General features: G+C 42.6%; 3 protein-coding genes across 37 annotated transcripts; 2 read left to right on the top strand and 1 right to left on the bottom strand.

Moving 5' to 3' along the window:
• Positions 1 to 12646: 12646 nt before the first annotated feature.
• On the bottom strand, positions 12647 to 35986 carry LOC106579788 (protein MB21D2). 33 transcript variants are annotated; one of them, XR_006761114.1, is made up of 8 exons: positions 34771 to 35027; positions 29111 to 29186; positions 28787 to 28884; positions 28622 to 28639; positions 28467 to 28508; positions 28092 to 28226; positions 27938 to 27992; positions 26340 to 27787 (listed from the first exon to the last, which is right to left on the bottom strand). XR_006761114.1 is itself a non-coding variant. In XM_045704248.1 (6 exons), the coding sequence occupies exon 6, from the start codon at positions 15571 to 15573 to the stop codon at positions 14311 to 14313; it is 1263 nt and encodes a 420-aa protein (XP_045560204.1). In that variant the 5' UTR covers positions 15574 to 15575; positions 28467 to 28508; positions 28622 to 28639; positions 28787 to 28884; positions 29111 to 29186; positions 35665 to 35722; the 3' UTR covers positions 12647 to 14310. The 33 variants fall into 33 exon arrangements, 12 of the variants coding, with proteins under 12 accessions (XP_045560204.1, XP_045560207.1, XP_045560205.1 ...); XR_006761117.1 differs by lacking the exons at positions 26340 to 27787; positions 28622 to 28639 and adding an exon at positions 22953 to 23560; XR_006761113.1 differs by lacking the exons at positions 26340 to 27787; positions 27938 to 27992 and adding an exon at positions 22953 to 23560.
• Positions 35983 to 50513, top strand: LOC106579790 (presenilins-associated rhomboid-like protein, mitochondrial). Its single transcript, XM_014159972.2, has 10 exons — positions 35983 to 36138; positions 39544 to 39763; positions 39955 to 40095; positions 40798 to 40846; positions 41892 to 41987; positions 42496 to 42645; positions 42754 to 42824; positions 42903 to 43004; positions 48850 to 48947; positions 49429 to 50513. Exons 1-10 carry the CDS (start codon positions 36068 to 36070, stop codon positions 49550 to 49552), a joined length of 1122 nt encoding a protein of 373 aa, XP_014015447.1. The 5' UTR covers positions 35983 to 36067; the 3' UTR covers positions 49553 to 50513.
• A 1195-nt stretch (positions 50514 to 51708) lies between these two features.
• On the top strand, positions 51709 to 66850 carry LOC106579791 (claudin-19). 3 transcript variants are annotated; one of them, XM_014159974.2, is made up of 6 exons: positions 51709 to 51965; positions 57183 to 57425; positions 65507 to 65671; positions 65803 to 65884; positions 66106 to 66219; positions 66535 to 66850. In XM_014159974.2, exons 2-6 carry the CDS (start codon positions 57209 to 57211, stop codon positions 66629 to 66631), a joined length of 675 nt encoding a protein of 224 aa, XP_014015449.1. In that variant the 5' UTR covers positions 51709 to 51965; positions 57183 to 57208; the 3' UTR covers positions 66632 to 66850. The 3 variants fall into 3 exon arrangements, with proteins under 3 accessions (XP_014015449.1, XP_014015448.1, XP_014015450.1); XM_014159973.2 differs by lacking the exon at positions 51709 to 51965 and having other exon boundaries at positions 55583 to 57425; XM_014159975.2 differs by lacking the exons at positions 51709 to 51965; positions 66106 to 66219 and having other exon boundaries at positions 55589 to 57425.
• The last annotated feature ends 4627 nt before the right edge of the window (positions 66851 to 71477 follow it).

Raw genomic sequence — 71477 nt, forward strand, 5'->3', positions numbered from 1 at the left:
TTGTTCTGAAACGTTTAGTAAGACAATGCAATCGTCCGCCTTGAATATTATTGAAGCTCTGGCTGAAAAAGGCCCTAAAGATTCATGTTACACAACGTTTGACATGTTTGAACGAACGTAAATATATTTTTTTTGCACATTCGTGACGACAAGTCCCGCGCTTCAGTACATTATGAGTAGCCTTCGGAACGCGCTAACAAGAAGGAACTATTGGGACATAAATTATTAACTTTTTCGAACAAAACTACATTTGTTGTGGACCTGGAAGTGCCTTCTGATGGAGATAATCAAAGGTAAGGGAATATTTACAATAGTATATTTGATTTTAGATGGTTCCAAGATGGCGCTAACATGTATCGCCTAGCCTATTTTTCTGAGCATACCACGTTGGTTATTGCAAAGTGTGATTTCCCAGTAAAGTTATTTTTAAATCTGGCAATGCGGTTGCATTCACGAGATGTTAATCTATAATTCTTTGAATGACAATATTACATTTTAACCTCTCTAGGGTAGGTGGCACCAAATTGTCCCACCTACGTAACAGCCAGTGTAATCCCGTGGCGCGTTATTCAAAAAACTCAAAAATGCAAAAACTTCAATTTTTCAAACATATGACAGTGTGGTTAGATAAAGGAGAGTCTTATCTTTAAAATGCTGTGAAATAGTCATATGTTTGAAAAATTGAAGTTTTTGTATTTTTGAGGAATTTGTAATTCGCGCCACGCCTATCATTGGATATTGGAGCAGGTGTTCCGCTAGCGGAACGTCTAGATGTAAGAGGCTAATCTAACCACACTGTCCGATTTCAAAAAGGCTTCACAACGAAAGCAAAACATTAGATTATGTCAGCAGAGTACCCAGCCAGAAATAATCAGACACCCATTTTTCAAGCTAGCATATAATGTCACATAAACCCAAACCACAGCTAAATGCAGCACTAACCTTTGATGATCTTAATCAGATGACAACCCTAGGACATTATGTTATACAATACATGCATGTTTTGTTCAATCAAGTTCATATTTATATCAAAAAACAGCTTTTTACATTAGCATGTGACTAGCATGTGACTAGCATTCCCACCGAACACTGCCGGTGAATTTACTAAATTACTCACGATAAACGTTCACAAAAAGCATAACAATTATTTTAAGAATTATAGATACAGAACTCCTCTATGCACTCTATGTCCGATTTTAAAATAGCTTTTCGGTGAAAGCACATTTTGCAATATTCTCAGTAGATAGCCCGGCATCACAGGGCTAGCTATTTAGACACCCAGCAAGTTTAGCACTCACCAAAGTCAGATTTACTATAAGAAAAATGTTATTACCTTTGCTGTCTTCGTCAGAATGCACTCCCAGGACTTCTACTTCAATAACAAATGATGGTTTGGTTCAAAATAATCCATAGTTATATGCAAACAGCGGCGTTTTGTTCGTGCGTTCAAGACACTATCCGAAAGGGTAAATAAGGGTGACGAGCATGGCGCAATTCGGGACGAAAAATTTCTAAATATTCCATTACCGTACTTCGAAGCATGTCAACCGCTGTTTAAAATCAATTTTTATGCAATTTTTCTCATAAAAAAGCGATAATATTCCGACTGGGAATCTGCGTTTAGGTAAACAGACGAAAGAAAATAAAGCATTCGGTCGACTCGGGCACGCGCCTAAGCCCATAGTACTCTGATCGGCCACTTGCCAAAAGTGATAATGTGTTTCAGCCAGAGGCTGCCTCGATATCGTTCAGCTTTTTCCCTGGGCTCTGAGAGCCTATGGGAGCCGTAGGAAGTGTCACGTTAGAGCAAAGATCCTCAGTCTTCAATAAAAAGAGCCAAGATGAAACACAACTTGTCAGACAGGCCACTTCCTGCATGGAATCTTCTCAGGTTTTGGCCTGCCATTTGAGTTCTGTTATACTCACAGACACCATTCAAACAGTTCTAGAAACCTTAGGGTGTTTTCTATCCAAAGCCAATAATTATATGCATATTCTAGTTACTGGGCAGGAGTAGTAACCAGATTAAATCGGGTACGTTTTTTATCCGGCCGTGTCAATACTGCCCCCTAGCCCTAACAGGTTAACAATGTTTTCGAATAGTAATTTTGTAAATTGTAGCGCTGATTCACCGGAAGCATTTGAGGGAAAATATTTTCTGAATGTCACGCGCCGATGTAAAATGCTGTTTTTATATATAAATATGAACTTTATCGAACAAAAAATGCATGTATTGAGTAACATGATGTCCTAGGAGTGTCATCTGATGAAGATTGTCAAAGGTTAGTGCTGCATTTAGCTGTGTTTTGGGTATTTGTGATGCATGCTAGTTGCTTTGAAAATGGCAGTGTGATTTTTTTTGGCAGGGTACTCTCCTAACATAATCTAATGTTTTGCTTTTGCTGTAAAGCCTTTTTGAAATCGGACAACGTGGTTCGATTCAGGAGAGGTGTATCTAGAAAATTGTGTAAAATAGTCATATGTTTGAGAAATTGAAGTTATAGCATATAGAGGTATTTGTATTCTCGCGCGACGCGATTCTGTTGACTAGGGTGGGACGCAAGCGTCCCACGTTCCCAGACAGGTTAAAAATGCTTGGTTATTTGAATGACCCAACTGCTAGGTTGCAGGCATTGGGTTACTTATTTGGATTGTTTTCTTTAAGAAGAGCCAGGTTGGGTTGTTGATGCTGGGTTATTTATGCTGGGGGTGTGGCTTAGCAAGAGCGAGGCTTTCAGATAGTTCTTCTTGGCCACTGTGAACATAATTCTCGTTTATCTGTTCTGTTATATTGTCATCACATATTAAGGTTGAACACTGACAGTTTTGTAGCTTCAATGAGGCTTACAGACGTGTATGAGTTCCTCAAGTGCCTATGCAAATCCCAATGTTGGATTATTTACCACTTTATTACTTTATGAGGAGGTCATTGCATTCAGATAATTGTCATGGCTCTATATAATCAGCAATGTTAATGTTCCATTAGAATGCTGCTACAATATATTATTAAAAAGGTTCAACATTAAACCCCTCCCATCGCAAACAGGTTTCTGTTTGAACCTTTACACAGGCAGCCCAGTATCAGCGTATAAGAGTCAATCTGTGGCACTTCTGCGAGAATATATTAATCATGTCCAAGTGGTTCCTCGAATAACCTTTTCAGAGGGGTTCCTTGATTAACTTTTGTGACCTGGAAAGGTTCCCCATGTGGCAATTTTTAGAAACCCCAAAGGTTTTTCCATGCTCCTTTACTTCTAAGAGTGTAGGGGAATAAGGTGCAATTTGGGAAGCAATCTAAAACCACTGAGGGAGAAAACTGAATGTAGTGAGATATGGAATACTGCCTGTAAACCTGCATTTTTTAAATGTTTTTTCCACTTTGCTGTGGGCTGCACATCACTATGTATTATTGTCTGTCAATGTTTACAAGACTACTTTCTTACTGGACCTTGGATGTAATTGTTTTTTTAAATGTGCAAGGTTTTTGTGTTGTGTGTTGGCACCAAGAAGATACAGTATTTGTCATATTCTTATAAACAGGTAGAAAAGGCTTATTTTTACCCATAAGCCTCACTGTCCTAGAATATACAGTGATGAACACAGCCCTCTGTAAACACACCTCCACAACAGTGTGCATGGGCGTAGGGTAAAGTTACCCTTAAACGCTGATCTTAGGTCAGTTTAACATTTCCCCCACTAACGGTTAAGGTTAGGATTGGGGGAGGGGAAGCTCATCCTAGATCTATACCAAGTGGAAACTTCCCCCCGGAGCGTGTGCATGCAGAGAGGGTGGGGCTGGGAAGAGATGTGTGCGGCCGCATGGTAGGAGCCTGGGCCGCAGGTGTCCTGACAGGTGCTGTGACAACAGGAAGCAAAAATAACCTGGCAGAGGTAGAGAGGAGGCTGGTGGGGGTGTACACAAAATGGAAATAGATTATCCCAACACATTTGAATGTTTTAGGGCAGAGCTGCCAGTCTGTGATGACAAATACAGAGAACACAGATATAATCAGTATACGTTCAGATAACATAACATACTTGCACCTAAAGAACTGTCAATTCCATCAACCCCTTCCTTTCAAAGTACTTTTTTATTAATCTACAAGAAAAGTTGAGGACCTATAAAGTAGGCTACAATACAAATGTCCAGTCATCCCGAACTGCTTCAATCAACCCTTCAGCCATCACTCTACATTTTCCCTTATCTAAATCAACTTCTGTATTTATTTTTTCTCTTTGTTTGGCAGTATATGGGATTCAGCTTTAAGCTGTGAATGTTTACAAGATCAAATAAACTAGTTATATAGATTAGAGGATAAAATCCAAGGTTCTGGATTATCTCTGACTTTCTATCATCCAATGCACTTTGAGAAGGATGTGAGGAGAGAGGACGCGTGGAATCGAGGAAAGACAATTGCAAAAGAGCCAAGTACTCAAAGGACAACAGCTCCCACATCTTAAGCCGGGTGTCAACTGATAATGGCGCTGGAGGGGATGACTCCCGTTTTACGGGCTGCGAACCAATTGTGCTATTTTTATGTGTTTTGTTGCGTTGTTTGTAACTTATTTTGTACATAATGTTTCTGCTATCGTCTCTTATGACCGAAAAAAGCTCCTGGACATCAGAACAGCGATTACTCACCTCAAACTGGATGAAGATTTTTTCTTTAATGAGTCTGACACGAAAGATACACTGCTGCTCCCGGAACTGGCCCAAATCCCCATAATTCGCATGAAGAGGAGATGGAGATACAGGGGCCGCAGATCCCGGTGCCTTATGAGAATTTGTCAGCGAGCGAGTAACCCGCCTCTACCATCCGTGCTATTGGCCAACGTGCAATTACTGGAGAATAAACTGAATGAGCTCCGTTCGAGACTATCCTACCAACAGGACATTAAAACTGTAACATCAAGTCGTGGTTGAACGATGACATGGATAATATACAGTTGGCAGGGTTTCGCGCATCGGCAAGACTGAACAGCCACCTCCGATAAGACGAGGGGTGGTGGTCTGTGTGTATTTGTCAATAACAGCTGTTGCGCGATCTCTCATATTAAGGAAATATTAAGGAAGGTTTTGTTCGCCTGAGGTAGAGTACCTCATGATAAGCTGTAGACCACACTATCTACCAAGAGAGTTTGTCGTCTATATTTTTCATAGCTGTCTATTTACCACCACAAACCAATGCTGGCACTAAGACAGCGCTCAACAAGCTGTATAAGGCCATAAGCAAACAAGAAAATGCTCATCAAGAAGCGGCACTCCTAGTGGCCAGGGACTATAATGTAGGGACACTTAAATCCGTTTTACCTCATTTTTACCTTGTCTTATGTGCAACCAGAGGGAAAAAAAGACCACCTTTACTCCACTTCACACAGAGACGCATACAAAGTTATCCCTCGCCCTCCATTTGGCAAACCAGTGACTTGCTCAATACGGAAGTGGTCAGATGAGCTAAATTACAGGACTGTTTTGCTAGCACAGACTGGAATATAACCCTTTTTAAGTGGATGCTGGAGTGAGGAGTCGTGCTGTACTTCGCTCCGCGGGTAATATTACATTTATTACATTTCATTACATTACATTACAACGGAACGATTTGATTAGTGTAATGTTAGCCGTAATGTTGGCTAGCTACATAGTTGTCTTTGCTATCTTTGCATCAAAGATAGAGATGTAGCTTTGAGAAACTAACAAGGTTAGCTAGCCAGCTGTACTCGTTCGCAGCGACGCCGTTTTACAAACAAAGCCAACACAACAGCCACTGCTAGCTAGCCAGCTTTACCAACTAGCAGTACAGTAGAAACTAAATACATTACAACGGAACGATTTGATTAGTGTAATGTTAGCTAGCTACATAGTTGTCTTTGTATCATAGATAAAGGTGTCGTACAGAGTAGCTATCGAGGTTAGCTAGCCAGCTACATTTTCAAACAAAGTCAACAACGCAGCCACTGCTAGCTAGCCAACTCTACCAGCAAGCAGTACTGTATCATTTTAGTCAACAAGATTTTTGCAACGTAAGCTTAACTTTCTGAACATTCGAGATGTGTAGTCCACTTGTGTAGCTAGCAGGACTGACTTTGTGTTAGCTAGCCAACGTTTAATCACTTCTGCGTTATGAAAGGTACCAGACACGGACACGAATGATCCATTGGTAGTTTGTTGTAACCAAGTATTGGTGCTAACCGTGTGTTATTGGATGCTAGCATGTTAGTTAGCTACGGCGTCACAGGACACGATGCACTGGAAGAAGCTGGAAGAATACTGTACCAAGTTATCTAGCTGAATAAACTAAGTTTGAGCCTATTCCTGGTAACATTGAACCACTGTAGTTTACATCAATTATAATTTCTAAAGTGGAAGTTGGAAAGTTATATTTGAGTGTCATTGAGTGTCATTGAGTGTTCATTCCAATCTCCTTTGCATTAGCGTAGCCTCTCCTGTAGCCTGTCAACCATGTGTCTGCCTATCCCTGTTCTCTCCTCTCTGCACAGGCCACACAAACACTTCACACCGCATGGCCGCTGCCACTCTAACCTGGTGGTCCCAGCACGCACGACTCACGTGGAGTTCCAGGTCTCCGGCAGCCTCTGGAACTGCCGGTCTGCGTCCAACAAGGCAGAGTTCATCTCAGCCTATGCTACCCTCCAGTCCCTCGACTTCTTGGCGCTGACGGAAACATGGATTACCACAGAAAACACTGCTACTCCTACTGCTCTCTCCTCGTCTGACCACGTGTTCTCGCATACCCCGAGAGCATCTGGTCAGCGAGGTGGTGGCACTGGAATCCTCATCTCTCCCAAGTGGACATTCTCTCTTTCTCCCCTGACCCATCTGTCTATCTCCTCATTTGAATTCCATGCTGTCACAGTCACTAGCCCATTCAAGCTTAACATCCTTATCATTTATCGCCCTCCAGGTTCCCTTGGAGAGTTCATCAATGAGCTTGACGCCTTGATAAGTTCCTTTCCTGAGGATGGCTCACCCCTCACAGTTCTGGGTGACTTTAACCTCCCTACGTCTACCTTTGACTCATTTCTCTCTGTCTCCTTCTTTCCACTCATCTCCTCTTTTGACCTCACCCTCTCACCGTCCCCCCCTACTCACAAGGCAGGCAATACGCTTGACCTCATCTTTACTAGATGCTGTTCTTCTACTAATCTCACTGCAACTCCCCTCCAAGTCTCCGACCACTACCTTGTATCCTTTTCCCTCTCGCTCTCCTCCAACACTACTCACTCTGCCCCTACTCAGATGGTATTGCGCCGTCGCAACCTTCGCTCTCTCTCTCCTGCTACTCTCTCCTCTTCCATCCTATCATCTCTTCCCTCTGCTCAACCCTTCTCCAACCAATCTCCTGATTCTGCTTCCTCAACCCTCCTCTCCTCCCTTTCTGCATCCTTTGACTCTCTATGTCCCCTATCCTCCCGGCCGGCTCGGTTCTCCCCTCCTGCTCCGCGACTTGACGACTCATTGCGAGCTCACAGAACAGGGCTCCGGGCAGCCGAGCGGAAATGGAGGAAAACTAGCCTCCCTGCGGACCTGGCATCTTTTCACTCCCTCCACATTTTCTTCCTCTGTTTCTGCTGCTAAAGCCACTTTCTACCACTCTAAATTCCAAGCATCTGCCTCTAACCCTAGGAAGCTCTTTGCCACCTTCTCCTCCCTCCTGAATCCTCCTCCCCCTCCCCCCCTCCTCCCTCTCTGCGGATGACTTCGTCAACCATTTTCAAAAGAAGGTTGACGACATTCGATCCTCGTTTGTTAAGTTGCCCTACCCTATGCTTTGACCTCTTTCTCCCCTCTCTCTCCAGATGAAATCTTGCGACTTGTGATGGCCGGCCGGCCAACAACCTGCCCACTTGACCCTATCCCCTCCTCTCTTCTCCAGACCATTTCCGGAGACCTTCTCCCCTACCTCACCTCGCTCATCCACTCATCCTTGACCGCTGGCTGCGTCCCTTCTGTCTTCAAGAAAGCGAGAGTTGCACCCCTTCTCAAAAAACCTACACTCGATCCCTCCGATGTCAACAACTACAGACCAGTATCCCTTCTTTCTTTTCTCTCCAAAACTCTTGAGCGTGCCATCCTTGGCCAGCTCTCTTGCTATCTCTTTCAGAATGACATTCTTGATCCAAATCAGTCAGGTTTCAAGACTGGCCATTCAACTGAGACCGCTCTTCTCTGTGTCACGGAGGCTCTCCGCACTGCTAAAGCTAACTCTCTCTCCTCTGCTCTCATCCTTCTAGACCTATCTGCTGCCTTTGATACTGTGAACCATCAGATCCTCCTCTCCACCCTCTCCGAGTTGGGCATCTCCGGCGCGGCTCACTCTTGGATTGCGTCCTACCTGACAGGTCGCTCCTACCAGGTGGCGTGGCGAGAATCCGTCTCCGCACCACGTGCTCTCACCACTGGTGTCCCCCAGGGCTCAGTTCTAGGCCCTCTCCTATTCTCGCTATACACCAAGTCACTTGGCCATCCAGGACCTCTATACTAGGCGGTGTCAGAGGAAGGCCCCAAAAATGGTCATAGACTCAAGCCACCCAAGTCATAGACTGTTCTCTCTGCTACAGCACGGCAAGCGGTACCAGAGCACCAAGTCTATGTCCAAAAGGCTCCTTAACAGCTTATGCTTCACTTGGTCATGAGGATTCTCGATACCACGCTGTCTCATGAAAATAATGATTAGATTTAACGTAGCTACAATATGCTGGGGTTCAAAGCAGCCTCATAAACGTTTTCCATCAGACATTCACGCTTACCGTACAGATTTGAAATATTTAGCCAACATTTTGAATTGAATAACTTTGCTTGTGAACTTCAGAGCTGTAACGATTTATCACTTTGGCTTTGGTTATAGGAAAGTAGAAACGCATACTAGTAGTAGTCATCTCTCCCGCTCGAGTCTACATATTCTGGGTGATGCAATGTCATCATCTCACTGGCTTCTTCTCTGGCGACCTCTCATTGGCTATTGCTGACCACGGTTCTCAAAACTTATTGTTGCACATCTCACTACAAGAGCTTTGCACAATTTGTGTGGTTAAAATCAAACATGTTAGAAAATATCGGGCTGTCTGGGACTGCTCAAAGACGAAATCGGTAGCCCTCATATTGCGTCTCTGAACCGCTCACATGAAATGAGCTTTGGTGCCCCGAGTAAGCAGCGACTTGGGGATTTTGTCTCCGATCTCAAAAACTTGTCTGGGACAGCTAAGACATGGCCAAAATCATGTAGTGTACACCCGGCTTTACAGATCTGTGCCTACATGCACCTTATTCACACATAAAGAAGCCAAAACCTATGTAATGACACTACATGACCAAAAGTATGTGGACACCTGCTTGTCTAACATCTCATTCCAAAATCATGGGCATTAATATGAAGTTGGTCCCCCCTTTGCTTCTGTAACATCCTCCACTCTTCTGGGAAGGCTTTCCACTAGATGTTGTAACATCGCTGCTGTCACGACTTCTGCCGAGGTCGGTCCCTCTCCTTGTTCGGGCGGCGTTCGGCGGTCGACGTCACCGGTCTTCTAGCCATCGTCGATCCACCTTTCATTTTCCATTTGTTTTGTCTTGTTTTCCCGCACACCTGGTTTGCATTCCCTCATTACTCGTCTTGCATATAACCCTCTGTTTCCCCTCATGTCTGTGTGTGGAATTGTTATGTGTAAATGTATGTGTACTCCAGGCTGGTTTGCGCCGGGTTATTGTAACCCGTGTGTGTTTAATTTTCTGAGTGCCGTGTTTTGTTCGCCTCAATAAAGGGTTTCATTTGCTACCCATTTCTGCTCTCCTGCGCCTGACTTCCCTGCAGCCAGTTTACACACTCCTTTACAGAATTCCACACCTAAATTATGGAGTCAGCAGGAGCAGGTACCCCAGGTCGCAGAGTCGAGGAGCGCGTCCAGGGGCACGCGGCGATGCTTCACCATCTCGGCGTCGCCATGGACCGCGTCGTCCAGACGATGGACCGCTGGGAAAGACAGAGAGTCCCTCCAGTGCCCCCACCAGCACAACAGGGGTCTCCACTACTCACCCCCTCCGCACCCGGTTCCAGTGGGATTAATCTCGCACATCCCAGAGAGTACGGTGGGACGGCCGCACGCTGCCAGGGTTTCCTGCTGCAGCTGGATTTATACCTGGCGATTGTCCACCCTGCTCCCTCGGGCCATGAGAGGTTGTCCACCCTCGTCTCGTGCCTCTCTGGGAAAGCTCTGGAGTGGGCCAACGCTGTGTGGGGAGAAGGAGATGCAACGCTGGACCACTTCAAGGTGAACGTCTCTTCCACCTGAGGCAGGGGACGAGGAGCGCCCAGGAGTTCGCGATGGACTTTCGGACCCTGGCCGCCGGCGCGGGATGGAACGACAGGGCCCTGATCGACCACTATCGCTGCAGTTTGCGTGAGGACGTCTGTCGGGAGTTGGCCTGCAGGGACACCACCCTCACCTTTGACCAGCTGGTGGACCTGTCCATTCGGCTGGATAACCTGCTGGCTACCCGCGGACGTCCAGATCGGGATCTGTCGGTTCCATCCCCCAGCACCACCGCTCCGATACCGATGGAGCTGGGAGGTGCTGCGCTCAGGGAGACCGGAGGAGGTTCCTTTACGTGCACCATCTGTGGCCGCAGAGGTCACACTGCCGGTCGGTGTCGGGTTGGTTCCTCTGGGGGTCGAGGCAGCAGGCAGGGCACTCTGGCGTCACACGAGGTGAGCCGGCACCATTCTCACCCAGAGCCCTCTGTTGCACACCTGTTTTTGCATGTTACTTTTCCTGAGTTTTCCCTCATTCCCAGCATAAGGCACTCGTTGATTCAGGCGCGGCTGGGAATTTCATAGACAGATCATTCACCCATAGTTTAGGGATCCCCATTGTTCCAGTGGCTATGCCCTTCCCAGTTCACGCCTTAGACAGTCAACCAATAGGGTCAGGGTTAAATTGGGAGGCCACCGCTCTCCTGGGCATGGTGATGCAGGGGGATCACAAGGAGATAATCAGTCTCTTCTTCATTGACTCTGCTGCATTTCCAGTGGTGCTAGGCCTACCCTGGTTAGCCTGTCATGACCCCACTGTTTCATGGCAACGGAGGGCTCTCACGGGGTGGTCGCGAGAGTGTTCGAGAAGGTGTTTAGGGGTTTCCGTTGGTGCTACTACGGTGGAAAGTCCAGACCAGGTCTCCACCGTGCGCATTCCCCCCGAATATTCCGATTTGGCTCTCGCCTTCTCCAAGAAGGCGACTCAATAACCACCCCATTGTCGGGGAGATTGTGCGATAAACCTCCAGGTAGACACCGCACTTCCTAGGAGTCACGTGTATCCCCTGTCACAGGCGGAGACGGCGGCTATGGAGACATATGTCTCCGATTCTCTGCGTCAGGGGTACATTAGGTCCTCCACTTCACCTGCCTCCTCGAGTTTCTTTTTTATGAAGAAGAAGGAGGGAGGTCTGCGCCCGTGTATTGACTAAACCAGATCACTGTGAAGTACAGTTACCCGCTACCTCTCATAGCCACAGCGATTGAGTCAATGCACGGGGCGAGCTTCTTCACGAAACTAGATCTCAGGAGCGCTTACAACGTGGTGCGTATCTGGGAGGGAGACAAGTGGAAGACAGAGTTCAGTACCACCTCAAGGCATTATGAGTATCTCGTCATGCCGTACGGGTTGATGAATGTTCCATCAGTCTTCCAAGCCTTTGTGGATGAGATTTTCAGGGACCTGCACGGGCAGGGTGTAGTGGTGTATATCGATGACATTCTGATATACTCCGCTGCACGTGCCGAGCATGTGTCCTTGGTGCGCAAGATCCTTGGTCCATGACCTGTATGTCAAGGCTGAGAAATGCCTGTTCTTCCAGCAGTCCGTCTCCTTCCTAGGATACCGCATTTCCACCTCAGGGGTGGAGAAGGAGAGTGACCGCATTTCAGCCGTGCGTAATTGGCTGACTCCCACCATGGTAAAGCAGGTGCAGCGTTTTCTAGGGTTTGCCAATTACTACCGGAGGTTTATCCGGGGTTTTGGTCAGGTAGCGGCTCCCATTACCTCACTGCTAAAGGGGGGTCCGGTTCGGTTGCAGTGGTCGGCTGAGGCGGATAGGGCCTTTGGTCACCTAAGGGCTCTGTTTACGATTGATTTTCTTACCGATCTCCCCCCCTCACAGGGTAACACCTTGTGTGTGTATTTAGTTTTCTGAGTGCCGTGTTTTGTTGGCCTCAATAAAGGGCTCCGTTTGCTACCCATTTCTGCTCTCCTGCGCCTGACTTCCCTGCAGCCAGTTACACACTCCTTTACAGCTGCAGGGACTTGCTTTCATTCAGCCAGAAGAGCATTAGTAAGGTTGTGCGATTACAAACTTAACAATTGGCACTATGCATTCGGCAGGTAGCGTTCTCCTGGCATCTGATAAACCCAGACTGCCAGATAGTGAAACGTGATTCATCACGCCAAATAATTAATTTCCCCGCCTCCAGAGTCCAATGGCGGCGAGCTTTACACCACTCCAGCCGACGCTTGGCATTGCACATGGTGATCTTAGGCTTGTGATGCACATCATTAATGTGCATCAGAAAAGTGACTTAAATGTTATACAATATATATTGTTTGTCAATTATTTTCAAGCAGTTTCTCTTCAGGGTTGTTGTTAAATATGTTTAATTACATTTTAGCTTGTTTATAGCGTTACCATCTACACAGATCTCAGATTATTCACACAATTTGATTTGATGTGGTCATTGTAGGCCGAACGCGGGACTTGCTCTCCCTCTCATACAGTATGGTCACGTTTCAGGCCAACTACATTGCAGACGTTGCATTGCATCAACCCGTGGTTGATCGATTTGTACAGTCAGGCATCAGATTGCTATATGATATGATGTGATATGACATATCATATGATGTGATAAAACAGCTCTTCAGGCATTGTGAGATTTGGCAGGCGTCTGTAATGTAGTCAGCCCGGGAAACGCGGCCAGTATGCCTTTGGAAGAGTAGAGGCATAGAACACATTCTTCAGGCCACTCCAGTGATTGGTCCGAATTAATGGTAAGGCAGTGTGTTAGATCCCTGCCAATGGTGAGGTTGCACGGTTGGTCCATTCTGATTGGTCCATGACAGGTTTGACTCAACAGGATTCATCTGATAGGCCACGTGATTCATCGGTGCTGACAATGCCGCTGCTAGATTGGTCCATACAAATGATACAGGCAGGATCCCACTGCTGTATTCCAGTACTATGTACTGTACACAGTAGCTACGCACATGTACAATTAAAATTCATAATTGTGTGTTTGTTAACTTAATTTGCATAACCAGTTAATCATAAAACATCTTCCTAAAGTCAGCAGCAAATATGGAAAATAAGACTCACAGTAAAATGTTTCAGAGTTCCATATAACAAAGACAAACAAAATGACAACGTCCCAGAGTTCTAGAATATCACAAATACGTATTAAATACACCATTTCACTGATCAGGAGTGTGTATGATGAGTGTTAGCACGTTTATGTATTGGGTAGTGTGTGTGTGTGTGTGTGTGTGTGTGTGTGTGTGTGTGTTTGTTTGTTTACTAATTGCACTTGAGGATGAAGATATGTGTATCACATTGCCGGTCAGATATCTGCAGGTTGTTGGCATATTCGGGATACGTCTGGAACTGTTCACTATACACATAGGACATGGACATGACTACAGAGAACGTAAAGTTAGAAAGAACTTGTCATTGTGATACAGCTTATTGGAATAACAGCTCTAAACATACCCTAAACCAGTAGGTATAAATTCAGAGCATTTAGCCCAGAGGAGAAAAAAAAAGACCATTGAAATTGCCTTCCTAAATGATAAGCAACATTTCAGACTTCACTTCATAGCACTTCCAACATGTTAACTGTGTGCCTCTACATTCTGTGCAAAATAAGATCAAAGTCCACACACACATATCCACTCAACTCTCTCTATGTACAGTTATGGCGTTAGTACCATCAGTTCCCCTACAGGGACTAAGACATTGCTTAACCATCCGAGGCAAGACACAGTACCTCTTCTTCCACCTGTTTCATGTAGTCCTGTAAAGGCCTTCTAAAGGTGACAGGGGGACTGTAGGGTTGGTGGGGTGTGGGGACAGGTGTCAGGGCCAGGGGAACAAAATGGGAAGACACTTTTGGACAAAAGCACCTCACAACGCTCTGTGGCGACCGTTACTTGGGAAACCGACTAATTTGATGACTCGACCAATCTAGTCAAAGGGGAGAAGAATGGGTGCCGTGGGGGGGAGGAGTAGTATTATTTTTCTATTTTGAAGTCTCAGAAGAACTTGTCGTCGATGCGGAAGTGCGGCCGCGTCACATCGTCGGGGTTGATGAACACAGAGATGGACTTGCCGGGGTTCTCCGTCACCAACTGCTGCAGCTTCTTAGCCAATCGGTCATCCGGCTGGTGCTCGCCGCCCGCGTCTGACTGTGGCGACGGCAGGTTTGAGGCGCTGCCGCGCCAATGCAGGTCCAGGGTCAGCCGGTTGGCCGCCTTGGCATGCTCGATGGTGGTGCGCAGGTGCTCGGCCGGGTCGGAGCGCACCGAGCTGAGCTTGCGGGCGTGGAGCATGGCCATCTCATCCGACAGGTGCTCCAACATGTTGCACTGTGGGATGAAGTAGTTGGGGCACATCTTGTTGACCAGGCAGTTCTGCAGGTCGTCGATGAGGCCTAGCAGGAAGTGGGCTGAGAAGTCTTCCTGGGACAGGTAGGTGGCGGGGAGCCGATCGCAGGCCCACAGCATCATGCTGCGCAGGTGGTAGGGGCTGATGGCCTTGGGCCTTGACAGAAGCTTGATAATGATGGCCTTGCATGCCTGGTAGGCCTGCATCAGGCTGGCCGAGATGCACTTCTTGAGCTGCACTTCGCTGCGGGCGAACGACAGGCGCCACTCATTCTCCTTACGGCCCTTGTGGGAGCAGGCAGGCACCAGGTAGAAGCCGCTGATCACCTCCTCCTCTGTGATCTTGCCGTCCCAGAAGTGGTTCTCCATCAGCCAGCTCTGGGCCACCGCCGGCCATCCCTTGAAGGAGACGACAGGCAAGATGTCATAGAGCATGCGGCTGCTGCCCACGCCCAGGATGACGGAGATGATGGTGCCGTTCCGCTCCACCTTCTCCACGCGGGGCATGCCGCGCTGGGGCTTCTTCTGGATCTCCACCAGGACCACGCTGATGGACTCGTAGAACCAGTCAGCCACCAGCGTGGGTGAGAAGAAGTAGTTGGTGGCGCCGTTGATGTGGTCTACCATGGTGCAGCAGTCCTTCCACTTGTTGATGGTGCCCTCGTCGAAGAGGCGCAGGCTCAGCCACGAGTGGCACAGGGCTGAGTGGCGCATGTCCAAAGTTACCGGCTGGTTGCGGTCGTGCAGCTTGAGCGCGGGCACGAGGAGGGTAAAGTCCATGTCATAGTCGGTGCCGCGGGCGTAGACGCTAAGCTCATCTAGGTCCATGTCAACCACACCCTCTCGCACGCCACCTGACAGCAGTAGGTACTCGTTGGCCACAGGGAGCTTCTGGTCCAGTTTCTGCACCATACCTGATGGGAGAAGGATTAAGGGGGATTAATAGTGGCCTGTGTGGTCCAGCGGTTAGAGTTGGCATGGGTTCGAATCTGGCCTACTGCCCTTTGACTCAACCTCCTCCTACATTTCCTTACCTGTCCTATCTGTTCAATAAAAATAACAAAAAATACAAAAGGAGTGGGCCTGTCCTCGAACCACAGATCTAGGATCAGATTACCCTACCCCCAATACTAACCTTAACATTCTTGTGGGTGGGAAAACATCTGATCCTGTATCAGTGTTGTTAAAATGCAACTTAACCTATTACCAGTAGACCAGAGGGGTATACTACAAAGCAGGATCAATGAGTTAGCCAGCTAACCTTGATAAACAACTAGAAATGATTACATTTTATGGTTCATTAAGAAAGCTGAACTTGGAAATGTTTTTGGTTGTCGAGTAAATTTCCATGCTTTGCTCTGCTCTGCTCTGCCTTGCATTGCTCTGCCTTGCATGCTACCTCAGGGAGTGATGCCCCACAAGTCTCAGGCTCAGCTGGCTCCAGCTGATAGCACCCGGATAGGGCCCCCACCCAGGGTTACAGGACAATTTAGAGTAGACTGGGCTCTCAAACCCTGACGGGCAGCCAGTCTAGGAGATAGACAACTCCCATTACAAAGCTGCTGACCAGGCAGATACAGGAGTCTCATCTCCCAAACAGCTGGGAAGGCGGATGAAGACGGCATCTGATAACTGGCGAAATTGGATAGGAACGTCTCCAAAATGACTAAAATGTAATATATATAAATGTATATATGTATATGACATGATGTCCCAGATGTGCTCAATTGGATTCAGGTCTGGGGAACGGGCGGCCAGTCCATAGCATCAATGCCTTCTTCTTGCAGGAACTGCTGACACACTCCAGCCACATGAGGTCTAGCATTGTCTTGCATTAGGAGGAACCCAGGGCCAACCGCACCAGCATATGGTCTCACAAGGGGTCTGAGGATCTCATCTCGGTACCTAATGGCTGTGCGGCCCCCCAAAGAAATGCCACCCCACACCATGACTGACCCACCGCCAAACCGGTCATGCTGGAGGATGTTGCAGGCAGCAGAACGTTCTCCACGGCATCTCCAGACTCTGTCACATCTGTCACGTGCTCAGTGTGAACCTGCTTTCATCTGTGAAGAGCACAGGGTGCCAGTGGCGAATTTGCCAATCTTGGTGTTCTCTGGCAAATGCCAAACGTCCTGCACGGTGTTGGGCTGTAAGCACAACCCCCACCTGTGGATGTCGGGCCCTCATACCACCCCCATGGAGTCTATTTCTGACCGTTTGAGCAGACACATGCACATTTGTGGCCTGCTGGAGGTCATTTTGCAGGGCTCTGGCAGTGCTCCTCCTGCTCCTCCTTGCACAAAGGCGGAGGTAGCGGTCCTGCTGCTGGGTTGTTGCCCTCCTACAGCCTCCTCCACGTCTCCTGATGTACTGGCCTGTCTCCTGGTAGCGCCTCCATGCTCTGGACACTACACTGACAGACACAGCAAACCTTCTTGCCACAGCTCGCATTGATGTGCCATCCTGGATGAGCTGCACTACCTGAGCCACTTGTGTGGGTTGTAGACTCCATCTCATGCTACCACTAGAGTGAAAGCACCGCCAGCATTCAAAAGTGACCAAAACATCAGCCAGGAAGCATAGGAACTGAGAAGTGGTCTATGGTCACCACCTGCAGAACCACTCCTTTATTGGGGGTGTCTTGCTAATTGTCTATAATTTCCACCTGTTGTCTATTCCATTTGCACAACAGCATGTGAAATGTATTGTCAATCAGTGTTGCTTCCTAAGTGGACAGTTTGATTTCACAGAAGTGTGATTGACTTGGAGTTACATTGTGTTGTTTAAGTGTTCCCTTTATTTTTTTGAGCAGTATATATATCCCTCTGGATACAAGTGTTGTACCACATCTCTCTACTAGGGGGCAGTGCAAGTCAATTTCCACCTAATCCCCCCCAGGCTGCAAGTCCGGACACAAGAGGCCTATTTCACATCCCCACCAGGGTGCCTGTCACAGTCAAACCACCACGCTGCCAAGTGGGGGATAACATACAGATCCAGACACTAGGCTATATTGATCTTTACACTAGTATTTCTAGGCCTATACATTTCAGGGGTTGGAAGCAAAATTATTTTCCAATCGTTCGGTTCTGAGCAGAACCTCTTTATTTAAATTCTATTCCGGTGTTCAGACCAGAAAATAAAGTTCTGAACCGGTTCACATAGTTCCTTTTCATAAATAAATTTTTACCTGTGAAATCAACATTGAATTTACATTTAGCTCATTAATTTACTCCCCCAATTAGTGCAGATTGAGCAGCTTGCTGTGGAACAGTTAAGATAGTTGACCATTCAAAAATGTAAACAGCTAAGTTCCGTCTCGTAATGCGACTGAAATTTCACGGGTGGGGAGAGAGCGAGAGAGAGGGGTGGACATGGAGGGGGCTTGGCTTGAATAATGCATGTGAATTTTAATGTGTTCAGAATATTGCTAACAAAATAACTTCACCAAATTACAGAATTATATAATCAAATCAAATCTTGTCACATGCTCCGAATACAACAGGTGTAGACCTTACCGTGAAATGCTTACTTACAAATCCTTAACAAACAATGCAGTTACGAAAAATAAAGAGTTAAGAAAATACTTACTAAATAAACTAAAGTTTAAGAAAATAAAATAACAATAAAATAACAATAACAAGGCTATATACAGGGGGTACCGGTACCGAGTCAATGTGCAGGGGCACAGGTTAGTCAAGGTAATCAAGGTAATAAATATGTACATGTAGCTAGGGGTAAAGTGACTATGCATAGATAATAAACAGCGATTAGCAGCAACGTTAAAAAAGGGGGGCGGGGGGGTCAATGCAAATAGTCTGGGTAGCCATTCGATTAGCTGTTTAGCAGTATTATGGCTTGAGGGTAGAAGCTGTTAAGCCTTTTGGCCCTAGACTTGGCACTCCGGTACCGCTTGCCGTGCTGTAGCAGAGAGAGCAGTCTATGCTTAGGGTGGCTTGAGTCTTTGGCAATTTTTAGGGCCTTTGCCTGACACAGCCTAGTATAGAGGTCCTGGATGGCAGGAAGCTTGGCCTCAGTGATGTACTGGGCCGTACGCACTACCCTCTGTAGCGCCTTGCGGTCGGAGGCCAAGAATTTGCCATACCAGACGGTGATGCAACCAGTCAGGATGCTCTTGATGGTGCAGCTATAGAACGTTTTGAGGATCCGAGGACCCACAACAAATATTTTCAGTTTCTTGAGGGGGAATAGGCGTTGTCATGCCCTCTTAATGACTGTCTTGGTGTGTTTGGACCATGATAGTTAGTTGGTGATGTGGACACCAGGGAACTTGAAGCTCTCAACCTGCTCCACTACAGCCACGTCAATGAGAATGGGGGCGTCCTCGGCCCTCCTTTTCCTGTAGTCCATAATCATCTCCTATTTCTTGATGACGTTGAGGGAAAGGTTGTTGACATATACTATACATTAGGAATAATTTTGGAACTAAAGATTAAACGGTTCTCAAGATTTGAAAATAACGGTTCTGTACCGGAAAACTAGAGACCACTTTCGTTCCCGGTTTTGGTTCCGTTCCTCTAAAAATGTTTCTGTTTCTGAGTTTCTGTTCCCTGAACCGGTTCCAAGCTGATACATTTACATGACATAATACTAACACAGGCCAAATAAATCTCCCCTGTCAAAGGCATCCTGCCATTCCATAACATTTCAGATGTAAAAAGAAACCTTGTTATTAGCTTGTGCATTGTTTGCTCTTGGGTTCTGTGTGCACTGCACTGGACTGAGCTGGCCTAGCATGCTCCATAAGCATTGGCTGAGTTTATCTATGTGGACTGCAGTGCCCTGCCTCGTTTGTTTTCCCTCTTCACTGATTCCAGGAAGTGTCTGTTCCCTCTCAGCAGCCATAACCCCGCGACATAAGAGACGGGCCCCGAGTGGCTCGGCGCTGTGGTCTACTGTCACTGTTTGTTTGAGACACTGAGCGCAAGAAGCTTAAGTGTGTAGGCCCACAGCGCAAGTGTGTGTGGAGTGTGGGCTTGTATTACTATCCTTGTGGGTACCGTAAATCTCCAAAAGTCCCCACAAGGATAGTAAAACAAGGAAAATTCTCCCCTCGTGTAGACGTTTCCCAGGTTTCTGCGAGGACAAAGGCTATTTTAGGCTCAGGGGTTAGGGTTACATTTAGGGTTAGAGTTAAGGGTTAGGGAAAATAGGATTTTTAATGGAAATCAATTTTAGATCCCCACAAGGATAGTAAAACATATGCTGTGTGCGTGACTGCGTACGACTGTGTGTGTCTGTCTGCTATTCCTTTTGTATCTTTTGCTCAAATCATCTGAGTGAGTTTTCATGGTCTGCATTTTTCTAACACTGCTGCTGAACCAGTACACCACCACAACAGTTTGGCATATTAGGCTGTCAAATCAAAGTTATTCAAGTTAGTAAAATGGTATTCAAACTTTTTCAGCAGGGATCCTATTTTCAACAAATAACCTTGAATTCATTGCATTTTCATGAAACCAATAAATTCATTTACGCAATAAAATAATCTTTCTCAAAAACGTTTGTTTATTGTCCCATACAATAATCTGTCCACATTTTTTTGTTCTATAATAAAACGTATAATCATTTTGGCGACCACACTAGGGGTCATGACCGACTTTGAATACCATCGAGTTAGTGGGCAAGTTTAAGTGGTAAGGCTAAAGCAACCAACTCTAGACAAAAGCCGAGGTGTGAAGTCATGGGAGGTGCAACTGTGACAGCCGAAAGTTGAACACTAACATTGTTTTCCAACAACAGGGTTCAGATCAACATGGCAGTGTTGACATTGATTATAAAGATTTTTCTTTATTTCTAAATTATAAACATTTTGCCAACTGAAATAAGGTACCAGTCAAAAGTTTGGACACACCTACTCATTCAAAGGTTTTTCTTTATTTGTATTATTTTCTACATTAATAGTGAAGACATCAAAACTATGAAATAACATATATGGAATCATTTAGTAACCAAAAAAGTGTGTAATATGACATTGTTCAAAGTATCCACCCTTTTCATTGATGACAGCTTTGCACACTTTTGGAATTCTCTCAACCAGCTTCATGAGGTTGTCACCTGAAATGTATTTCAATTAACAGGTGTGCATTGTTAAAAGTTCATTTGTGTAATTTCTTTCCTTCTTAATAAGTTTGAGCCAATCCGTTTTGTTGTGACAAGGTAGGGGTGGTATACAGAAGATAGCACTATTTGGTAAAAGACCAAGTCCATATTATGGCAAGAACAACTCAAATAAGCAAAGAGAAACGACAGTCCATAATTAGTTTCAAACATGAAGGTCAGTCAATCCGGAAAATGTCAAGTTTCTTCAAGTGCAGTCGCAAAAACCATCAAGCGCTATGATGAAACTGGCTCTCATGAGGACCGCCACAGGAAAGGAAGACCCAGAGTTACCTCTGCTGCAGAGGATAAGTAAGGGTTAACTGCACCTCAGACTGCAGTCCAAATAAATGCTTCACAGAGTTCAAGTAACAGACACACCTCAACATCAACTGTTCAGAGGAGACTGTGGGAATCAGGCCTTCATGGGTTGAATTGCTGCAAAGAAAAAAGGACACCAATAACAAGAAGAGACTTGCTTGGGCCAAGAAACACGAGCAATGGACGACCGGTGGAGATCTGTCTTTCGGTCCAAATTTGAGATTTTTTGGTTCCAACCACCGTGTCTTTGTGAGACACCGAGTAGGTGAACAGATTTTTATAAAAAAGTAATATTTAACTTTGATTTAACTAGGCAAGTCAGTTAAGAACAAATTCCTTTATTTAACTATTTACAATGACAGCCTATCCAACCAAACCCTAACGACGCTGGGCCAATTGTGCGCCGCCCTATGGGACTCCCAATCACGGCCGGTTGTGATACAGCCTGGAATCTAACCAAGGTCTCTAGTGACGCCTCTAGCACTGAGATGCAGTGCCTTAGACCGTTGCGTCACTGGGGATGATCTCTACATGCATGGTTCCCACCGTGAAGCAGGAGGTGGTGTGATGGTGCTTTGCTGGTGACACTGTCAGTGATTTATTTGGAATTCAAGGCACACTTAATGAGCATGGCTACCACAGGATTCTGCAGCAATATTCCATCCCATCTGGTTTGCGCTTAGTGGGGCTATCATTTGTTTTTTTAACAGGACAATGACCCAACACACCTCCAGGCTGTGTAAGGGCTATTTGACCAAGAAGGAGAGTGATGGAATGCTGCACCAGATGACCTGGTCTCCACAATCACCCGACCTCAACCCAATTGAGATGGTTTGGGATGAGTTGGACCGCAAAGTGAAGGAAAAGCAGCCAACAAGTACTCAGCATAATGACTCCTTCAAGACTTTAGAAAAGCATTCCTCATCAAGTTGGTTGAGAGAATGCCAAGATTGAGCAAAGCTGTCATCAAGGCAAAGGGTTGCTACTTTGAAGAATCTCAAATGTAAAATATATTTTGATTTGTTTAACACTTTTGGTTTCTGCATGATTCCATGTGTTATTTCATAGTTCCGATGTCTTGACTTTTATTCTACAATGTAGAATATAGTCAAATACGGAAAAACCCTTGAATGAGTAGGTGTGTCCAAACTTTTGACTGCTACTGTTAATGTGCGTGTACATTGTACAATTCATTATTGAGACTCAAATATCTCATTAAATTGTATATCCACTGATATGTATAATTCGTGGCAAAGTTAGTTCCTGTTTCAGTCATGTTTTTGGTCACGTTCGTGTGAGTCAAACAAAAACACCCTAATGACTGGTTGACAATAGAGCCCCCCCACAATGTAGGTGATGGCTGCAAGATGAACTTTGTGAAGAGCAACTGCAGAAACTTGCAGTCGGCTGCAGTCAAAACTTCATGACCTTTGAGCACATGATTTTTGTAAAGATCATGCAGTCAACATGTAGGAGCTAGTCGTACAATTTTGATCCCCATAATGCAACACACTTTGAAAGGCGGTGACCAACGACTTAACAAAAGTGATCCACTCGAACGCGCCCACTGTTTTTCGACACACAGGGCTTGTTCTACATTGCAGCAGACAGTGTAGGAGACTGCCAACTGCCTGATCTACAAATCACCTTCCATCATAAATAACTACTGATTATTATTTGTAGATCAGTCAGTCAGTCATAACTTATCCATGTTACATTACCTAGTGGGCAAAACCTGGTTGAAAAGACATCAGTAGACTACTGATCATAAGATCTCATCATAACCTGGTAATGACCACCTGACTACAGCGTATTACCTACTGTAAAAAGGACTCCAGAAGACAAAGTTGGATATTGAAAACATTGTTCATTACATTTAGATTTGTTTCTATAGGAACCAATTAACATTTCAATCTGCAACATATTCTTACATTTAAAATAGATCAAGCAATCTACATCACAAATCTTTTCACATTTGCAAAGTAATTGTTTCATAATTCACCTTCAGACATTACATGCATAGAAATACTGGGATAGAATATATTTAAGCAATAAGGCAAGAGGGGGTGTGGCATATGGCCAATATACCACGGCTAAGGGCCGTTCTTATGCAAGACGAAACGCCTAGATACAGCCCTTAGCAGTGGTATATTGGCCACATACCACAAACCCCAGAGGTGCCTTATTGCTATTATAAACTGGTCACCAACGTAATTAGAGTAGTAAAAATAAATGTTTTGTATACGCTATACCACGGCTGTCAGCCAAATCAGCATTCAGGGCTCGAACCACCCAGTTTATAAAATTTTTAAAAATAATAATAAACACACATTGGGATTTTTTTAATGCTTAATAAGAGTGGTGTGATGGGGTAGATTGTCATCAAGGACCTTAGAGCAGAGAAAGCGATCTGGAGCGTAGTGGTCCTCTTGAAGACTAGTGTGATGGGTCAGATCTAGAGTGAAGAGAATCAGTGCATTACAAATTTATCAATCTGAGATTTTAAAAGAAAATCTACATTTGTTTGTCACGTGCGCCGAATACAACAGTTGTAGACCTTACAGTGAAATGCTTACTAACCAATAGTGCAAAAAAGTTGTTAGGTGAACAATAGGTAAGTAAAGAAATAAAACAACAGTAAAAAGACAGGCTATATAAAGTAGCGAGGCTATATAAAGTAGCGAGGCAATAAAAAGTAGCGAGGCTACATACAGACACCGGTTAGTCAAGTGACTATGCATATATGATGAACAGAGAGTAGCAGTAACGTAAAAGAAGGGTTGGTGGGTGGTGGGTGGCGGGACACAATGCAGATAGCCCGGTTAGCCAATGTGCAGGAGAACTGGTTGGTCGGCCCAATTGAGGTAGCATGTACATGAATGTATAGTTAAAGTCACTATGCATATATGATAAACAGAGAGTAGCAGCAGCGTAAAAAGTGGGGTTGGGGGGGGCACACAATGCAAATAGTCTGGGTAGCCATTTGATTACCTGTACAGGAGTCTTATGGCTTGGGGGTAAAAACTGTTGAGAAGCCTTTTTTGTCCTAGACTTGGCACTCTGGTACCGCTTGCCATGCGGTAGCAGAGAGAACAGTCTATGACTGGGGTGGCTGGGGTCTTTAACAATTTTTAGGGCCTTCCTCTGACACCGCCTGGTGTAGAGGTCCTGGATGGCAGGCAGCTTAGCCCCAGTGACGTACTGGGCCGTACGCACTACCCTCTGTAGTGCCTTGTGGTCAAAGGCCGAGCAATTGCTGTACCAGGCAGTGATGCAATCAGTCATGATGCTCTCGATGTTGCAGCTGTAGAACCTTTTGAGGATCTCAGGACCCATGCCAAATCTTAGTTTGAGGGGGAATAGACTTTGTCGTGCCCTCTTCACAACTGTCTTGGTGTGTTTGGACAATTCTAGTTTGTTGTTGATGTGGACACCGAGGAACTTGAAGCTCTCAACCTGCTCCACTACAGCCCCGTCGATGAGAATGGGGGCGTGCTCAGTCCTCCTTTTCCTGTAGTCCACAATCATCTCCTTAGTCTTGGTTACGTTGAGGGATAGGTTGCTATTCTGGCACCACACGGCCAGGTCTCTGACCTCCTCCCTATAGGCTGTCTCGTCATTGTCAGTGATCGGGCCAACCACTGTTGTGTCATCTGCAAACTTAATGATGGTGTTGGAGTCGTGCCTGGCCATGCAGTCGTGGGTGAACAGGGAGTACGGGAGGGGACTGAGCACACACCCCTGTGGAGCTCCAGCGTTGAGGATCAGCGTGGCAGATGTGTTGCTACCTACCCTCACCACCTGGGGGCGGCCCGTCAGGAAGTCCAGGATCCAGTTGCAGAGGGAGGTGTTGAGTCCTAGGATCATTAGATTAGTGATGAGCTTTGAGGGTACTATGGTGTTGAACGCTGAGCTGTAGTCAATGAATAGCATTCTCACATAAGTGTTCCCTTTGTCCAGGTGGGAAAGGGCAGTGTGGAGTGCAATAGAGATTGCATCATCTGTGGATCTGTTTGGGCGGTATGCAAATTGGAATGGGTCTACGGTTTCTGGGATAATGGTGTTGATGTGACCTTTCAAAAGCACTTCATGGTTACGGACGTGACTGCTACGAGTCTGTAGTCATTTAGGCAGGTTGCCTTTGTGTTCTTGGGCACAGGAACTATGGTGGTCTGCTTGAAACATGCTGGTATTACAGACTCAATCAGGGACATGTTGAAAATGTCAGTGAAGACACCCGCCAGTTGTTCAGCACATGCCCGGAGCACACGTCCTGGTAATCCGTCTGGCCCCGCAGCCTTGTGTATGTTGACCTGTTTAAAGGTCTTACGTCGGCTACGGAGAGCGTGATCACACAGTCGTCCGGAACAGCTGATGCTCATGTATGCCTCAGTGTTGCTTGCCTCGAAGCGAGCATAGAAGTGATTTAGCTCGTCTGGTAGACTCGTGTCACTGGGCAGCTCGCAGCTGTGCTTCCCTTTGTAGTCTGTAATAGTTTGCAAGCCCTGCCACATAAGACGAGCGTCGGAGCCTGTGTAGTATGATTCAATCTTAGCCCTGTATTGACGCTTTGCCTGTTTGATGGTTCGTCGCAGGGCATAGCAGAATTTCTTGTAAGCTTCCCGCACCTTGAAAGCGGCACCTCTACCCTTTAGCTCAGTGCAAATGTTGCCTGTAATCCATGGCTTCTGGTTGGGGTATGTACATACAGTCACTGTGGGGACGACGTCCTCGATGCACTTATTGATAAAGCCAGTGACTGATGTGGTGTACTCCTCAATGCCATCGGAAGAATCCCAGAACATGTTCCAGTCTGTGATAGCAAAACAGTCCTGTAGTTTAGCATCTGACCACTTTTTTATAGACCGAGTCACTGGTGCTTCCTGCTTTAATTTTTGCTTGTAAGCAGGAATCAGGAGGATAGAGTTGTGGTCGGATTTACCAAATGGAGGGCGAGGGAGAGCTTTGTATGGGCCTCTGTGTGTGGAGTACAGGTGATGTAGAATTATTTTCCCTCTGGTTGCACATTTAACATGTTGATGGAAATTTGGTATAACTGATTTAAGTTTCCCTGCATTAAAGTCTCCGGCCACTAGGAGCGCCGCCTCTGGGTAAGTGGTTTCCTGTTTGCTTATTTCCTTATACAGCTGACTGAGTGTGGTCTTAGTGCCAGCATCTGTCTGTGGTGGTAAATGAACAGCCACAAAAAAAGTATAGCTGAAAACTCTCTAGGCAAGTAGTGTGGTCTGCAATTTATCACAATATACTCTACTTCAGGCGAGCAAAATCTAGAGACTTCCTTAGACTTCGTGCACCAGCTGTTGTTTACAAATATGCACAGACCGCCCCCCCTCATCTTACCGGAGTGTGCTGTTCTATCTTGCCGGTGTAGCGTATATCCCACTAGCTGAATATCCATGTCGTCATTCAGCCACGATTCCATGAAACAACGCACGACGCATCGCAGAGTGCCTGGACACAGCCCTTAGCCCGTGATATATTGGCCATATATCACAAACCCCCAAGGTGCCTTATTGCTATTATTAACTGGTCATACCTGTGGTATATGGTCTGATATACCACGGCTGTCAGCCAATCAGCATTCAGGGAAGACGCTGCTGTCTCAGATAACCCCTACTATTATTACATCTCAAAGCCCCCAGCAATCAGTCATAGATAAGCAACATGTAGGGCGGATTGGGGTCAATTTTGACAATTAAATTTTTCATTGCTATGCAGCCTTTGGCTATGAATAATAGGTTGGCGGGTAATGATCCGACTTTTGACACTCCAGGTGATTTCAAAGCCCGAAAAAGGTTTGAAATTCATGCACCTAAATGTTTGCAGCCTTTTGCCAAATATTGACTACATGAAGATCTGGAATTCCGAGGCAGATCCAGATATTCTTATTTTATCAGAAACATGGTTATCTGAGAAAATCGTGGATTCTGTGGTTACTATTAATGGCTTTAAAGTTTTCAGGGATGATAAAATTGGCAAAGGTGGTGGTGTTGCTATCTATACTAAAAGTATCCTTTCTGTGTCTCTTTTAAAGGCTACATCCAGTCCTAAACAATTTGAATTTCTAGCTTAAAGTCTTCTACTAGGTTCTAATTCTAAAGTAACTGTTCTAGGAGTCTACCGCCCTCCCTGAATGTTCGTTTTACAGAATTTGGCAGTACGTCCAACGGGAAAATAAAAACGCAGATCACGTGTAACCACGCTAGCCCAGGACCTCCACATTCAACTTCTTCACCTGCAGGATCTTCTGAGTATTTACATCTGAAATAAAGCCCTTGTGAGGAAAAACTCATTCTGATTGGCTGGGCCTGGCTCCCAAGTGGGTGGGCCTTTGCCCTCCCAGGCCCACCCATGGCTGAGCACCTGCCCAGTCATGTGAAATCCAGAGAGTCGGGCCTAATGAATTTATTTCAATTTACTGATTTCCTTATATGAACTGTAACTCAGTAAAAATTGTAAATTGTTGCACTTTCCGTTTATATTTTTATTCAGTATAGTTGAAGAAGTTTGTTGCAGTTATAGCTTAGAGACGTCTTCAAAAAAGAGCAACTTGCTCATTTGCGTCGTTCTCCACCACGGCAGTCTGGGACACATTTTAGGACTGTCCCTAGGGCCCGTAACACATCAACTTCCTGAGTTTTCAGGCTTTTCATGACACTTACTGTAAGCATAAAAATAAAATAAATCTAAATTGGCATAATGAGGACATGCAGGACACAACAGAACAGGCACATAGTAAAATATATTTAACAGTCAGAATCTACTAAAAATGTATCATTGTCAACTGTCTCAACTGCTCACAATTACTTACCAAGTACAATGGAGCACAAACAAGTGACAGCAAAGGCATGTTTGCTTCTCTGTCCCTTCATATTGAAGTGGGGCATTCATTAATTGGTCATCAATCCAAAACACTAAGAAAGACAATACCAAAAGTAGACAGTCGTTGTTTTTTTTTAACTCACCTCTAAATGGTGAAGTTTTGCTTAATCGAATACATGTTGTAATATTCAAACAACTTTTTATAAAACACACTGCTTCATAATCCTGAGGACATTGTCCCAGACAGATGAACCCCCAATTGAGGACAGCTTGGCAGTCTTAAAAAAATAAAGGTAAATGCAAAAATGTAAGTATGTGTAAAGACAGTAAAGGCACAATAAAATATTCTCTTTTTAAAAAGCTGTGTCTGTCATATCATTCCTGCAACAAATATTGTTCGAAATGGGTGTAATTGGCAAATCTCTTCCTCTTCTCTGCAGCTGCACACGTGTATGAGTTTGAGTGAGCAACTGGGAAAACGAGCAAGAGAGAAAGGGGAGAAAGTTTACATGACTCACCAAGGGAGATCTGTGTGGAATCAGGACACAAGGGTTTCGCAACTGAAAAAAAAGGAGAATTAAAATGGGATTTTAAATCAAATAAATCTAATTTATTTGCTTTACTTAAACTTAAATGATTAGGAAGCAATGCCATTTCAAGTGGATCTACTTACACTAAGATCAGGCAAGACCTGATGCAAAGAGAAAACTTTAATGATCATCAGCATAGCTAGTACAAACCAAGCTCTTACCAATGTGGTTAGTAGGAATCAATACACATTGAAAATCAGAATATCAAAGAGGGGGAAAAAATAAAACATCTTGCACACAGAACTTACTGTCAATGACTATTGATTTAAGGGGTGGTTCTGCTCTCTTCTTTTCCTGGGACGTGGCAGAATAGGTCACTGGTAACTAAGTGGGTGGCCAAGGACTGCTGTAGAGGTCATGCAGTAGGTCATTGACATGTTTCAGGAACCATAAAGATTGCGACAAATCATGAGTAACCATTAAGTTCATTAACCTAGCTACTACAGAAGACCTAAGGTCTTCACTAAGTTAGACTTAGCCTAGCAAGTACATTGACCATGTTTTCCCTCAGCAATCTGGCAGTCAGGCAGAGAGACGGGAGAGAGATAGCCTGTGTTTTGCTGTCTATTTACATTTCTTAGTCAGCAGGCTGGATAACTGCTGTACTCTTTCCCTTTGTTCCCCTCCTCCATCCAAACTAGAAGATTACTGAAATGTAAAAAATAAATAAAATCTAGAGTTGAAAGAGGCAGTTGAGAGGGTAACATTAGAATGAGGGTGGGGGTGGGGGGAAATAGGCAAAATGCATCATATTGTCAAATACAAGGATCCCTGATGAATCAACAAAAACTTTACATCCATATTTCTAGAATGAGGTTAGCTAAAAATGTCTCACACACAATCAATGTTTCCTATATTTGTATTCATCAACCATCGCTCTCTGTCCATCTCTCACACAGATAGAACACACACACACACACAATTTACTGTCATTAAAACAGATATCAAAATGTCAAAACGTTAGCTAGCTAGCTACAACAGGTTAAAAAAAATGTAAAACTTACCACGTCCATGGAGGATTAGCTAGAGAGCTAACGTTAGCCAGCTAAAATTATCTAGCTAACGTTAGCTTGCTAGAAAAACTTTCCTTGACATTATTCTCCCCAACAAACCGCCGCTCTACTTACAAAAGTAAAAACGTTTTTTGTGTACATTTCGAGAAACAGTCATTGTTTTCCAGCTGTGTTGACGCTTGTGCAAGCAGGCTGCATGCGAGGCGCATAGACATGTATTGCTGCGAGCGAGGCACAGATTCCAATCCAAATTTTAGTTGGACCATATATGCCTACCTCTTCATTTAGCTACTGAAATTAAAATGTACTTACTGAAATTAAAATAACAATGTGTGCAGTAATTTGAATTGCTCAAAAGCTTTAAGGAAAACATAAATAGTAATTTTCAGGGTCAAATTCAGGTGCAATACTGTTTTACTAGTTATTGATGGAAATAAATGGATTAAAAATAGGGGTTTGTAAATATTGATGGATTGTATTAGGATATTGAAATCAAACATATAGTCCTACGTGTATTTTGTTAAATTCTGAAAACCAATTTAGTTTAGAAAATCGAAATTGCATTCAGTGGAACAGAAGAAAATGCACAGCAAAATAAACAAACGATTACCATAAGAAGCCCCACAGCAAGCCACCAGATATTCTTCATTTAAAAAGCATTATTTAATTGTACTGCAGTTTCACTGCATTTTATCAGCAGTGCATTTTTGTAAGATATCCTGTATTATTGTGTAGCCTAGAACAAATGTTATGAATGTGAATGTGCACTTTTCAATTTGTTGGACTGCAACTACAAAAAGTATTGCCATAGCCTGTAGTAAAATCAAAAGCATTTCAAGCAGAGATCCTATAAATTAGGGACCATCAATTAGAGACTGTCAAAAAATGTTGCTTGTTAATGACCTAGCAAATTCGATGGAGGTGAAATAAAAAAATATTTATTTATTTATTGGTGTTTCATCACCTGCAGGATAAAAACCTAAAATGTCCCTAATCCTGAAGAAGTTAATCGTGCCAGATAAACTGAAGTGGACTCTCCCCGAGTACCATTAGCCTCAGCCTAGAGTAATATGATTATGCTGGACTCTGGAAGAGCTCGGCCCGCATGAAGCCCCCTGAGTCTGAGTCCCGAGTCTCAAACGGAATAGTCCCAGCGTGTTGACGGAGTACATGAGACCCTAACCCGCTTTGGTGCACTCTACCAGCTGTTTGCCAACTGTGCTAAACTGAATCATGGAAACCCTGCTGGAAAAATAACATTCCCCCATTTGTATAATTGTAATGGTTCTAGTGTCTTATATCCAATGGGTGCGTGGCCCACAAACACAATTGTCATACTTGAATAAAAATATAGATACCTTATTATAAAGTGACTCAAGAAAAAGTTAGTCACCCAGTAAAATACTACTTGAGTAAAAGTCTAAAAGTATTATGTGCTCAATATATTTACTAAGAATCAAATGTAAAAGTATAAATAATTTCAAATGTCTTATATTAAGCAAAGCAGATGGCACCATTTTCTTGTTTTTAAAATGTACAGATTGCCAGGGGTACACCCTAACACTAAGACATAATTTACCAACAATGCATGCGTTTAGTGAGTCTGCCAGATAAGAGGCAGTAGAGATGACCACGTGTTCCCTTGATAAGTGTGTGAATTTGACCATTTTCCTGTCCTGCTAAGCATTCAACATGTAACGAGTACTTGTGGGTGTCAGGGAAAATGTATGGAGTAAAAAGTACATTATTTTCTTTTAGGAATTGTAGTACAGATAGTAGTACAGATACCCCCCCAAAAAATACTTAAGTAGTACTTTAAAGTATTTTTACTAGGTACTTTATAACACTATGCACATGTTTATATAGATTGGTATTAATTGAATAGCATTTAGATAACTGGTCAGTAGTTCAATCAGATTTCAACCAAAATAATACATATTTTTCATGATGTTATGAAAAAGACATCTTAATCTGGTTGCTATCTGGTTATAAAACCTCCCGAACAGATTTCAAACAGAAAAAGACGTCTTTATCACGCCGTATGCCCTCGAGCATACAGTTTGCAGGCAGTGCAGCCCTATGAATGATTTAAGACTAAATCCATTCTTAATTATATTGAGCAATGTATCTAGGACTGGACAATGATGGGTCAGATAAATAGATAAAGGATTTAGTCAGCCTCTTGATTTGATCTACACTGATAGATTTGAAAACAGCAGCACACTTGCTTTCATTATTGCATCCATTCAAATCAAAGTTTATTTGTCAGGTGCGCCGAATACAACAGGTGTAGACCTTACAGTGAAATGCTTACTTACAGGCTCTAACCAACAGTGCAATTTTTAAGTAAAAAAAAAAGTTATTAGGTGAACAATAGATAAGTAAAGAAATAAAAACAACAGTAAAAAGACATTTGAAAATAACAGTAGCGAGGCTATATACAGGCACCGGTTAGTCGGGCTGATTGAGGTAGTATGTACATGTAGGTATGGTTAAAGTGACTATGCATACATGATAAACAGAGAGTAGCAGTAGCGTAAAAGAGGGGTTGAGAGGAGGGGGCACACAATGCAAATAGTCCGGGTAGCCATTTAATTACCATTCAGCCATGAAATTAAGCTAGCCAGGTGCGGCCCTCCCATTAGGCAAGATTAGGCAGCAGCGTTGAATTTGGGGCGGAATTTAGACAATTGGCTGCTGCCCTCCGGTGCCCCTGATCGGCTACTACACTGCCGGCGGCGCCCCAGTCCCAGTTCATAGCGTTGCTGCAGTTCCCACTCCCACCCCATTCTCACTTCTCCCAAAGTTCACTCCCACTATCCTTGGTAGCTATGGTGATGTGTGTTTTTATATGGGATTATCCAATTGTGAAACATTCATAAAAATGAATCTTCCAATTAAATTATTGTATTGTTTTTTAATGTTTGTGTATGACGAAGACAATTAGTGATTAAGGCAGTAGCCTAACCTAGCCTGTTAACGTTAGCGAGCTACTACTAGTGGATATAATTTTCGATAAAAGTAAGCTGTAGAGATTGGAAACAATTTGCTACTATGTCTAAGAGAGACGAAAACTATCAGGAAGCGAATATTTTTAAAAAAAGTTTAAAAAAAATTGAAAAGAAGCACAATCTCTAAAACAAAGAAATTCACTGCTGAAATGTATCAGCGTGCAGCAATGTCCATCAGCCGGTGTCCGAGCAATGCACTTCCACCGATGATGACAGCTGTCTGGCTCGACAAGAACAGGTCCGACTCCCAGACAAAAAACACATAAAAGATCCCGGTGAGTGGCCAAAATATGAATAGTTCTTTACGGGATTTGTTAGTGCAGGCTGGGCCAAATCAGGATAAGGAGGGGAATTTCCTAAGAGACAAGGGGCAATGAAAGTTTTCAGTGTCCCACTACAATAGGAGGATGGCGAACGGGGAGAGAGCGGAGAGACCATGTCTCAAACTCATCAAAAACGCCTGCGCTCTGCTATAAATCAAGAGACTCAATGGACTCGCCACCATATCAATTGAGCATGAGTTGTCTTACAAAATCAACCTCCAACAAGCAGTGCATGCTTTTGCTGCCAGGAAGGCCAGGCGAGTCAACCTGTCTTTGAATAAAAGGTAAGCGTTAATCATCCACTCGCATTAAATTTGTAAGATTACTTAATTATCTATCACCCGTTTACTTTGTTGTTTATTTATTTAAATAGACTACATCCTAATCTTTCTCTCTCCCTCTCGGTCTCTCTCAGATGATTTGATTTCAGGACCATGGACAGCTACCGACAGAAAACATCGCTGACTGCAATGCAGCACCACCAGAAAGAGGCCACTGTAGGCGGAGACGAAATAAATAAATGCTGAAACTGATGTTGAACAATCAAACTCGATATGTAAACAAACGAAATTCGTTGAGGCTGGGTCATTGACATAAAGCTTATTTCACACTGCTCCAGCGAAACGAGGCCCGCCATGCATTTATGAAAGCACTTGTTTCTAAAGCTCAAATGATCACTCTTTTTTACAGTTCTAAAGGAATATTAAAATATATGTTAAACATGTTATATAAAAGTGTTATTTGTATTGTAATTGTAACAATTATGGGATCTTGCCATGTGTGATAACGGGTGGTATAATATTAATAAGAAACTACTATAGGAATTTGGCTGCATAGTGATAGCAACATTGCAGAGGTTGCAGGGGTTAAAGTAAAATCCCCTTCTGCCTGGTAAGGGACCTCCTATATGTGCACCAATATTTTCTATGAGCATAATCATAGAATTACATATGGGGCCTATTTCTTCCTACTCCAAAAAAATAAGTGGTTATCCTACCTGCTTGATAGACAGTTATGCTATCCATAGATGTCGGTATAGCCAAATACTCCAACACTATCTCATGCACTGATTAAATATATCCGTGTCTGGGAAGGGCTTGGTGTTTGGTTAAAACCAGGGCTTGAATTGAGTGAGGGTTTCACATACCCTTTGTTAAAGAAAAGGGCAAAAATACTATTTATTGTTTGCTTTATGTTTTGAAATAAATACATGAAACATATCCAAATGATATCAAGCATTCTATAACAATGCTTAACTCGGTGATGCCTTATGGTAGAAACAAGCTCTAAAATGCCCACTATGCATATGGGGATATATTGATTCGTCTCTATGACATACTGACGCTGAGCTGCAGCCTATAATATTCGAAGAGATAAAAAAAGGAACTTTGCTATTCTGTCCCTATTAATTGAGCTTTTCTCTTTCTGAAAATAGAAGATGTTTGTTTAAACCCAGGCAGTTTTTAGGGAAGCACTTACGTTGTTGGGTTATACAACGGAAGAGTAGCCAGCAGTTGAAGCTTACATGTTTCTGCATCCCCTCTGTCTGGGTGGAAAGGTAACTTTTGAAAGTGCCATGCCATGCTTAGATTCATAAGGATGTTCTAAGATGCAATTATTTGCAAACAGCGTTTCAAACAAGACACTAGTTTGACATTGAGAAATAAATGGTAAGAATACCTATTTCTCTGTCCACTATTCCCTGAAACTTCTATTTTTTTGGGGGGGGGGGCAGAACGTCCAGGGCCGGCCATGAAGCTAGCGGACTGTAGTTGTTATTGAGCATTGTCATAAATAGTTTGCATAATAAAACAATGTTGAGCCTCGTTGTAGGTTCAAATTACAGCTAAACAGACGTGATTTTTTTCCACCGACAATCTCTTACCGAGCATGGAGAAAATGAAATCTTTGGCGGTGTGGATCTCGAGCGCTCGCTGGTCGTCATATTCTCGCTGATCGTGTTTACTAAATTCCTGAATCAGTCGGTTCAAATCCTCGATTCTGGCCCCAGACCTGAAATCGAGCTCGGGGTAGCTTGGGATGATCTTGTTGTTATTGGTCGTGGAGCTGGGAGTCGCAGTGGGGCTGTTTCCCAAGCTATTTACGGACCCAGCCCGGCTGGTTAGAGCAGGGGCCGCCATGTTTGCAAGAAAAAAAAACAGCACTATGAACGCAGGCGTCCCAAGGCCCCACAATGGCTACCTAGGCTTCAGTTCAGAACATCAGCCGCTGCTTGCACCACACAAATCGGAGGTCCTTTAAATTGTGTGCAAAGTGCTCTCACGTTGGCTCTTTTGACTCTCATCAGCGTTACTATTGGGGATGGTCTGTCGAAAAGTAGACAAAGTAATTGTCATAGCTAGTGTGATAGTGATAAAATCAGAAGTCAAGTCGCTGCTGAATTGCGCTAGCGCATTTATGTAGCTGATACGTTGCCCAGCCTATTATAGAAGAAAGAGCTGTTTGAGATTTTTTTTCACTATTGAAACACACCAAATATAAACAGTTCTCGCTAACATTTACTTAAAAAAAATATTTGCTATTGTTCGAAAAAAATGTTTAAAATGGTCAGAATATTTTTGAAAAAATGACAACATGAAATTATATTCTAGTGAAATGCTGCCATGTCCCTGTCAATTCAGCGGGGGCGGGTATAATTTGTGGAACGTTCCAACAGGAATCTGTTCCAAAAACTTCGTCAAGTACAAGGTTGCCAACAAATAACGCATACAATGTAGCACGATCAATTAACCTTGCTGATGAATAGGCACCAACTCACCACGTAGCTTATTCTTAATGTTTGTCCATAGGCTACCAGAGTGAAGACAGACATTTTTCGGAATAAACGTGGTGAGTGAAAAACGTCATGAAATAGCCCACTCCATACCCGGTATCTTATTCGGCCGCTATACAACTTTGTATGCGTTGTTTGTTGGGAACCTTGTTATTTACGACGTTTTTGGAACGGATTCCTGTTGGAAAGTTCCACAAATTATACCCACCCCGTAGCACGTTAGGGGAAAGGGGTTAGCTAACATGCAAAAATATTCAACTTTTGACGTAAATTTGACAAGAACGGGATACCTTCTAGCCATATTATGACCCGGTTATGTTTGGCTGTTTTCGACTGTTGACCCGGTAGCGAATGAAGGAGGGGTCATTCGGGTTACCCGCTCACGAACATGGCGTGGAGGGGTTGCGTTTTAAGATGGGCTAGGGCTGACATCATTAGTACAGCAACCAGAGGAAACAGGTATGGTGTACGGAATGCATTTTGCCCATGGCTGAGATCTTGACCACTGATGTATGTATTGTCAGTCTAGAAATTATATCTAAAACTCAGCTAGCGGCTGCAAGAGCTAACTACTGTAGGTTATCATGATGATGAACAGCTTTGAGATATGTTGCTAGTGGTGCCACAGTCCGCTAGTTCTTGCAACCACAGTTGAAGTAATATCGGTGGCTGCTTGTTACTTCAGTATTTCCATTGGAATATTGTTTGATTAGTTGGACTTCTTCTGTGCCATGTAACTAGCAATCTTTTGGGAGCTCCCAAAAAGTCCTTTGTTGTTGTTTTACAAATTCTGCCGTGTAAATATAAAATAATGAATTTACAGTTAGCACAGTGTTTCTTAATCCTGGTCCTGTGCAATGCTTGAAAAAGTACCCAATTGTCACACTTGAGTAAAAGTAAAGATGCCTTAATAGAAAGTTACTCAAGTAAAAGTGAGTTACCCAGTAAAATACTACTTGAGTAAAAGTATTTGGTTATAAATACAGTGCATTCTGGAATTATTCAGACGCCCCGATATTTTTTCCTGAAATTTTGTTAAGTTACAGCCTTATTCTAAAATTGATTAAATAAAACAAATCATCAATCTACACACAATATCCCATAATGACAAAGCAGGTTTTTAGAAATGTTTGCAAATGTATAAAAAAATATAAAACAGAAATACCTTTTATTTACATAAATATTCAGAACTTTTGCTATGAGACTCGAAATTGAGCTCAGGTTCATCCTGTTTCCATTGATCATCTTTGAGCTGTTTCTACAACTTGAGTATAGTCCACTTATGGTAAATTCAATTGATTGGACGTGATTTGGAAAGGTACAGACGTGTCTATATAAGGTCCCACAATTGTCAGTGCAAAAACCAAGCCATGAGGTTGAAGGAATTGTCTATAGAGCTCTGAGACAGGATTGTGTTTGCACAGATCTGGGCAAGGGTACCAAACATTTATTTTTGCATTGAAGGTCCCCAAGAACACAAAGACCTCCATCATTCTTAAATGGGAGAAGTTTGGAACCACCAATCAATCAAATGTATTTATAAAGCCCTTTTTACATCAGCCAATGTCACACAGTTCTGTACAGAAACCCAGCCTGAAACCCCAGACAGCAAGCAATGCAGATGTAGAAGCACGATGGCTAGGAAAAACTCCCTAGAAAGGCCAGAACCTAGGAAGAAACCTAGAGAGGAACCAGGCTCTGAGGGGTGGCCAGTCCTCTTCTAGCTGTGCTGGGTGGAGATTATAACAGAACATGGCCAAGATGATCAGCAGGGTCAGATGATGATGATGATAATAATCACAGTGGTTGTAGAGGGTGCAACAGGTCAGCACCTCAGGAGTAAATGTCAGTTGACTTTTCATAGCCGATCATTCAGCGTTAGAGACAGCAGGTGCGGTAGAGAGAGAGTCCAAAACTGCAGGTCAGGGACATGGTAGCACGTCCAGTGCACAGGGCAGGGTTCCATAGCCCTGACTGGCTACCAAGACTCTTCCTAGAGCTGGCCGTCCGGCCAAACTGGGCAATCGGGGGAGAAGGGCCTTGGTCAGGTAGGTGACCAAGAACCCGGTGGTCACTCTGACAGAGCTCCAGAATTTCTCTATGGAGATGGGAGAACCTTCCAGAAGGACAACCATCTCTGCAGCACTCCACCAATCAGGCCTTTATGGTAGAGTGGCCAGACGGAAGCCACTCCTCAGTAAAAGCACATAACAGCCCGCTTGGAGTTTGCCAAAAGGCACCTAACGGACTCTCAGACCATGAGAAACAAGATTCTCTGGTCCGATGATGCCAAGATTGAACTCTTTGGCCAAGATTGAACTCTTTGGCTTGAACTCAGTGTCACTTCTGGAGGAAACCTGGCACCATCCCTACGGTGAAGCATGGTGGTGGCAGCATGGGATGTTTTTCAGTGGCAGGGACTGGGAAACTAGTCAGGATTGAGGGAAAGATGAACTGAGCAAAGTACAGAGAGATCCTTGATGAAAACCTGCTCCAAAGGTCTCAGGACCTCAGACTGGGGCAGAGGTTCACCTTCCAACAGTACAACGACCCTAAGCACACAGCCAAGAGAATATAGGAGTGGCTTCGGGACAAGTCTCAATGTCCTTGAGTGGCCCAGCCAGAGCCCAGACTTGTACCCAATCGAACATCTCTGGAGAGACCTGACAATAGCTGTGCAGCGACGCTCCCCATCCAACCTGACAGCTTGAGAAGATCTGCATAGAAGAATGGGAGAAACTCCCCAAATACAGGTGTGCCAAGCTTGTAGCGTCATACCCAAGAAGACTTGAGGCTGTAATTGCTGCCAAAGGTGCTGCAATAAAGTACTAGGTAAAGGGTCTGAATACTTATGTAAATGTTATATTTACTTTTTTATTTTTGCTCTGTCATTATGGGCTATTGTGTGTAGATTGAGGGAAATTTTAAAAAGTGTCTAAATTCTTTCCAAATGCACTGTATACTTAAGTATCAAAAGTAAATGTAATTGCTAAAATATTCTTAAGTATAAATCATTTCAAATTCCTTATTAAGCAAAGCAGACGGCACCATTTTATTGTTTTTCAAATTTACGGATAGCCAGGGGTACACTCAGACATCATTTGCAAACGATGCATTTGTGTTTAGTGAGTCTGCCAGATAAGAGGCTGGGATGACCACATGTTCTCTTGATAAGTGCGTGAAATTGACAATTTTCCTGTCCCTCTAAGCATTCAACATGTAACAAGTACTTTTGGGTATAAGGGGAAATGTATGGAGTAAAAAGTACATTCTTTTCTTTAGGAATGTTGTAAGTAAAAAATGACTTAAGTAAAAATACTTTAAAGTACTACTTAATTACTCTACACCACTAGTCCTGGGGACCAAAAGGGTTGCACATTTTAGTTTTTGCCCTAGCACTACACACCTGGGGTGTGTTCATTAGCAACAACAGTAGCAAAACGTTTTACACTGCAGAAGGTTTTGCAACAGAAAAGGTTTTGCAAAGAACTAGTTACTATCGGACAAAATTCAGTTAGGTCCGTCCCTCCCCGATCCCTTTGCTTATGTTTGCCTCCCTTTGGTTCCTAGTTAATACACCCCGGATTCCACTTATCACTCATTATCAAACCTTTTATTAGTGGAATTAGGTAGAGCTTGGGCAATAACAATAACTCCACTCCCCAGGACTAAGATGAAAAAACACTGATTAAGCAGATGCTCTTATCCAGAGTAACTTAGTAAGTTCCTCCCTCTACTTTCAAAATCACTTCTCTTTTCTTTAGAAGGAGGATTGAAACCATTTCTCCTTTTACTCAGATGTTATAGCTAACTAATTGACCAATCATCTAGCTCTTACTCTTCCCTGTTTATGCTTTTTCCTAGATTCACCCTCAACACTCAACAGAGATGTAGCTTCAGGAAAGCAGCGAAGGAGACAAAGACCAAGAAGGGGGTCATAGAGGAGACAGGGCCCTCACACACAGAGCCCAGTGAAAGGCTCATCCACAAGAGGGGTGTATCTCCCCCCGTGGAGCCCTCAGTGGCATACACACACCCAAGGAGCTTTGGCAGACTGGTCAAGCCCCTGGTGTTCACAATAGGGGTAGGTTTTTAGGTCTTTCTTTAACTAAACAAACACTACTCGATAAGCTATACTACAACACAGTACAATATAACTGCATTACCTGTTACACACTGAACGGCTATTACTGTTGCAGTCACAGAGACCTCAATACGTCTATTGGCAAATTCAGCACAGCACTGACGGAATAAGGAGGACTAACACTATGATAGTTTACAGCCTGTTCATTTGGCACAGCGGCCATCTGGCAGTATGAGTCACTAAAGTCCCGGGTCCAGAGCTACTTTGACGAGGAACGGGCCAACTGGCTGGAGAAACTACGGCCGCAGAAACAGGGGGATCTTCGCAAACGGGTGAGCTGAAGGATGGGTCAAAACATGCATGATACTGGGTTGATCCTTTTTTCATATTTTTTATACCATGCCCCATTATTTTGTATACATCTTTATTGATACATTATACTGGACATTTTTTATTTTGCTGTCGCAGTACCCGGCCTCTCCCCACAACATACACATACAGTACAACAGGCTGGGAGCAGCAGAGGGTCCCTGGAACAGGGGTTAGGGGTTATAGTCTCTCCGCCATTTGAAACTGAATGGGATATGAGGGTTGCGAGGAGCAATTCTTCCGGTGATTATTTGGACGAATTATGATTTTGCGGGGCTGGGATCTTCCAAGTTTCATAAGGAAAAGGGTTGATTTGGCCCAAGTTGTGCACTTTGCCACTCACACTAGGCCAAATATCTCAATGCCCCCCCCCAGGTTTGCTAGGCCAAATATCGCAATGCTCCCCCTCTCTTTTCTTGCTGAACTGTCGTCACACTGATGTCTTAGGGAGTTGATTCCCTATGCTGGGTTGTGGTCATTACTACACACAACAGAAAATGTTTTAAAACATTTTGCAACAGAAAACTAAAATGTACGTTCCTTATTGGACCAGGTTGTCTCTCCTTGTTTCAGTCAGTTTTATTTTGTTCAGTGCCTAATGAACACAACCCAGGTTTCACTACATTTGTGGCAGTTTTTTTAGACCGGTTCTGTTTCTGTTACAGATCAACCAGTGGTGGAACAGCTTGAGTGAGGGACAACGTACTGTTACAGGTTAGTCTGTACTGAAGCCCATTATGTTTTTTCTTGTGTCCTCTCGATAGAACCTAGTTGATACAGATATTTGGAGATGATGATTCTCACTTTCACTACTACCCTCTCTATCTTAAGATAATTTATCTTGGCCAGGTCGCAATTGTAAATGAGAACTTGTTCTCAACTTGCCTACCTGGTTAAATAAAGGTGAAATAAATAAAAAATGATATATACTTTTTGTCTGTACAAGACAGAAATGTACCCAACCACTTCAAATCACACATTACCGTAATTTCCGGACTATAAGCTGCTACTTTTTCCCACGCTTTGATCCTCGCGGCTTAAACAATGACTCGGCTAATATATGGATTTTTCCCGCTTTCAAATATATATATATATTTTTTAAACACATTCCGTGACATGCTAAATTTTTTGGCGGCATGAAGCTTTCATTAGACCAATGAAATTGCCAAACGGGTTAAGGTCAAACAACTTTTTTGTTTACTGTTTAGATTAAATCGAGTGCTCTCAAACTTCCCATCATTCTGATTACGGTAGTCATTTTGTCACCCTCATCATGGCAAAGACACGGAGAAATGCATATGATGCAGCTTTCAAGTTGAAGGCGATTGATCTGGCTGTTGGAAAAGGAAAAAGAGCTGCTGCACGGGAGCTTGGTCTGGAGCAATGACTTTCTTGGTAGACTACTGTTTACTGCAAATTTTTAATTTTTTGTTACAAGCCGTGTTTCGTTAAAGCCTGTGTAAAGTTAATTTGTTTCAATGTACCGGTAGGCACCTGTTCAAAATAAAAAATTAAATTTTTTTAGTGGGTGCGGCTTATATTCAGGTGCGCTCAATAGTCCGGAAATTACGATATGTTGGAAAGGCTGGGGCAGAGGGCAGCCGCAGTACAGCACCCAATGTGCAGTTTAGGTTCCTTGCTCAAGGGAACATCCTGCCATCTTTTTCCACCCGTCAGCACCTCCCCCCATCTTTCATTATCGACTAATCTCTCATCTCTCATTCATTCTGTCTTTTTCTACTCCTATCCTCTCTCTCAGGGATCATAGCTGCTAATGCTGTGGTGTTTTGCTGTTGGAGAGTGCCATCCCTCCAGCGCTCTATGATCAAATACTTCACATCCAACCCTGCCTCCAGTGAGTAGGGGAAACTGTCCTATCGTATCATGACAAATACACATGTAACTTGATCTTTGCCTCAGGAAGTGTTAATAGTAATAAGTGTCAGGATTAGGGCCCTGAGTTTTTCTTGACCTGACCAGGGAAATCTGGAGCCCTTGTTATAGGCTATAGTTTTTCCTGGTCAGGTCACATGGTCAGGCAAAACTAGAGGCCCTAATCATGGCACTTTATTACTATTAACACTGACAGAGATCCAGTTTATTTGACATGTATATTAAAAAATCTTACCTCTTACAGTAAAAACGGCATAAAAAATAAATAAAATGTAACAAATATACAGCCTCTATAGACCGATTATAATCTGAAAAGACTTGTCCAATAGGAAATAGTGCACACAGTAGCAAACCCTAGCGAAACGTTTTGCAATGAAAATATTTCTTATAGGAAAAATTATTGTAGATCCCTCCCCGTTCCTATTGGACACTTCCCTGATCTCCTCCTCCTGTCTGTACCCTACCCACAGAAACCCTGTGTTTCCCCATGCTCCTGTCCACTTTCAGCCACTACTCCTTCTTCCACATGGCGGCCAACATGTATGTCCTCTGGAGCTTCTCCTCCAGCATCGTCTCCATGCTAGGCAGGGAGCAGTTCATGGCTGTCTACGTGTCTGCAGGTACCAGCACGTGTGTGTGAGAGACAAACGGCAGAATGTAATAGACAGATTACTAATCCTGAAAGTACAGATTCATTTTCAGATAAATAATCATTTTCTCATTGCAAGGTGTTATCTCTACGATGTTCAGCTATGTGTGTAAGACAGCCAGCGGGCGCTTAGGTCCCTCTCTTGGAGCGGTAAGCACTAACATTTTAGACTCCCTTCGGAATTCCCCTTTACTTCCTGTTTCTGACATCACTTCCTGTCCTCTCCAGTCAGGAGCCATCATGACAGTCTTGGCTGCCGTCTGTACCAAAATGCCAGAGGCTAAGCTGGCAATCATCTTCCTCCCGATGTATGCTTTCTCTGCAGGCAATGTGAGTGAACAACCCTTACAGCACACTTAACCACACAGAAGCTCCATTTTGATTTTCTACCCATCTCCAGAAGTGTTCACTCAGGGATTTAAAGGAACATTTTCAACTTCACATTTGTCATCTCCAGCACTACCCCCAACATCAACATATGATTAGATTAGTAGATTAGTAGACAATGCCTACTCACCACCAGTGGTGTAAAGTACTTACCGTAAGTAAAAATACTTTCAAGTATTAATTAAGTAGTTTTGGGGGGTATCTATGCTTTACTTTACTATTTATAGTTTTGACAACTTTTACTTCACTACATTCCTAAAGTATATAATGTTCTTTTTACTCCATACATTTTCCCTGACACCCAAAAGTGCCTGTTACATTTTAGGCATGCTTTTGCTGTAAAGCCTATTATAAATTGGACAGTGCAGTTAGATTAACAAGAATTTAGGCTTTTAACAGATATAAGACACTTGTATGTTCCTAAATGTATATAATCCATAATTTTACTGTTATTTATTTGAATTGGGCACCCTCCAATTTCCAAGTTGTCAACAACTTAGCCTTAGACCTCGTCCTAAGAAAGATGTATTAATTGCCTACCGTCTGTAAGATGTTAGTGTCTTAACGACCGTTCCACAGGTGCATGTTCATTAATTGTTTATGGTTCATTGAACAAGCACGGGAAACAGTGTTTAAACCCTTTACAATGACGATCTGTGAAGTTATTTGGATTTTTACGAATTCTTTGAAAGACGGTCCTGAAAAGGGGACGTTTCTTTTTTTGCTGAGTTTATATACATAACTTGTTTTCTCGTCGCTCTCTTGCCCCTCTGCAGCAGCAATATGTTTGGAACATTGAATCGCAATAAAATCATAAGTAGTTAACCTGTGCTTGGTCGACTCACACTACGACTATTTCCCTATCTACAGTTGAAGTCGGAAGTTTTACATACACCTTAGCCAAATGCATTTTAACTCAGTTTTTCACAATTCCTGACATTTAATACTAGTCTTAGGTCAGTTAGGATCACCACTTTATTTTAAGAATGTGAAATGTCAGAATAATAGTAGAGAATTATTTATTTCAGCTTTTATTTCTTTCATCGCATTCCCAGTGGGTCAGAAGTTTACATAGTCGTGGCCAAAAGTTTTGAGAATGACACAAATATTAATTTTCACAAAGTTTGCTGTTTCAGTGTCTTTAGATATTTTTGTCAGATGTTACTATGGAATACTGAAGTATAATTACAAGCATTTCAAAAGTGTCAAGGATTGTATTGACAATTACATGAAGTTGATGCAAAGAGTCACTATTTGCAGTGTTGACCCTTCTTTTTCAAGACCTCTGCAATCTTCCCTGGCATGCTGTCAATTAACTTCTGGGCCACATCTTGACTGATGGCAACCCATTCTTGCATAATCAATGCTTGGAGTTTGTCAGAATTTGTGGGTTTTTGTTTGTCCACGCACCTCTTGAGGATTGACCACAAATTCAATGGGATTAAGGTCTGGGGAGTTTCCTGGCCATGGACCCAAAATGTCGATGTTTTGTTCCCCGAGACACTTAGTTATCACTTTTGCCTTATGGCAAGGGGCTCCATCATGCTGGAAAAGGCATTGTTCGTAACCAAACTGTTCCTGGATGGTTGGGAGAAGTTGCTCTGAGGATGTGTTGGTGCCATTCTTTGAGTGAGCCCACTCCCTTGGCTGAGAAGCAGCCCCACACATGAATGGTCTCAGGATGCTTTACTGTTGGCATGACACAGGACTGATGGTAGCGCTCACCTTGTCTTCTCCGGACAAGCTTTTTTCTGGATGCCCCAAACAATCGGAAAGGGGATTCATCAGAGAAAATTACTTTACCCCAGTCCTCAGCAGTCCAATCCCTGTACCTTTTGCAGAATATCAGTCTGTGCCTGATGTTTTTCCTGGAGAGAAGTGGCTTCTTTGCTGCCCTTCTTGACACCAGGCCATCCTCCAAAAGTCTTTGCCTCACTGTGCGTGCAGATGCACTCACACCTGCCTGCTGCCATTCCTGAGCAAGCGCTGTACTGGTGGTGCCCCGATCCCGCAGCTGAATCAACTTTGCTGGACTTTCTTGGGCGCCCTGAAGCCTTCTACACAACAATTAAACCGCTCTCCTTGAAGTTCTTGATGATCCGATAAATGGTTGATTTAGGTGCAATCTTACTGGCAGCAATATCCTTGCCTGTGAAGCCCTTTTTGTGTAAAGCAATGATGACAGCACGTGTTTCCTTGCAGGTAACCATGATTGACCGAGGAAGAACAATGATTCCAACCACCACCCTCCTTTTGAAGCTTCCAGTCTGTTATTCAAACTCAATCAGCATGACAGAGTGATCTCTAGCCTTATCATTGTCAATACTCACACCTGTGTTAACGAGAGAATCACTGACATGATGTCAGCTGGTCCTTTTGTGGCAGGGCTGAAATGCAGTGGAAATGTTTTTGGGGGTTCATTTGCATGGCAAAGAGGGACTTTGCAATTAATTGCAATTCATCTGATCACTCTTCATAACATTCTGGAGTATATGCAAATTGTCATCATACAAACTGAGGCAGCAGACTTTGTGAAAATTTATATTTGTGTCATTATCAAAACCTTTGGCTCAAAACTCAATTAGTATTTGGTAGCATTGCCTTTGAATTGTTTAACGTGGGTCAAATATTTTGGGTAGCCTTCCACAAGCTTCCCACAATATGTTGGGTGAATTCTGGCCCATTCCTCCTGACAGAGCTGGTGTAACGGAGTCAGGTTTGTAGGCCTTGCTCGCACACACTTTTTCAGTTCTTCTCACAAATTTTCTATAGGATTGAGGTCAGGGCTTTGTGATGGCCACTCCAGTACCTTGACTTTGTTGTCCTTAAGCCATTTTTGCCACAACTTTTTTAAGTATGTTTGGGGTCATTGTCCATTTGGAAGACCCATTTACGACCAAGCTTTAACTTCCTGGCTGATGTCTTGAGGTGTTGCTTCAATATATCCACATAATTTTCCTCCTCATGACTCCATCTATTTTTGTGAAGTGTGCCAGTCCCTCCTGCAGCAAAGCACCCCCACGATGCTGCCACCCCTGTGCTTCACGGTTGGGATGGTGTTCTTCAGCTTGCAAGCCTCCCCTTTTTTCCTCCAAACATAACGATGGTCATTATGGCCAAACAGTTCTATTTTTGTTTCATCAGACCAGAGGACATTTCTCCAAAAAGTACGATCTTTGTACCCATGTGCAGTTGCAAACCGTAGTCTGGCTTTTTTATGGCGGTTTTGGAGCAGCAGCGGCTTCTTCCTTGCTGAGCAGCCTTTCAGGTTATGTCAATAAGGATTTGTTTTACTGTGTATATAGATGCTTTTGTACCTGTTTCCTCCAGCATATTCACAAGGTCCTTTGCTGTTCTGGGATTGATTTGCACTTTTCGCACCAAAGTACGTTTATCTCTAGGAAGGCGTCTCCTTCCTGAGCGGTATGACAGCTGCGTCGTCCCGTGGTGTTTATACTTGCGTTCTATTGTTTGTACAGATGAACGTGGTACCTTCAGGCATTTGGAAATTGCTCCCAAGGATGAACCAGACTTGTGGAGGTCTACAATTATTTTTCTGAGGTCTTGGCTGTTTTCTTTAGATTTTCCCATGATGTCAAGCAAAGAGGCATTGAGTTTGAAGGTAGGCCTTGAAATACATCCACAGGTACACCTCCAATTGACTCAAATGATGTCAATTAGCCTGTCAGAAGCTTCTAAAGCCATGACATCATTTTCTGGAATTTTCCAAGCTGTTTAAAGGCACAGTCAACTTAGTGTATGTAAGCTTCTGACCCACTGGAATTGTGATACAGTGAATTATAATTTAAATCATTTGTCTGTAAATAATTGTTGGAAAAATGACTTGTCATGCACAAAGTAGATGTCCTAACCGACTTTCCAAAACTATAGTTTGTTAAACAAAAAATGTATGGAGTGATTGAAAAATGAGTTTTAATGACTCCAACCTAATTGTATGTAAACTTCCGACTTCAACTGTATGCCATATATTGCAATTCGATACTGGTTTTATGTCGATTCGATGTTCCAAACATATTGCTGCTGCAGAAGGGCAAGAGAGCCATGAGAAAATAAGTTTTGATCAGTCATGGAAATAAAAGTGCTGAAATCATAGAAGTGCTGGTTCCCTATTTAAAAAGATGGAGAACAAGCTATGAAGGAAAAATACTGGAATTTTGGTACAGGTACAGGAAACTAATTCAAAAATTGAAATTGCGATATTGAGCTATACTTAACGAAAATATAAATGCAACATGTAAAGTGTTGGTCCCATGTTTCATGAGCTGAAATAAAAGGTCCAGAAATGTTCCATACGCACAAAAAGCTTATTTCTCTCATTTTGTGCAAATTTGTTTACATCCCTGTTAGTGAGCATTTCTCCTTTGCCAAGTTAATCCATTCACCTGACAGGTGTAGCAGATCAAGAAGCTTATTAAACAGCATGATCATTACACAGGTGCACCTTCTGCTCGGGACAAATAAATATAATTTTATGTTCATTTCTCTACCATAAACCGCCTCCAACGTAAATTTTGAGAATTTGACAGTACGTTCAACCGGCCTCACAACCGCAGACCACGTCTGACTATGCCAGCCCAGGACCTCCACATTTTGCTTCTTCACCTGCGAGATCTTTTGAGACCAGCCACCCAAACAGCTGATGAAACTGAGGAGTATTTCTGTCTCTATTAAAGCCCTTTTGTGGTGAAAAACTCATTCTTAATGGCTGGGCCTGGCTCCCCAGTGGGTGGGCCTGGCTCCCAAGTGATGCCCTCCTAAGCCCACCAATGGCTGCGCCCCTGCCCAGTCATGTGAATCCATTGATTAGGGGCTAATGAATTTATTTCAACTGACTGATTTCCTTATATGAACTGTAACTCTGTGAAATTATTGCATATTGCGTTTATTTTTGTTCAGTGTATATCTATTTTTTCCCCCTCATCACTTGAGTGTACATGTGTACAGTTCAGGAGAAGGGTACAGAATCAGAATGTAGTCACAAACTGTCCTTCGATGTGCATGTTTACAATTATCATTCTGGCATCACAATGTATGCATTTTGCACCCATTTTTATGCTACTTGGGGATTTAGTATTGTTGGTATTTCAGATTTTTGTTACGATGTCTGATTTGGTATGTGTTTTGACAATTAGGATTTGGTCTTATTGTGGCTTTTGTGAAATGCCTTTAGTAGGGTGTCTTATGTGACCCGTGTCTTATGTGATAATCAGCCACCTAGCTACCAGCAACCAGTCATTTTCAAATAAAGGAGGAGACACCGGAGCTAGAGAGCTAGTGACCAAAGTTCAAACATTTCCCAAGTTTATGCAAATTTCAGCAACGCTGCCGCCTGATAGCCAATCGGGAGAGGGCAGCTCTTGCAAGCAAGCTTTGACATTGACTAACAACAAAATTGCCATCAAGCATGCTGTTTGAAGGATGCACACACCAGGAGAGCTCTCAAGGACTTGGATCACTGATTCTTGGCAAAAGAGCAATTTAAATAATCCCAAATAAATAAATAAAAATGCCTTTTTGTGAATTAACACTCGCACTTGACTTTTTTTTCTCCCCCTTAGTAGCTCTGACTTTGCTGATAGCTACTTTATTGAGGAAAATATACTTACTATGACTGTGATATGTGCTTGTCCCTCCTAGCTATCTTAAGATGAATGCACTGTAAATTGCTCTGGATTAGCATGTCTGCTAAATGACTAAAATGTAAGTGTCACTCCAGGAAGTTATTTGCTGTCCTGTTTATTCACACCATCCTTTTTCTCCTGTCCAGGCATTGAAAGCCATAGTAGCTATGGACACAGCAGGTCTAGTTTTAGGATGGCGGTACTTCGACCACGCGGCCCATCTAGGTGGAGCTATTTTTGGCATGTAAGTCTCACTCTGTTCAGCTAGGTGGAAAACTTTTTGGCATGCAAGTCAGCTTCAAGTCCATCTGTCTGTCTGCTCTCACTCACTTATTCAATTACTCTCTCACAAACTCATCCCCATTAAAATGACTGTTTCACAGGGCAGCAACAAAACATCTCAACATCTAGTCAAGCTAGCTGTCGTTTGACCATCTTCTCCACAATACCCCGGCTTTGACAATTTTTGTTTGGGGGTCACTTAATCCTCTACCCCATCCCTCCCCCTCAAAACTGCTCCAGGGGCACCACTCTTCTTCTGTTACCCTGTGCTGCTCCCAACCTATCGTGTACATCTGTGGTATTGGATTGGGTACTACGACAGCCAAAAATTGTCAAATTAAGATATGTTATTTTATTCTCGTTTAAGCTCTGTCATTCTACCTCTCTTCTTATCTCTATATGTTCCTCACCTATTTTCTCTCTCTCTGATTTATTTTTTGTAGCTGGTACATCATGTATGGCCATGAGCTGATATGGAAGAATCGCGAGCCTCTAGTAAAGGTGTGGCACGACCTTAGGACGAAGGGTCCTGGTGGGGGAGGAAACGGTGGCAGCGGCCCCCTGTAGAGCGCACTGGACTGGGTGAATGCATATGGATGGACTGGCCTTGTTAATTTATGTATAAATTTATGTATAAATTAACAGATGACAATAGATTGTTAATAGTAGGTCTTCCCTGTGGCTCAGTTGGTAGAGCATGGTGTTTGCAACGCCAGCATAGTGTGCAACGCCAGGGTTGTGGGCCAGTACAAAATAAATAAAAAATATATTAAAAAAATAACAAATGAAATGTATGCATTCACTACTGTAAATCGCTCTGGATAAGAGCGTCTGCAAAATGACTAAAATGTAAAAATGTAGTATCAACAGCCTTGCTGGCCACACAAACCAAAGCCCAACTCTCCATTTACCCCACACACACAAGCTCTACGTTTGTCTCTCAAACTCACACATGTAAATGCCATCTGTATTCAGTGCTCTCTCACTAACTTATACACACACACTACAAAATAATGCAGGGCTTTTGTGATAATCATGCTTGTATGTGTTTGTGAGAGAAGAGAGGACACAATGGGGACATATTGTGAATACAGGCCCTAGTGTAACTCAACAAAGTGTTGATCTAGAATTAGTTTAACCTTTTTACATCATAATCAGTAAGATTATATGTGAATACGGACCCAGGAGCCTACAGGTCGTCATCATCTCCCCAAATGCTGAGGTGGAGGCCTAAACCCTAAGATACGAAAACCACACGGTCACGAAACCCCTCCCACTGTCACTACAGGGGATGGCGAGGGAGCTATTGTGTCAAAAACCAATGATATCACATCTACACGTGCTTTTATATGATGATACACGTGTATATGATGTCTATTTTCAAGAGCACTCATTATTCACTGGTCCCTGCAAAGAGCAGGTGTTCATGTTTTGTAGACTCTGTGTGTGTGTGTACAGGAATATTTGTTGTAGATTAAAGAAAACCATTTAGTTTATTTGATTCAAATAAAATGTGCATTTGTCTTGAGTTCCAGGCTATAGCTCTGCTGTGATTTCTTTCCATATGTACAGTATTTACCATGTAGGATTGTATTTACTATTTCACTAAAAGAGTCTCATGTCTATCAAACTGAGAAAGGTGATGGACTTTGCTCCCTCTTCAGTCCTTCACCAGTAAACCATTAACTAAGCCATAAAACTATACATCTTTTCAGTAGCAGGAATGAAATACAGGCTTTGTACCCCTGAATCACTGTTGTCACCTGGATACAGGAAGGATGTCACTCACACCTTTATCAGAAGTCATGTGCCCTTTTTGTTTTTAAACAAGATGTCATTGTTTCATGATGTCATATTATTCATTTGAATTGAGCTTTTTAAGCATTTTGGGCATCAATTGTCATCTGGGCTTCTCTCTAGCTTTGGTGCTGGCGGGTTAAGATATTGATGGAACATGGAAAAAATTAAATGACCAACGTCCACAAAAGGTCATTGGGGAAAAGCCAGAGACTGTGTCTGATAAGACTTCCTCTCTTTATCTACAAACCTTATCTAATTTCCTCTTTCTCTTGACTCTTCCCCGTTGTGATACTTGGAAAAAAAGAATGAGAACGGCCGCTGTTTATGCTGCCGTCAGTGTCAAAACAGTATTTAGCAAATTATAACTGCTGTCTTTTTTTCAGAATGAGATTCTCCTTTAAATCTGCTTCCATGATGTCCCCCTATAAAAGGGAACAGGGTGCTTACTTTAGACTAGGGTGCAAAGGGCTCTGGTCAAAAGTAGTGCACTATATGTATGTAGGGAATAGGGTTCCATTTGCGACGCACCCTAAGTCATTTTGTCCGTAACTCTGTATCATTGTGTCCTTAATTGTGTATCACAGGGTTTGGTTCAATTCCATTTAAATTCAGTGAAAAGTCAAGAATTAAAAAGGTTGCATTTTATTTTTGGTGTGAATTTCACTTCACTTGATGGAAATGGAAATTAACCGTGATGTATAATGTGATTGTGTGTTTGAAAAAGTGAGCAGTAGTTTCTCTGTGAGTTTTAGATGTTGCTTTTCAGTGTGTGCTTATGGGCTCTGGTCAAAAGTAGTGCACTATATAGGGAGTAGGGTGACGTTTGGGATGCACAACATTGAACCCACAGTGCAGATCTGGGGGCGAGTAATAGGCCACGTGCAGAAGTGAACATCTGAGCTCATAGTGGGAGATTGTTTTGAAGGGTCATTGATCCACCCGATACCCAAATATCACCTCAGTAGGACCTCAGCCTCTGTTCCCCAAAATACCTTATCTTCTTTCAACTTACTTATTCCATAGCCAACCAGGGAAACAGACAACTGGTGTTAAACACCTGAATAGAACAAATAGATAGAAAAACAAACTAGACTCGAACAACAGCGGGTACAAAATACCATTCAACAACACAGCAGACAGCAACAAAGACCGAAAGTACAAGTCAAGCATCACAGAAACAGTAAGGAAATTGGTTTACTTTTCCATTTCAATGTTTGAGAGGTTGGTTTATATAGTATACTCATCTGGATGGTGTAACAGTCTTAGCAAATAATTTAATTCCTCGGGATCAGATTAATCTAAACATTTAGATGGATTGTGTTTAATTGATCAACGTAATATGCGATTGGCAAAGGACATTTTGTATTGAACTGTTGTTTGTTTGGTATGATTTGCTAAAGTGAAAATGTTCAATGTTCCTTCCATTCGATCACTTTACAACAGATGGATAAGTTCGTGACTTACAATACATTTCCCCTGAAGTACTGTTAGGTACGCACCAGGGCAGAAAGGCTCATAAAAATGGCTGGAACGGAGCGAACGGAATGGCATCAAACACATGGACACCATGTGTTTTTATTTGATACCATTCCACTTATACAACTCTAGCCACTACCATGAGCCCGTCCTCCCCAATTAAGGTGCCACCAACCTCCTGTGTACCACACTACCCACCTCGGAAATAAATGTCCCCATGACATCTTTTTTATGTTGTAAACTGGTTTTCTGGTTGAGAAGACGTAATCAGTTTACAACCATCTGATGTCTGTTACAACCAGGTAAATATACATTTTTCATGGCCAGATCAAGGTGTCATGGGAAGGACATACAGTGCCTTCAGAAAGTATTTATACCCCTTGACTTATTACACATTTTGTTGTGTTACAGCCTGAATTCACAATGGATTAAATAGATGTTTGTTCTCAACCATCTACACACAATATCCCATAATGACAAAGTGAAAACATGAAATAAAGAAATATCTTATTTACATAAGTATTCACATCCTTCTACGATGACAATCCAAATTGAGCTCAGGTTCATCCAATTTGCTTTGATCATCCTTGAGATGTCACTACAACTTGGAGTCCACCTGTGGCCAATTCAATTGTTTGGACATGATATAGAAAGAAACCCACCTGTCTATATAAGGTCCCACAGTTGACAGTGCATGTCAGAGCAAGAACTATACAATTTGTATTGTATTTATTATGGATCCCCATTAGCTGCTACCAAGGCAGCAGCTGCTCTACCTGGGGACCAGGCACAATTAAGGCAGTTATACCATTTTAAAAACATTACAATACATTCACAACAGATTTCACAACACACTACCCTCAGGCCCCTACTCCACTACCACATATCTACTACACAAAATCCATGTGTACTTGTGTGTATAGTGCGTATGTTATCATATGTGTGTATGCATGTGTCTGTGCCTGTGTTGCTTCACAGTCCCCGCTGTTCCATAAAGTGTATTTTTTATCTGTTTTTTAAATCTGATTCTACTGCTTGCGTCAGTTACCTGATGTTGAATAGAGTTCCATGTAGTCACTGCTCTATGGAGTACTGTGCGCCTCCCATAGTCTGTTCTGGACTGATTGTGAAGAGACCTCTGGTGGCATGTCTTGCTGGGAATGTATGGGTGTCTGAGCCATGTGCTAGTCATTTAAACAGACAGCTCTGTGCTTTCAACATGTCAATACCTATCACAAATACAAGTAGTGATGAAGTCAATCTCTCCTCCACTTTGAGCCAGGAGAGATTGACATACATCTTATTAATTTTTGCTCTCTGTGTACATCCAAGGGCCAGCCGTGCTTCCCTGCTCTGAGACAATTGCAATTTTCCTGAGTCCCTCTTTGTGGCACCTGACCACACGACTGAACAGTAGTCCAGGTGTGACAAAACTAGAGCCTGTAGGACATGCCTTGTTGATAGTGCTGTTAAGAAGGTAGAGCTGTGCTTTATTATGGACAGACTTCTTATCTTAGCTACTGTTGTATCTACATGTTTTGACCATGACAGTTTACAATCCAGGGTTACTACAAGTAGTTTAGTCACCTCAACTTGCTCAATTTCTACATGATTTATTACAAAATGTATTTGATTTAACTTATTACTTGCCACCCATTCTGAAACTAACTGCAGCTCTTTGTTAAGTGTTGGAGTCATTTCAGTCGCTTTAGTAGCTGACATGTATAGTGTTGAGTCATCCGCATACATAGACACACTGGCTTTACTCATTAGTAAATATTGAAAAAAGGATGGGGCCTAGACAGCTGCACTGGGGAATTCCTGATTCTACCTAGATTATGTTGGAGAGGCTTCTATTAAAGAACCCCCTCTGTGTTCTGTTACACAGGTAACTCTTTATCCACAATATAGCAAGGGATGTAAAGCCATAACACATACATTTTTCCAGCAGGGGACTATGATCGATAATATCAAAAGCTGCACAAGTCTAACAAAACAGCCCCCCCCAGTCTTTCTATTTCAATTTCTCTCAGTCAACCATCAGTCAATTGTGTAAGTGCTGTGCTTGTTGAATGTCCTTCCCGATAAGCGCGCTAAAAGTCTTTTGTCAATTTGTTGACTGTGAAATGTGACTTGTTTCAGGAAACCAGGCGTATATCGCGCGTCACTACATCACAGGAGCATCATTCGATAATAAACTTTTATTTTGATCAAAATGAGTTTTGAGGCAGAAATGCCTTCTGGAACGTGAACTTTCATGCCATCTGTAAATATGAATAAAATTGTTAAATTACGAGCCTAGTTGGTTTAGCCACGTAAAAAGACAGCAACCTTCCCGCTAGCCATGATTGGCTGGGATAATGAGTGTGATGGACATGCCGAGAGATGAGTTCCGATTGGTCTACCATGTAGCATGGTTCTGTCTATAATATGTGTAGGTCAGTATGTGTAGGTAATCCTGTCTAACGCAACTTTTTTTAAAGCGCAGGAGAACTGCATAAGTGTTGCTCTCCACTTTCTGGAGGACCGAGTTTTGAAATGTGTGCAATTACAGTATGATAGCTAAGAAGATGGAGAAAATATGCTGACAGAGTCAAGAAGAGAACCCACAGAAGGCTGTTGTATAACCTGTCTCCGGATTGCATCTTCAAACTAAGGGCAACCATGGCATCCGTGACAGAGAGGGAGAAGCATCCATCTGTGTACACGGGTAAGACAGTCTAGCTAGCTAAATGTTCAGATATTACACATTTCAAATTTTGTCAAAGTCATTTTTCATTTTAAGTTAAAGAGTACTGTTAGCTAGCTAGCTAATGTTAGCTGGCTGGCTAGCTAGCTAACGTTTCATGTATGATCTGTGTGGTAATATTATTTGTGTCTGAGAGCCATTTGCATTGCTAGTTATAGCCTAATGTCAGTTAGCTAACATTGAACCTGGTTGGTTAGCTACCTGCAGATTCATGCAGGGCAGTAACGTTATAAATTGGGATTATGGTTGTTTAGCTAGCTAGCGACATGTCTAAACAAAAGATTCCACTATGCAAGTAACTATTTCAATCGAATGTTTATGATGTCACTGTGACAACTGTTGACAGACGTAGCGGGTAAATTTGCTCTGGCTATCTACTCCAATTTCAGAGCACCCTCGACTGAGTGTGACAAATTTACAAACGCTCAACACCCATTGAATATGGCCGGTGTCAGGAAATGTTGGCAAAAAAAGCATAATTACCAACTGTGCCAGCAGCACAGTTGCAGTCACCAATGCTCTGGATAACATAAAAACAGCCTAACCAGCTCCGCTAGGGTAAGTCAAATTAGCTGTTCTCTCATTTGTGCCTGAAAGTAGCTAGCAAGCTAGCCAACGTTAGCCAGTTAGCTTGTGTGCTTGACTGCTGTTTTTTTAGGTCAGAACGCTTTGATCAACCCTACTCCTCGGCCAGAGCGTCCAGTGTGTGCTCCGAATTTATGAATGGACAATCTGGCAACGTTCTGAGTCTTCGAACGCCCAGAGCACACACTGGCACTCCAGATTAAATTGATGAACACATCAGTAGTATAAGCCAGCCTTTAGTCTTGAAATCTTTGGTTGTTTCGTACATAGCCTCACATGTGAGTCCTTAAAGACATGGGTGGGGCTAAAGCTTAAGAGGGTGTGAACGATGCTGAATGGGTGTAGACAAAAAACAGCTCTCCAGGTACCAAAACTTTCAAGGGCCATTTTCTCAAAAGTGAGGTTACAAGTTTATCAACTTTCAAAGCAGAATTACTTTCCCATTGTTCCTCATCTGTAATGCAGGAGTCTCTACTTTTATTTAATGTAAAAAAAAAATTAAAACACCATTTCAAATGTTGCTACATAAAACCGAATCAAGCCAGTCAGTCACAAATAGCATTGTATCTGGTCAAACACAATTTTCACCAAAACTTTATTAAGGGTTGGTAGCAGGCTGATTGGTCGGCTATTTGAGCCAGTGAAGGGGGCTTTACTATTCTTAGGCATCGGAATTACTTTTGCTTCCCTCCAGGCCTGAGGGCACACACTTTCTAGTAGGCTTATATTGAAGACATGGCAAATAGGAGTGGAAATATCGTCCCCTATTATCCTAAGTAATTTTCAGTTCAAGTTGTCAGACCATGAAGTCCAAGGAACTGTCTTTAGATCTACGAGATAGAATTGTGATGACACATACAATACAGTATATCTGGGGAAGGGTATAAAACAATTTCTAGTGTTGAAAGTTTCCAACAGCATAGTTGGCTCCATCATTGGGAAATGGGAAAAATATGGAACTACCTAGACTCTGCCTAGAGCTGGCCGTCCGACCAAACTGAGCAACCAGGCAAGAAGAACCTTGGTCTGGGAGGTGACCAAGAACCCAATGACCACTCTGCCGAGTTCCTTGGTTGAGATGGGAGAACCTGCCAGAAGGATAACAGTCTCTACAGCACTTCACCAATCTGGGCTTTATGAGAGAGTGGCCAGCCACTCCTGAGAAAAAGGCACATGACAGCACGCCTGGAGTTTGCAAAAAGGCACGTAAAAGACTGAGATCATAACGCAAAAGATGAGATAAGTGCACTCTTTGGACTGAATAGAGTATTGTGTGTAGGGTGAGAAAAAAATATATTTAATCTCTTTTTAATTCAGACTGCAACACAACAAAATGTGGAATAAGTCAAAGGGTATAGGCACTGTATGTCGGTAGTTCAGATAAAGTATTTTCCTGGTTGCTAAAACCACGTTAACAAAACGTCTTTGTACAACCATCATACAACCTGACCATGATCACATAAAATACATCATATTGACGACAGTGAAACCAGTTTTGCCTACTGGGATATAGCTAACACTTCATTGTTTGTAGGTTAATAACTACTACATAACAAAAACATTTTATTTTGCCTTCTCTCTTCCAAGTAAATCAGGCAGCAGGACCGACCACTATGCTTTTAGCCTTCCAGGTCCTGGGTCTGTCTTTAGGGGTGATAGGCTGGTGTCTGGAGAACAGCTGCACTAGTTCCCATTCCTGGAGGGCCCACAGCCACTCTCAGGCTGTCACAACCAACAACTGGCAGTTGGAGGGCCTGTGGATGACCTGCGCAGCCACGTCTCTGGGCTCTGTGCAGTGCCAGAGATACAAGACTGTACTGGGGCTACCAGGTGAGAGACACATGCAGGGCTCAGTGCAATACTCACATGCAGTATTAAAGGGGCAATTTGTAGTTTAAACAAAAACATAATAGCTTTGGTAAACAGCTGAGGAATGGTGTTGGAGAAATGTAACCACTTTCAAATTCAAAGAGAGACATGGATGCAAGGACTGACCATCCAAACTATAGTTTTAACCATGTTCGAAAAAATACTCATCAATCTATACAGAATACCCCATAATGACAAAGCGAAAACAGTTATTTTATTTACATCAGTATTCAGACCGTTTGCTATGAGACTTGAAATTGAGCTCTGCTGCATCCTGTTTCCTACTGATCATCCTTGAGATTTTTCTACAACTTGATTGGAGTCTAACTGTGGTAAATTCAATTGATTGGACATGATTTGGAAAGGCACACACCTGTCTATATAAGGTCCAACAGTTGACAGTGCATGTCAGAGTAAAAACCAAGCCATGAGGTCGAAGGAATTGTCGGTAGAGCTCCGAGACAGGATTGTGTCGAGGCACAGATCTGGGGAGGGTACCAAAATATTTCTGCAGCATTGAAGGTCCCCAAGAACACAGTGGCCTCCATCCTTCTTAAATGGAACAAGTTTGGAACCACCAAGACACTTCCTAGAGCTGGCCGCCTAGCCAAACTGAGCAATCGGGGGAGAAAGGCCTTGGTCAGGGAGGTGACCAAGAACCTGATAGTCACTCTAATAGAGCTCTAGAGTTCCTCTATGGAGATGGGAGAACCTACCGAAAGCAAAGCCATCTCTGCAGCACTCCACCAATCAGGCCTTTATAGTAGAGTGGCCAGACAGAAGCCACTCCTCAGTAAAAGGAACATGGCAGCCCGCATGGAGTTTGCCAAAAGATTCTCTGTTCTGATGAAACCAAGATTGAACTCTTTGGCCTGAATGACAAGTGTCACATCTGTAGGAAACCTGGCACCATCCCTACGGTGAAGCATGGTGGTGGCAGAATCATGCTGTGGGGATGTTTTTCAGTGGCAGGGACTGGGAGACTAGTCAGGATAGAGGCAAAGATGAACAGAACAAAGTACATAGAGGTCCTTGATGCAAACCTGCTCCAGAGCGCTCCTTACCCCAGACTGGGGCTAAGGTTCATCTTCCAACAGGACAACGTCCCTAAGCACACAGCCAAAGCAACGCAGGAGTGGCCTGGGACAAATTTCTGAATGTCCTTGAGTGGCCCGGACTTGAACCCGATCGAACATGACTGGAGATACCTGAAAATAGCTGATCAGCACACTCCCCATTCATCCTGATAGAGCTTGAGAGGATCTGCAGAGAGGAATGGGAGAAACTCCCCAAATACAGTTGTGCCAAGCTTGAAGCGTCATAACCAAGGAAATTGTAGGCTGTAATCGCTGCCAAAGGTGCTTCAATTAAGTATTGAGTAAAGGGTCTGAATACTTATGTAAATGTAATTTAACGTTTTTTATATATATAAATTAGCAAACATTTCTTAACTTGTTTTGCTTTGTCATTATGGGGTATTGTTTGTATATTGATGAGGGGGGAAAACTATTTTATCAACTTTAGAATAAGGCTGTAACCTAACAAAATGTGTAAAATGTCAAGGTGTATGAATACTTCCTGAAGGCACTGTCATGACTTTACTTTCATTAATATAATGACTATTATTTATTTAATCAACAAACTATGTTTAATAGTTACCTGGTTAAATTAGTCATGTAACAATTAACTCATTAGGATTTGAAGCACCACAGAAGAGGTTGTTTAAAGAGTTATCATCTTGAATTAAACTTTAAATGTCTTTACCTATCACATCAATAAACAGTCATTTTAATAATCATTACCTCTTATCATATCATCATTCTGAACAGTTGTAATCTCATCCATCTGCAAAAACCCTAGCCTTACTCATGATTCAGTACTACACAAATTGGTTTAATTATGTATTTACTAGCCAACTATATAATAACAGGATAACATACACACTTAATACATGAGACAAAGGTCCCTAGTGGACTTTTACAATACGGTGGCTTTTTACGCAACAACATGGAGAGGGAGAGAGAGAGAAAAAGACACTCATCATCGATACTTTTCAGAACTATTCTCACATTTATCATATAGTTTGCACACGAACCGCTGCCCATTTGAAATAAGGAATCATGCGTACTACGGTGATTTGACAAGAGTAGTAGGATGATTTGAAGTGTTTGAGATATTTGACTCAGGACAGCTAATCAGCTGTACCAGTGATTGTCTGAGAGGGGAGTTTGTTTTACCCCTCGTGTTGCTTACAATTGGCTCATTCATCCCCCTCCTCTCCCCTGAAACTATTCCCCAGATCGTTACTGTAAATGAGAATGTGTTCTCAGTCAACTTACCTGGTAAAATAACGGTAAATAGTAATAATTCAGGATTCGGACCACGATGGACATGAGCTGCAGCTCGCCGCCTCTCTGGTCTAAAAGAAGGTGAGTTTATTTCTTCACCTCATGTTGAGGTTTGAAGTTCCAACCATTTCAAACGTAGGTCTCGCCTCACGTTTCCTGGTCTCTGAGATTCAGCGTTTAAAACACTTTAGACTTGGGCTGCAACTCCCCATCTTTCCTGGTCTACTGTTCATTTCTGTGGGCAATCCTTTTATGCACTCTCGTCAAAAGGGGACGGTTCCGTCAGTCTGACATGCTCTCTGACCTTATTCAGGGCGTGGCTACTTACTATGAACAGTATATAGGAGATTATCTTATCCCTCCTAAAATCACATTCATATCTTAACAAAAATACTTTAATCATTTTCCATATTATATGCACAACATTGGATGGAAACTTGACAGATAAAGGGGATATACTTTTCAAGTTAAAGTATTTATTTTATACCAGTTTTAATGACATCACAAAATAAAAAACAATATGACATTAGTTTTCTATAGCTCCCCACTGACCATTCCCCACATTCTTATGTTAGAAATATTGATCCAGTATTCAGTTTTGGACGTGTTAGAGTTTCGGCGGGAAAAGCTGTCTGTTAACAAAGACATTCCTTTGGTTGATACTAAAGGGGGAGAAAGAGCGCCGCTTCTCCTGTAATTTACAACAGGGTATAAACTGTCAAATATCTTCCTCGGATACCACATAGACATACTTCCTTCCCTGGTAGATGCCTACAAGTTCCAAAATGAGGAGTGTGTATGCACGGATATTAGTTTGTAGGCAAAAGCACTGTATAAACATTGCAAAGGCGCCTTTTGATTAATAAATTCCAGCCAACAGTGTGACCCTAGCAGTTAGATTAAAATCCTTAGACTCTTGATGTAGTTTTACCTTTGTAAGGTGAATGTGCTGCTTTGATAAGTGTCCATACAGCACAAATTAATCAAGAAACTGAGCAAAGATCTAAAGAAGTATTTGCGTTACAAAAGTATTGTGTAGTTGAGGCTGACATACTGTATCTGTTAAATAAATTGTAGTATGCCTGTAGTATGCCTTCTATATTAGGACAGCCTCAGCAGGACTTTTTGAAGCTGTTCTCATAATGGACACTAGTACAGTAGTCTTTTTTAATTCCTTTCCAATGTGACTGACACTTTCAACTGGCTACCTCCGGACTGAAGAATGCATGCCATATGGTCTCAGTTTCAGGCCATGAAGGTAATAGGGGATGTACATCACACAAGTCTGTATCATTGTATCATCGCTCAGTCAATCATTGACAGTCACACTGACCTTGGTTTCCTTTCAGTGTGTGTGTGTGTGTGTGTGTGCCTCTATGACACTGCAACAGACTCCTAGATAACCACATGTTCATAAGAATGAAGAACTGTAGTCAGAACCGTAGTCACCTCACCACCAAAGGTCGGAGTACTTTCATTGTTACAGAGAGAGATTAAAAGAGTTTTGTCTAACCTGAAAAGAATAGTGAGCATATTCTAAGGAGATACCAATGGCAAACTCCAATGGCAGGTATCTATTGTGAAACTCCTGATTTAATAGTTGAGAAAGTCAAACAGTGTCATTGCTTTCGATTAACCAATCTGTCATATTGTTTATCTCCTTAGACTACCGCTAAGCTCAAAACCCTTGTCACCATCACCTTATAGACTTAAGATCCCTGTGCTTGAAACAAGACAACAGACACCCAGCACATTGGACAACAAGCAGGAACATACGACAACTTACATATCTCGTGAAGCCATTTTCAATCATCCTGTGTGTCTGAGGGTTTCAACCTCAAGACTTTGGAAGCCTTTTCCTACACCTGTGTGTGTGGGCTCTGGGTGATCATGTCGACGGCAGTCGAACTAACTGGGTTTCTGTTGTGCATAGCAAGCAGGCTGCTCACAGGCTCCCCACTAGCCAATGACTACTGGAAGATGTCCTCAGTGTCTGGGAGTGTCATCGTATCCACACGCCAGTTCCAGAATCTATTTCACTCGTGCCGAGAACAGAGCCGGCATTAGGAACTCCAAAGACTTTGAGCCTATGCTCGCTTTGCCTGGTAGGTTCTGGACTGACTGCTACTTCCAAACTAGACCAATAGATAATCTCCAAAACCTGTCCCAAACATTATTGGCAAATGAGTTTGACACCCCTTGTCAAAGGGAACTCTAATGGGAAAAGTTTCCCACTCCTCTGTCACTTGCCGACTCCCTCTTAAACAAATGGTTAATGTTATGCGATGCGATTTTGCTGTGTAAAGGTCAGTCAATTACATACAACAACCTTAACCTCTTGTCGTTCGCCTAGGATAGGGGGCGCTACAGCGATTTTTGAAAAAGATTCGTGCCCATCTTATACGGCCTCCTACTCAATCTCAGAAGCTAGGATATGCATATAATTAATACTTGTGGATAGAAAACACCCTAAAGTTTCTAAAACTGTTTGAATGGTGTCTGTGAGTATAACAGAACTCATATGGCAGTCAAAACCCCGAGACCGATCGTAACAGGAAGTGGAATTCTGAATTGCGGACTCAACTTCATCAGTTTGCCTGTAAATCACACAGTGAGCAATGGTTCATTGAGCACTTCCTATTGCTTCCACTAGATGTCCCCAGTCTTTACAAAGTGATTTGAGCCTTCTACTGTGAAAACTGAATGAATGAGACGCAGTGGAATGTGGTCACACGGAGAGGGCCATCACCATTATGACGCCGGCGCCCCTGGCTCCCCTCCCCTTTCGAAACGTTTTGAAACACAATGCAATCGTCCCCCTTGAATCTTATTGGAGCTCTGGTTGAAAAAGGCCCTAAAGATTTATGTTATACAACGTTTGACATGTTTGAACGAACCTAAATAAAAACAAAATGCATTTTTTCGAAAGTGGAGTCGACGGAACTTTTGGTGCAGCCTTCAGGACGCGCTAACAAGAACAAGCTATTGGAACATAAAGGATTAACTTGTTCGAACGAAAATACATTTGTTGTGGACCTGGGATTCCTAGAAGTGCTTTCTGATGAAGATAATCAAAGGTAAGGGATTATTGACAATAGTATACAAGACTAGATTTGATATGCGATTGTTCCAAGATGGCGCTGACCTGTAACGGTAGCCTATTTTCTGAGTATCGCATCCCCTTTTATCGCAAAGTGTGATTACCCAGTAAAGTTATTTTTAAATCTGGCATTACAGGTGCTTTCAAGAGATATTCATCTATAAATCTTAGAATGACAATATTACATTTAAAAAATGTTTTCGAATAGTCATTTAGTAAATTGTAGCGCTGTTTCACCGGATGCATTTGAGGGAAAATAGTTAGTCAACATTACGCGCCGATGTAAAATGCTGTTTTTATATATAAATATGAACTTTATTTAACCTGTTAGGGCTAGGGGGCAGTATTGACACGGCTGGATAAAAAACGTACCCGATTTAATCTGGTTACTACTCCTGCCCAGTAACTAGAATATGCATATAATTATTGGCTTTGGATAGAAAACACCCTAAAGTTTCTAAAACTGTTTGAATGGTGTCTGTGAGTATAACAGAACTCATATGGCAGGCAAAAACCTGAGAAGATTTCATGCAGGAAGTGGCCTGTCTGACAAGGTGTCGTTCTTCTTGTCTCTGTTTATTGAAGAGTGAGGATCTTAGCTGTCCCGTGACACTTCCTACGGCTGCCATAGGTTCTCAGAAGGCGGCAAAACGCTGAATCGTGGCTTTGCAGGCTCTGGCTGAAACAAAGTAGCGCGTTTGGGTAGTGGCTGGTTACAGTACTGTGAGACTCAGGCTCGTGCTCGCGTCGACCGAAAGCTTTGTTTTCTTTCCTCTGTTTAGCTAAATGGACATTCCCGGTCGGAATATTATCGCTTTTTTACGAGAAAAATGGCATAAAAATGGATTTTAAACAGCGGTTGACATGCTTCGGAAGTACGGTAATGGAATATTTAGATTTTTTTTGTCACGAATTGCGCCATGCGCGCGACCCTTCTTTACCATTCGGATAGTGTCTGGGACGCACGAACAAAACGCCGCTATTCGGATATAACGATGGATTATTTTGGACCAAACCAACATTTGTTGTTGAAGTAGCAGTCCTGGGAGTGCATTCTGACGAAGACAACAAAAGGTAATCAAACTTTTATAATAGTAAATCTGATATTGGTGAGTGCTAAACTTGCCGGGTGTCTAAATAGCTAGCCCGTGATGGCTGGTCTATGTACTTAGAATATTGCAAAATGTGCTTTCACCAAAAAGCTATTTTAAAATCGGACATATCAAGTGCATAGAGGAGTTCTGTATCTATAATTCTTAAAATAATTGTTATGCTTTTTGTGAACGTTTATCGTGAGTAATTTAGTAAATTGTCAGTGAATTCGCCGGAAGTTTGCGGGGGGTATGCTAGTTCTGAACGTCACATGCTAATGTAAAAAGCTGGTTTGTGATATAAATATGAACTTGATTGAACAAAACATGCATGTATTGTATAACATAATGTCCTAGGGTTGTCATCTGATGAAGATCATCAAAGGTTAGTGCTGCATTTCGCTGTCTTCTGGGTTTTTGTGACATTATATGCTAGCTTGAAAAATGGGTGTCTGATTATTTCTGGCTTGGTACTCTGCTGACATAATCTAATGTTTTGCTTTCGTTGTAAAGCCTTTTTGAAATCGGACAGTGTGGTTAGATTAACGAGAGTCTTGTCTTTAAATAGCTGTAAAATAGTCATATGTTTGAGAAATTGAAGTAATAGCATTTCAAAGGTTTTGAAAATCGCGCCACAGGATTCAACTGGTTGTTACGTAGGTGGGACGAATTCGTCCCGCCTGCTCCAGAGAGGTTAACAAAAGAATGCATGTATTGTGTAACATGATGTCCTAGGGGTGTCATCTGATGAAGATTGTCAAAGGTTAGTGCTGCATTTAGCTGTGTTTTGGTTATTTGTGATGCATGTGGTTGGTCGGAAAATGGCTATGTGGCTACTTTTACGATATACTCCTCTAACATAATCTAATGTTTTGCTTTTGCTGTAAAGCCTTTTTGAAATCGGACAACGTGGTTCGATTCAGGAGAGGTGTATCTATAAAACGATATAACATAGTCCTATATTTGCAACAAAAAAAAAATTACATTTCGTTATGCTAATGGCGATAGGATTTTTCGCTGGATGTCCGTCCCGTATGCCCGACCAGGGGTTAACTAGTCCGCTTTGTTAGATTCCTGATGTTGCCAAATGTTTTAAGAATAAGAGGAACACAATCTGTCTTCATATTTTCAATGTAGTGTCTTTTCAGCAAACATGAATGATCCATGTATTGGTACAGTTCTGTATCTTAGACACATCCTACATCTGATTTAACGCCATTTGTTTGTGTGTTCTGTAGTTGACATACAGGAAGTTGATATAGGCATTTAGCGGTGTCTAACAATGAAAAAAGGCCACCAGTACTTGCTTGATAGCAGCAATTGAAGTCTGTTTCTGCTATGCCTTCTTTAGTGTGTGTGTGTGTGTTGTGAGACACGCAAGGGGATAGAGTTGAGCACATTTCCCTCCCCTTACCTTTAGTATTGACTCCAAGGCCCAGTCTGCTCAGGCCCTCTATCAATCCAATGTCTGTTGACTGGAACTCTGTTTCTTCCTGTCGTCAGGTTATATACAGGCATGTCGAGCCCTGATGATCATCGCTCTGCTCCTGGGTCTAGCGTCCATCATTGTGTCAGTGCTGGGGCTGAAATGCACAAAGATCGGCAGCACTTCTGAACAGGTCAAGGTCAAAATCACTCTGACCGGCGGCAGCTTGTTCATCTTATCAGGTGTGTCCCCAACTGCCAGCATCATCACCTGAGTACCAATCTCTCTCTCTTGCTCTCTCGCCCCTCTCCCCACCCCACCGTCTCTCTTTCTTCTGCCGTTTATCAACCATTTCAATTTCCCTCTCCTACAGGTCTTTCCACCTTGACTGCTGTGTTATGGTACACTGCACGGGTGGTGCAGGAATTCCATGATCCATTTTTTGCAGGAGTAAGGTGAATACACATCCCAAAAGCTGAAGATACTGCCTGGGAATTGGCATTCTAATTAGAGCCAGGAGTTTTTTCCGGTCAGGTCACATTGCTCAACCAATCAATTAACACCTTGTTCATAACAACCTTTTATTGAAGGAATCATTCTGATTTGGGTACACACACACACACACACATACACACACACACACACACACACACGCGTAAAGTTGATTAATTTGTAGGTTTGAGCTGGGTACAGGTCTATACGTGGGCTGGGGAGCTGCCTGTCTGGCCATTCTAGGTGGGGTCATGCTCTGCTGTTCCTGTAAGAGAGGTCCATCAGCACCACCAACAGGGTGAGTAATTGCGCCCATAAAGTTGTGTCCCAAATTGCACATTAATCCCTGTATAGTGCAGTATAGGGCTCTGGTCAAAAGTGGTGCACTATATAATCATTTGGGATGCAACCGAAGACACTTCCTACTCCCAAAGCTAACGCACAAGCTAACCATTATCGGTCTTGGTTGGCAAAGAGAGGACAACGCTATCTCAGGTCTCCAGGCAGGTGATGGGCTAGCCAACACTAGGTAGCTAACGATTTCCCATCTGTTACATGAACTAGTCAAAGAAATCATTGTTGTCCAATCTATTGTACCCTGCTTGTCTTACAGGGGATTATCATACAACTACTCAAAAACAAGCCGTGGACAACAGATCTACAGGGCAGCACCTGTGTCAGAGTCCGGGAGTTCAAAAGCTTATGTTTAAAGCAGTTTCAAATGTTTTTTTTTGTTTTTAAATGTCATTGTTTGTTTGTCTGTTTCCATTTGTTACTTTGGTAAAGTGTAATTTTACTGGTTTGCATTTGCTGTTATATTTTAGTTGTTTAGTTTTTTTTGTTTTGAGTTGCGTGAGTCACTGTGAATATTAATGTAATGTTTATTACTTTGAAATGTATTGAAAATAAAACAATTTCTCTATTGATGATTATTGTTCTATTGATATTGGATATCCAAATTAATAGAAAATACAAGCTACGCCACAACTCCAAATTAATGGACAAGATACCCACTGGCCACAGACTTCTAATTCACAGTGGTTCAACGTAATTTCATTGAAATGACGTGGAAGAACATTGATTCAATCAGTGTGTGCCCAGTGGGTAAGTAGTGAATCCTTTGATCCTAAACTCACTATAGCCATATGTTCAAGTAATGTCTTGTGATTATTCAGCTCCCTGCTTGACATTTAATGAAAACAAATTGTGATATTCTGTTCTTTAACATTTCATCTGATATGTCTACAATGTGACTAACTTAGATACTTTGGTCAGAATCTGTTGTACAAATCTACAGTTGGACTGCTTCAAACAGGGCAAAATACAGTAATTGGTTCATATAACCGGCGTCACTGTGCTAGATTTTTTGTTTCACTTTCTCCCTCCACTTGCCACTGACTGGGCTAGAACCACATACTTAGAAAAAAAAGGTTCTTTAGGTTTCTATATGGAACTTTTGGGGTATTTGGTCAAAAGGTTAACTTTTTTTTGAAAAATGTTCAATCCTCTGAAGATAGAAAGTCAGCCTGCAGGCTGAATGGTGTTCCTCCGATACATTGGTGTGGCTGGCTTCCGGGTTAAGTGAGCAGTGTGTCAAGAAGAAGTGCGCATTGGCAGGGTCGTGTTTCGGAGGACATGGCTCTCGACCTTCACCTCTCCCGAGTCCGTAGTGGAGTTACAGCGATGGGACAAGACTGTAAAACTACCAATTGGGGAGATAAAAGTAAAAAAAAAAAAAAATAGATAAGGTTCTTCCAGAGTTTGAGTACTAAGCTACCGTTTTTAGCTAGCTAGCTAGGCCTAGGAAAAAGCCACTTAATTAGACACTTTACAAGCTAGCTAATAAACGTTCATTTTAATAATTGGCTAAATAGGCTGCATTTAGACAGGAAGCCCAATTCTGTCTTTGACCAATCAGATCAGCTCTGACAATGATCTGATGGGAATTGGGCTGCCTGTCTAAATGTAGCCGTAGAGGTACAGACCCAGCCTAACATTGGCAATTAGCGAATTGTTATTTCAGTGTGGAGTCAGATGGGGGGACTATGTTACATGACAGTGTAAGAAAAGTGAACTGAGTGCTGATAACCTCTGTTGAATGCGCATGATGGGCTTACAGAGGTAATAACCTCTCCCTCAATGTTAACAAAATGAAAGAGCTGATAGTGGATTTCAGGAGACAGTGGAGGGAGCACGCCATCCACATCGATGGGGCTGCAGTGGAGAAGGTATAAAGCTTCAAGTTCCTCGGCGTACACATCACTGACAATCTGAAATGATCCACCCACACAGACAGTGTAGCGAAGAAGGCGCGACAGCGCCTCTTCAACGTCAGGAAACGGAAGAAATTCAGCTTGATCCCTAAGGCCAAAAGATCATCAAGGACCTCAGCCACCCGACCCCCGGTCTGTTCACCCCATTACCATCCAGAAGGCAAGGTCAGTACAGGTGCATCAAAGCTGGGACTGAGAGACTGAAAAACAGCTTCTGTGGCCTCCGCCCACTACGCTGCCCTGAACTTTAATCACTGTCACTTGCCGGCTACCACCCGGTTACTCAACCCTGCACCTTAGATGCTGCTACCTATGTACATAGACATGGAACTCTGTCATTTGGGACACTGTCACTTTAAAAATGTTTACATACTGTTTTACCCACTTCATATGTACAGTTGAAGTCGGAAGTTTACATACACTTAGGTTGGAGTCATTAAAACTAATTTTTCAACCACTCCACACATTTCTTGTTAACACACTATAGCTTTGGCAATTCCAGTGGGTCAGAAGTGTACATACACTAAAGTTAACTGTGCCTTTAAACAGCTTGGAAAATTCCAGAAAATGATGTCATGGCTTTAGAAGCTTCTGATAGGCTAATTGACATCATTTGAGTCAATTGGAGGTGTACCTGTGGATGTATTTCAAGGCCTACCTTCAAACTCAGTGCCTCTTTGCTTGACATCATGGGAAAATCTAAAGAAATCAGCCAAGACCTCCACAAGTCTGGTTCATCCTTGGGAGCAATTTCCAAATGCCTGAAGGTACCACGTTCATCTGTACAAACAATAGTACGCAAGTATAAACACCATGGGACCACACAGTCGTCATACCACTCAGGAAGGAGACGCTTTCTGTCTCCTAGAGATGAACGTACTTTGGTGTGAAAAGTGCAAATCAATCCCAGAACAACAGCAAAGGACCATGTGAAGATGCTGAAGGCAACAGGTACAAAAGTATCTATATCCACAGTAAAATGAGTCCTATATTGACATAACCTGAAAGGCTGCTCAGCAAGGAGAAGCCACTGCTCCAAAACTGGCGTAAAAAAGCTAGACTACAGTTTGCAACTGCACATGGGGACAAAGATTGTACTTTTTGGAGAAATGTCCTCTGGTCTGATGAAATAAAAATAGAACTGTTTGGCCATAATGACCATCGTTATGTTTGGAGGAAAAAGGGGGAGGCTTGCAAGCCGAATAACACCATCCCAACCGTGAAGCACGGGGGTGGCAGCATCATGTTGTGGGGGTGCTTTATTGCAGGAGGGACTGGTGCACTTCACAAAATAGATGGCATCATGAGGAAAGGAAAATTATGTGGATATATTGAAGCAACATCTCAAGACATCAGTCAGGAAGTTAAAGCTTGGTCGCAAATGTATCTTCCAAATGGACAATGACCCCAAGCATACTTCCAAAGTTGTGGCAAAAGGGCTTAAGGACAACAAAGGCAAGGTATTGGAGGGGCCATCACAAAGCCCTGACCTCAATCCTATAGAAAATTTGTGGGCAGATCTGAAAAAGGCCTGACTCAGTTACACCAGCTCTGTCAGGGGGAATGGGCCAAAATTCACCCAACTTATTGTGGAAAGCTTGTGGAAGGCTACCTGGAACTTTTAACCCAAGTTAAACAATTTAAAGGCAATGCTACCAAATACTAATTGAGTGTATGTCAATTAATGACCCACTGGGAATGTGATGAAAGAAATAAAAGCTGAAATAAATTATTCTCTCTACTATTATTCTGACATTTCACATTCTTAAAATAAAGTGGTGATCCTATCTGACTTAAGACAGGGAATTTGTACTAGGATGAAATGTCAGGAATTGTGAAATACTGAGTTTAAGTGTATTTGGTGTATGTAAACTTCCGACTTCAACTGTATATACTGTATTCTAGTCAAGGCCTATACTATTTAACCATTGCTGTACATATACATATACTATTCTATCCTACGTATTATTCAGGTATACCACATATACTGTCCATAATATCTATACATCCCATCACATACTGTACCAGTCAAGTTTGGACACATACTCATTCAACGTTTTTTCTTTATTTTGACTATTTTCTACATTGTAATATAATAGTGAAGACATCAAAACTATGAAATAACACATATGGAATTATGTAGTAACCAAAAAAGTGTTTATATTTGAGATTCTTCAAAATAGCCATCCTTTGCCTAGAGGACAGCTCTGCACACTCTTGGCATTCTCTCAAGCAAACTTGTTTTAAATAGGCTATTTCTAAATACAGTTACAGGCATCAGAATTGCTCCCCGTGGGCATATATTATCAAGGCAAAGCAGACTATGGAGGGTTTTACTTGTGCACGAGCACATGGGAACTCACTCAAACACTGTCCAAAGTACCCACAGATTACAATAGGTATCCTAGCTAGCGAGCTTGATAAGATTTTAACATACAATATGTACAATATAAATATTTAACAAAATGTACACATCCATAACAGCACATTGTGTAACATTACCATGGTTTTATATTGAAAAATAGCGGAGACAAGGACAACCTACCTCGCTAACTGAGGGTCAGGCAAGAGAGAACAATAGGAGGATATGGTAACACAGATACCCCATGACGGACCAAACCAAAATATACAAAACTTTTACAATCAAGTGTATTTACAATATAGATATGAAAAAGTGTTTGCACACAAAAAATAACATTAGCTATGCAGCTGTAATGAAATAAAAAGCACACCGAATTATTATTATGATGAAATTATTAACGTCCCCTCTTGACCTGGCCTATTTGAACTCTTCCTTGTCTGCAACTTGGTGCATAATCTAGTGGACAAAACATCACACTACTACATTTGCATGATTAAGGATCGGCGTTCCGTCAACGGGACAGTTGTAAATCATGGAGCTCGTTATTATCAAGATTGCGGATTTTAGAGTAACAACAAATGTCGGTACATAGAAGTGTTTTATATCAGCTGAAAGATACAATTATTGTTAATATAACTGCACTACCCAATTTACAGTAGCTACTACTGCAAAAAAATGCCATGCTATTGTTTGAGGGGAGCTCCTAACAACAAAACACTTTTTTCAACGCGATAGGTTTGACAAATTCACCTCTGAAGGTGAAATGTGTACTTACATTCTGAAATATTGCTCTGATTTATCATCCAAAGGGTCCCAGAGATAACATGAAGTGTCGTTTTGTTAGATAAAGTCATTTTTAATATCTTAAAAAGGTCCATATAGCACCCGCGATCGATTTTGTATTTCCACTCATTCAATTTG

This window comes from Salmo salar, chromosome ssa20, assembly GCF_905237065.1.
Source record: "Salmo salar chromosome ssa20, Ssal_v3.1, whole genome shotgun sequence".
In the NCBI taxonomy this organism is placed as follows: Eukaryota; Metazoa; Chordata; class Actinopteri; order Salmoniformes; family Salmonidae; genus Salmo; species Salmo salar.

Excerpts from the sequence above, each read along its gene's own strand:
- LOC106579791 (XM_014159974.2), top strand. The coding sequence starts at position 57,209 with ATGCTTTTAGCCTTCCAGGTCCTGGGTCTGTCTTTAGGGGTGATAGGC. Across the intron at positions 65,885-66,105 it reads CCATTTTTTGCAGGAGTAAG|GTTTGAGCTGGGTACAGGTC; the intron begins GTGAATACACAT and ends ATTAATTTGTAG. Across the intron at positions 66,220-66,534 it reads CCATCAGCACCACCAACAGG|GGGATTATCATACAACTACT; the intron begins GTGAGTAATTGC and ends CTTGTCTTACAG.
- LOC106579788 (XM_014159962.2), bottom strand. The coding sequence starts at position 35,026 with ATGGCGGCCCCTGCTCTAACCAGCCGGGCTGGGTCCGTAAATAGCTTG. Across the intron at positions 28,509-34,770 it reads TTTCATTTTCTCCATGCTCG|TTGCGAAACCCTTGTGTCCT; the intron begins GTAAGAGATTGT and ends CTTTTTTTTCAG. Across the intron at positions 15,576-28,466 it reads TTCCACACAGATCTCCCTTG|GTATGGTGCAGAAACTGGAC; the intron begins GTGAGTCATGTA and ends TTCTCCCATCAG.
- LOC106579790 (XM_014159972.2), top strand. The coding sequence starts at position 36,068 with ATGGCGTGGAGGGGTTGCGTTTTAAGATGGGCTAGGGCTGACATCATT. Across the intron at positions 36,139-39,543 it reads ACAGCAACCAGAGGAAACAG|ATTCACCCTCAACACTCAAC; the intron begins GTATGGTGTACG and ends GCTTTTTCCTAG. Across the intron at positions 40,847-41,891 it reads GGGACAACGTACTGTTACAG|GGATCATAGCTGCTAATGCT; the intron begins GTTAGTCTGTAC and ends CCTCTCTCTCAG.